General features: G+C 37.5%; 5 protein-coding genes across 10 annotated transcripts; 4 read left to right on the top strand and 1 right to left on the bottom strand.

Annotated features, from left to right (window-relative positions):
• The first annotated feature begins 1,180 nt into the window (after window positions 1–1,180).
• Window positions 1,181–6,215, top strand: LOC122032855 (syntaxin-43-like). Its single transcript, XM_042592172.1, has 4 exons — window positions 1,181–1,351; window positions 5,735–5,812; window positions 5,954–6,019; window positions 6,102–6,215. The coding sequence occupies exons 1-4, from the start codon at window positions 1,181–1,183 to the stop codon at window positions 6,213–6,215; spliced, it is 429 nt and encodes a 142-aa protein (XP_042448106.1).
• Window positions 6,216–12,802: 6,587 nt separating this feature from the next.
• Window positions 12,803–24,562, top strand: LOC122031693. Of its 2 annotated transcripts, none has more exons than XM_042590792.1 (18): window positions 12,803–13,402; window positions 14,078–14,338; window positions 15,014–15,204; window positions 15,296–15,467; window positions 16,000–16,137; window positions 16,212–16,401; window positions 17,652–17,797; window positions 18,306–18,488; window positions 18,678–18,788; window positions 19,666–19,785; window positions 19,912–20,056; window positions 20,961–21,124; window positions 21,243–21,329; window positions 21,862–22,190; window positions 22,662–22,737; window positions 22,819–22,949; window positions 23,533–23,797; window positions 23,932–24,562. In XM_042590792.1, exons 1-18 carry the CDS (start codon window positions 13,112–13,114, stop codon window positions 24,247–24,249), a joined length of 3,318 nt encoding a protein of 1,105 aa, XP_042446726.1. In that variant the 5' UTR covers window positions 12,803–13,111; the 3' UTR covers window positions 24,250–24,562. The 2 variants fall into 2 exon arrangements, with proteins under 2 accessions (XP_042446726.1, XP_042446725.1); XM_042590791.1 differs by having other exon boundaries at window positions 12,805–13,402; window positions 22,810–22,949.
• Window positions 24,563–37,238: 12,676 nt separating this feature from the next.
• LOC122031887 (BTB/POZ domain-containing protein At5g47800-like) lies at window positions 37,239–40,920 on the top strand. 3 transcript variants are annotated; one of them, XM_042591094.1, is made up of 6 exons: window positions 37,239–37,389; window positions 38,173–38,302; window positions 38,367–38,436; window positions 38,525–38,932; window positions 39,000–39,716; window positions 40,416–40,920. In XM_042591094.1, exons 2-6 carry the CDS (start codon window positions 38,244–38,246, stop codon window positions 40,782–40,784), a joined length of 1,623 nt encoding a protein of 540 aa, XP_042447028.1. In that variant the 5' UTR covers window positions 37,239–37,389; window positions 38,173–38,243; the 3' UTR covers window positions 40,785–40,920. The 3 variants fall into 3 exon arrangements, with proteins under 3 accessions (XP_042447028.1, XP_042447029.1, XP_042447026.1); XM_042591095.1 differs by having other exon boundaries at window positions 37,355–37,481; XM_042591092.1 differs by lacking the exon at window positions 37,239–37,389 and having other exon boundaries at window positions 37,484–38,302.
• Window positions 40,921–43,797: 2,877 nt separating this feature from the next.
• On the top strand, window positions 43,798–46,931 carry LOC122032531 (vacuolar protein sorting-associated protein 32 homolog 2-like). 3 transcript variants are annotated; one of them, XM_042591835.1, is made up of 7 exons: window positions 43,798–43,916; window positions 44,029–44,243; window positions 44,553–44,652; window positions 45,821–45,906; window positions 46,017–46,108; window positions 46,375–46,489; window positions 46,568–46,931. In XM_042591835.1, exons 2-7 carry the CDS (start codon window positions 44,172–44,174, stop codon window positions 46,757–46,759), a joined length of 657 nt encoding a protein of 218 aa, XP_042447769.1. In that variant the 5' UTR covers window positions 43,798–43,916; window positions 44,029–44,171; the 3' UTR covers window positions 46,760–46,931. The 3 variants fall into 3 exon arrangements, with proteins under 3 accessions (XP_042447769.1, XP_042447770.1, XP_042447771.1); XM_042591836.1 differs by having other exon boundaries at window positions 43,800–43,912; window positions 44,161–44,243; XM_042591837.1 differs by having other exon boundaries at window positions 43,828–43,916; window positions 44,161–44,243.
• A 5,053-nt stretch (window positions 46,932–51,984) lies between these two features.
• Window positions 51,985–52,722, bottom strand: LOC122032853. The gene has a single exon (XM_042592170.1). The coding sequence runs from the start codon at window positions 52,720–52,722 to the stop codon at window positions 51,985–51,987; it is 738 nt and encodes a 245-aa protein (XP_042448104.1).
• Between the last annotated feature and the right edge of the window lie 18,701 nt (window positions 52,723–71,423).

The following is a 71,423-nucleotide window of genomic DNA, read 5'->3' as shown; positions in this document are numbered from 1 at the left end:
GGCCTTCGTGGCCAGCGACTTTGTCTATCACGGTTGCATGGAGGCAATGGGCGGAAGGCGCAGCATCGGCGTGGTCGATCGTGGGCATGGCGCCGATGGAAAAATCGTGCCTTCGTGAAGCATGGTGCAAAAGACGTGGTTTTTTTTTATATAAAAAAAAACTAAAAACAAAAAAAAGTTGCCGCATGCAAAATAAAATTAAAATAAAATATATAACTCATGCACGATTGAATTTTTCCCATGCATACTTACTGTTAATGTTTCATTAATTTTATTTGCATGTGTTAATTAATTAAAAATTGAGTTCAATTAATTCATCATGTATATAATGGTCGCTAGCAATTTTGGTCCACTTAGACCTGGTTCAGATTTAAACCATTAGTTGGTTTAATTGAAAAATTGTAATCCAAATCCGAATCAATTTGGGTTGATTAATTGGGCATAGACCAAATATGATCAAATGATCAGATTTGTTCTATTGGGTCAAATTTGATCAAAATGATTAGTTTTGTTCTAATCAGTCTGACTTAAATCAATGGACATTGGTTTGATCAAACGGTCCTGAGTTTGATCAATAAAGTCTTAAATTGGTAGAAATGGACTTAGTCAAACAGTAACAGAACATAGGTACAAAAATTCCTGTCCAATTAGATTAGTTCTAATTAAGGACAATGGACCGAGTTTAGGATCTGGATTCCTAATCAACCGATCCAATAGGTCTGACCAATTAGATCAGTTCTAATTATCGACTTAAACTCCTAAAAATTGAGAAGATTTGTTTTTCTTGATTTATTATGTTGGTACTATGCCTATATAAATTGAAATAAAATCGGTTTTGTACTGGTTAATTGGTTTTGTACTGACTTATTTTTATTTCAATTTTTCAGATGGCACAAACGATTACCACATTGACTCGTCGCGGAGTGCGACGAAATCAGCTCAGGGAGGAGATTCAAGAGATAGAGTATAACTCTATTTATGGAGTTGACGGACACATTGGACGGCTTAATGATCTGTTTTGGAAACTTGAATGAGAAGAGTTTCCAGTCTTAGACAATTATAGGATTTGAGCTTTGATGCATTCATTTCCAAAAAATCCAAGGATGATAGCAGACTATATTTGGGGTGTTATCAAGGACGCGTCACATATTCTGTATTATGTGAGGAACTGCTTCACCATATGACTAAAGAGGATCCTAAAGAGTTCGAAAAGGACCCGAAAATGATCGAGGAGGAACCAAAAGAGGATCCAATTGAGGATCCTATAAAGAATCTTGAAGCTGTCCCGCCTGAGATTGCCCTAAATGAGTCCAGGCTGAAAGGGATAATATTGGCCACTGCACTAGTGTCTGTCCTAGTGGGAGTGATAGTAGCCTATCTAGTTTACTAGAGTTCTGTTATTACTATTGTCGTTATGTACGAACAATATTTAGTCCATTTTCATTTATGTCAGTTAGTTATATGTTAACATTATGCAACATAATTTTATGTTAATGATGTGTTCATTTATTTATGCTATTTACTTGACATGATGCATGATTAGTTCATGAAGTATTAAATGATTAGTTCGTTTGTTGGAATGTATGTAATAGAATTGATTAATATTAATTTGATTGGTCATACGAATGATGAGTGAAAACATAGTTATCACTTGATTTTGTAAACCAATTCAAAGTAATATTGAGTCAATCATAAATTACATGCATATGATTTACACTGAATACTAAATAATGTGTTTATTTATGATAGATTATGGCAACAAAAAATACAATAGCTGAACTCGACAAAGGTGAAAAACTTAATGGGGATAACTATAAGATCTGGCATCTCAGAATATAGTATGTACTTGAGGAACAAGAAGTTCTAGAGACTGTAAATCAGGTTATGGAAAAACCTGTAGATGGTCCCACTGCACAACACAGACGAGATCTTGATGCCTATAAGGCATGGAAGAAAAAGAACTCCACTGCAAAGGGCATATTAATTAGTTCCATGGTAGACAACCTAGATTTTGAGTATGAGTCATATCTTACGGCTCATGCAGTCTGGGCAACCCTTAAAGAAACATATAGTGGAGTAAGTTTGAGCAAGCTTCAACAGCTGACAATCAAGTTTGACAGCTACAAAAAGCGTCCGAATGTATCAATGGTTCAACACCTCAGGGAGATGTCGAACATGATTCGGGAGTTTAAAACTACAGGTCATGAGTTGACTGATGAACAACAGGTTCGAGCAGTTATTCGTTCACTTCTAGATTCTTGGGAGGCCATGAAGCAGACCTTAACTCACAGTGAGAGTATCAAGACTTTCACTGATGTCTCACGTTATATAGAATTGGTAGCGGAGAGAGTTGAATCCGCAAGGATTTCTGGACAAGCCTATATGGCTGCAGGTTCTGCTAGATCATATGGATCCAAGAAAAAGAAATGGATCAAGAAAGGGAAGGGAAAGAAGGAGGAAGCTGCTACTGTGGACGGGGCCCAATCAAGAAAATAGTAAAGAAGACTGGAAAGAAACCTAAAAATAAGTTGACTTGTTTTAACTGTGGCAAGAAGGGTCACTTCGCTCGAGAGTGCACTAAGCCGAAAAAGGTAAATCCAAGTGTGTCTTATTTTCAAGAGCATTTTGTTGCTAGCTCAGTGTTGTTAGCTGATTCTTATCCTTTGTGGATTATAGATTCGGGAGCAACCAACCATGTAGCTCGAGAGCGAGTTACATTTGTTGAGTACCGTCGGGTACCAGCTGACAATAAGTGAATCTATGTGGGAAACAATGCAAGAGTTGAAGTCAAAGGAATCGACACTTGCAAACTCAACCTCCGTGGTGGTAGAGTTTTGTTTCTACATAATGTCCTGTATGCTCCTGAAATTCGACGGAATCTTGTTTCTGTTATGTGTCTTCTTGATCTAGGGTATTGTATTAATTTTTACAGTCGGTCTGTTGAACTTAAGATTGACTCAGTGTCAATCGGACATGATTTTTTAACAAATGGTTTTATGGTTCTTGATGTAGAACCAGATGTCAATTATGCTATTGATGGTTATTTTTCAAACATTGCTCTAACTAGTGATGCAGATATAACTGATGAGATTTGGCATGCTAGATTAGAACACATAAGACAAGAACGTATGAATCGGTTGGCTAGAGAGGGTTTATTAAGCACTCGGGCTAAGATTCAATTGTCTATATGTGAGCATTGTCTTGCTAAAAAAGTAACTAGGAAATATTTGGTAAGGCTATTAGATCTGAATCAACATTGCAGTTAATTCATTTGGATATTTGTGGTCCAATAAATGTGAAGGCTAGACATGGAGCTTCCTATTTCATTACATTTATTGATGATTTCTCTAGGTTCAGCCATGTGTATTTGATTTCTCACAAATCTGAAGCATTAGATTGCTTCATTCATTATATGAACGAAGTTGAGAATCAAACGGAACGTAAAGTTAAGACTTTACGCACTGATCGTGGAGGGGAGTATTTGTCTAATATGTTCAAGACAATATGTAATGATAGAGAGATTATTAGATAGCTGATAATCCCTGGAACTCCACAGCAAAATAGGGTAGCTGAAATAAGAAATAGGACTCTTCTTGAAATGGCTAGGTCTATAATGGCGCAAGCTAATTTGTCAATCTCCTATTAGGGAGATGCATTATTAATTGCAACATATATACTTAACAAAGTGCATTCAAAGTCAGTTCCATCTACCCCATATGAACGTTGGACAGGCAGAAAATCAGATTTGAGTAATCTGAGACCCTGAGGGTCAGCTGCTTATGTTCATGATAGTTCTCACAAGTATGGAAAACTGGGACCTAGGGATAAGAAATGTATCTTTATAAGATATCATAAGACCTCCAAAGGTTATGTTTTCATAGGTGAGCAACTAGATGGAACCATCTCCGAAATAGACTCGAGAGATGCGACTTTTCTCGAAACAGAGTTCCCAATCAGAGGTGATGTTGATAAAAATATTCCTCTATTTGAGGAGGATGAGATATTATCAACAAGAGAGGTGTCAAAAGGAACACCTGAGTTTAGTCAACCGAGTGGGAGTGATATGTCGAGTCATGAGTTGACTTCTCAACAGCCCAACTTACGGAGAAGTGTTCGTAAGATCAAACCAAGAAGAGGTTTGATATTGAGAATGAGACATTGGTTACACTTCCAATTGACGACGACGAATCTCAATCCATTGAGGAAACATTGGGATGTAGAGTTAGAAAAAAATGGAAAACTTCAATGGTTGAAGAGATGAAGTCCATGATTCATACTCATGTTTCGGACTTAGTCGATCTTCCTCCGGGCCGAAGGGCTATTGGGAATAAGTGGATTCTCAAAATAAATAGGAAAGCTGATGGATCGATTAACAGATACAAAGCTCGTTTAGTTGCAAAAGGATATACCTAAATGGAGGGTATTGACTTTGAAGAGATATTTTCTCCCGTAGTAAAATTTATGTCAATACGAGTTATTTTGGCCTTTGTGATACATTATGACTTGGAATTACATCAAATAGATATAAAAACTACTTTCCTTAACGGTGATCTTGACGAAGAAATCTATATGGTTCAACCAGAAGGTTTCATTGCTGAAGGCCAAGAGCAGAAAGTATGTAGACTTAGAAAGTTTATATATGGGCTAAAGCAAGCGTCAAGACAATGGAACATAAGATTTAACGAAGTCGTTTTATCTTATAGTTTCGAGATGATTAATGAGGATCATTGTGTTTTCCTGAAAAGGGAAAAAGGAAAGTATGTCCACTACAACAAAAATAGCTTTTCGCAGCGCGCTATTAACAGCACACATTAAAAGCACGTTGTTAATAATATTATTAACGACATGCATGTTAATGTGCACTGTTAATAATATAAATTTAGAGAAAAAAATGTATTAACGGCGCATATTAAAAGTACGTCGTTAATATTATTATTAACGATATACATAGTAATATGCGCTACGAATAATTAATAATAATGATTATTATCAACAGCGGACAATATGCTGCAAATGGAATTATAAGAAGTACTTCATTTTCCCCCCACCGTTTTCATTTTTTTTAGGCCTCTTTATTTTTTTCCACCTTGTTTTTTTTCTTTCTGTCTCTTTCTCAAAACTCTACTCTTCGTCACCTCCCTCCTCATCGTCCTCTTCACTACCTCCCTCCTTGCCTCCCTCTTCGCTGCCTCAACGTTCAGCCTCGTCGCCTCCTCCTCGCCGCCTCGACTTTCAACCATCTTTGCTGCCTCCTCCTCACCAGCGCCTCCTCCTCGCCGCCTCGACTTTCAACCATCTTTGCTGCCTCCTCCTCACCAGCGCCTCCTCCTTGCCATCTCGACTATCAGCCATCTTCGCTGCCTCCTTCTCACCAATGTCGCCTTGACTTTCTCTGCTAGTATGTCTTTGATGTCGCCTCCTCACCAACGCCGCCTTGAATTTCTCTGCTAGTATGCCTTTGATGTCGCCTCCTCACCATTTGCTAAAGAAGATGCCTTTAGTGATGTGGTAATCCTTTCTTTTTCTTTGTCAGTAGGTCTGAGTTTAGGTATGAAATGAATGTCTAATGGGTAGCTTAGACAACTATTAGTGCAAAACTTCTTAATGATTTGTTGACTCAAGTGTGCGGATTTTTTTTTCTTCCATGATTAAGCATAAGATTGTTTCTAGCTCACATGTTAATACCTTAATTTCTATTCTGATATTTTTCCTTTGGTTTTGAACCTTGTTGCAGGGTTTTAGTGGTGTTAAAAGTTCCACACTGAGGAAAATTGAAGCCTTGACAAGAGATAGGGAAAGGGAGATTGTACAAGTAACATATTTTGAAACATTTGGATTGTCTGGTCAGTAAATCCATCTTATTCATTTGTGGGTTGGTGTTATGAGGTTCAATGGCTATGTGTATTATTATCATCTAAATGTTTCATTACTTGATGGATAATTTTTGTTAAAGGTTGCAGAATCAGTGAATGAACTTGTTCAGATCATGAAAGATCTCTCAGTCCTTGTCATAGATCAAGTAAGTTTTTCTTCTGATACTTAGTGACCTGGAGTTTTTGTGGATACCATGCAACATGTTATGATACATGTGATATTAACAGGAAACCATAGTTGACAGGATTGATTACAATGTACAGAATGTTGCAAGTTTAGTGGAAGATGACTTTAAACAGTTAGAGAAGGTTCTCTCTCTTATTGTTTTTTTTGTCTTGTGATTTGTCCTTTTCCTTTCTTTAATTGTCTAGATATCTAAAAGATGTGAGTTGGTTATGTTAGTCATAGAAAATATTTAAAAATTACCTCTTTTTTACTGGTTATTTGCGATTATGAAGTAAATTTTGGTTGATGCCATAAAAGGAATTTGTTTGATGTCGATGAGCCAAATGGAGATGAATAGATAACTAAGTGGCCCCTTCACTTAGATAGGTTTTGGAACATATACCTTGGTTGGTCCATGCTCTATGTTTTTTATCATGAGCAAATATTTGCTCATGCATCTTTTTTCATTGTTCTACTCATTTTCACATTCTTGAATCTTGACTCTATATTACACTTTTATAAGTTTTATCAGTTGCCTAACTCTTATGAATTGCCATTTTATTAGTGTTCTTTTTCTCCAAACAATGATGTCTTTTTGGAAGTAATAACATTATTATGCATCAGTATTATCTTTATATACTGTTATTTCAAATAAAAAATAAATTAACTGTCTATAAGAGTGAACACGTAGTGTCCTCTGAGCTATAGACAGAAAGAAACCTCAACAAACTTTATACGTCTATAGCGTGGTCTAGACTCTAGAACATGCATGTCAGCTGAACCAAGAGAAATGATAAGTTATTGCCTACATTTTTTCTTAACCAATTAGATACACCTCTTTATATGTACTCTTCACATTAATATTTTGGGACACTAGAGAAGATATTAATGTTTGAACCCTCTAATACATGCTTAGTGAAGCATACATGCAATTTGAATTCTACTTCTATATCTTTGTTTTAAACTGCATTCTCTACATTTATAGAAATTGTATTTTGTCATGTAAATTTGATGTTGTTCGACCGTATACAATAAGCAACTCTACTATCTTAATCAGTTGTGGATTTCTGCAGGCAGAGAAAACACAGAAAAAAGGTGGAATGGTCATGTGTGTGCCACTGTGCTACTTTTATTGTGCCTCATTGTGCTTGTCCTTTTGATCTTGAAAACCATACTCTTCTGATCCACTTCAAGCCAGATGGTCCATTTGGCAATTCTTGTGAACATTCGACGCCGGTCTCCAGTTATCAAAGTGTGTTGGTCTATCTAACAAACACTCGATGAAGTGAATTACTGAGATAGGTTCTTTTTGCTTCATTCTGGGTGCGGGATTGATCCAAATATTAGATCACAGTTATCCTAGGAGTATCTCCTCATATAGCAAATAGTGAGAAGCATTAGGTTGGTGCTGCTAGCATTGAGAAATCTTCTATCGAAAGGTCCACATAATAATATATTTCTATTGGGTGTATTTTACAATGAATTACAAAATCTCTTTAATAGCTAGTATGTTAGAGATATTGTATCTTGTTTTGGATCTTTAGACCTTGTTTTGTTTTGGTATAACGAAAAACAATGACTTTGATTAATTTTGTGTGGATTAGATTTGTATTAAATTTGCTATAAAATTCTGGTTTATTATTTTTATCAATAAAATTAATTTTTTTTAATATAGATAAGACCATCAACAGTGCGCAAAGCACGCCGTAGAAAATAATATCCGCAGTGTGCTTTGTGCACCGTGAAAAATATTATTCGCAGCGCGCAAAGCACGCTGCAGATAATATTTTCTGCGGTGTGCGTTATGCGCTGCGGATAATATTTTTCGCAGCGCGCAAAGCATGTTATCAATAATTTAGGACTTTCAACAGCTTTTATTTGTGCAGCGCGTAATGCGCACTGTAGAAAGAGAATTTGCACGCTGCGGAAAATTATTTTTTTTGTAGTGGTCATTTTATCATTATATGTTGATGATATGCTGATAGCTGGAAATGACATAGGATGTGAATGAAGCCAAGAAGTGGCTATCATCACAATTTGATACAACTGATATGGGAGAAACTGAATACATCTTAGGAATGAAGATCATAAGAGATCATCCTAAAAGACTTTTGGGTCTGTCACAAGAGTCTTATATAAATAAGATATTGCATCATTTCAGCATGTTTAATTGCAACATAGAACATATTAGTTAGTCCTAGGAAAATGTACCGATTTTACTGTACAAAAATTTTGTGTACAAGTGTCAAACTTTTCCTTAAATAACCTATTGTGTTCTTTAGAAGTTAAATTAGGAATCGCAGACGGAACTTAACATCATTGATTCCAAATTTAACTTATCTGTTTTTAATGGTTTAGATTTGAATCGCAAGCGGAACTTAACACTATTGATTCAAATCCACCTATGTTATTAATTCCATTAAATATTAATTTTCAAAATTGGCTTCCAGGACTGCATGGCGAGGCACGTGGCCTTCTTGGATATGGGAGCAACCACCATCGCCTAGACAAAGCCTTTTAAGGAAAGCTAATATTTAATTTCCTTAAATAACTCTAGGTTAAGCAAAAGGAACAATCGAATCACAAATTTGAAAAAGAAGGAAACACAAACTCGAAAAACTAGATCTAATGCCTCTTGTGTTTTGAATTCATACAAATAAAAATAAACTAGCATGATGCGGAAAATAAATACTAGTAATACCTTTCTTTGTGAACTTTAATGACCTCTTGATCTTCTACCGTATTCCTCTTCTAACCTCGGACGTTGTGTGGGCAACAATCTTCCGAGATGAGAACCACCAAGCACCTTCTTCTTCCTTCTAGGTTTCAGCCACCAAGAGTCCTTCTTGATGGATTGGTTCGGCCACCACCAATGAACCAAGGGATGCTAGAGACTAGGCTTCCTTTCTCTCCTTCTCCTTGCTTCATCCGGCCACCAAGAGAACTCCACCAATGAAGAAGTTTCGGCCACAATAAGGAGAGGAGAGAAAAAGAGGGGGCCGACCACACCACCAAGGAAGAGAGGGAGGAAGAAAAAGAATAAAGTCGTTACTCATGAAGGCACCTCTACCCCCTCTTTTATAATTCTTGGTCTTGGCAAATAAGGAAATTTAAATAAAAAAACTTCCTTAATTCTTTTGCCATGAAAAGAAAATTTTATTTAATTAAAAATAATTTCCTCTTCTCACATGACATGGTCGGCCACATCTATAAGCTATAAACAAGGAGAGTTTTAATTATAATAAGAATTAAAACTTCCTAATTTGTCTCCGGAAATTTATAAAAAATTTCTCCAATAATTTTTCCCTTCATGGTGGTTTGTAAAAAGGAAATTTTATAAATTAAATTTTTTTTTTAAACATATGGATGATTTTCAAAAAGGAAAGTTATCTCTAAAAATTAAAATCTCCTTTCAATTTACAAATAAGGAAAGATATCAAATCTTTTCTTAATCTTTTGTATAAACTAATAAAAGAGAATATTTAATTTTTAAACTCTCTTTTAAATCATGAACATGGTTAAAAAGGAAAATTTTCTCAAAAATTAAAATCTACCTTTCAATCTACAAATAAGGAAAGATTTCAAATCTTTTCTTAATCTTTTGTAGAAAATTATAAAAGGAAATATTTAAATTTTAAACTGTCTTTTAAAATCATGGAATCCACATAAGAAAAATTTTAAAAATAAAATTACTTTTTATTTTAATAGGGTCGGCCACCTAAGCTTGGGTTCAAGCTAGGGTCGGCCACCTCATGAACCCATGAACCATGCCTTTGGCCGACCCTAGCTTGGACTCCAAGCTAGCTTGGTCGACTCCTATAGGATGGGTAAGAAGGTGGGTATAGGTGGGTATAGTACTCTATAATTAAGAGGCTACGATAGGGACCGAGAGGAGGAATTGGTTTTGGTCTCCCGATGAAATTAAGCATCCCGTGTTCGCCCCGAACATATAACTTAATTTCATTAATAATAATTCATTCCACTAAAGAACTATTATTGAACTACCGCACCAATCCCAAATTACATTTTGGGCTCCTTCTTATTATGAGTGTGTTAGTCTCCCTGTGTTTTAAGATATCGAATGCCCATTAATTCAAATGAGTTATGACAACTCACTTAATTAATATCTAGTTCAAAGAGTAATATCACTCAATTTTATCGTCATGTCAGACTAAATCCACCTGCAAGGTTTAACATGACAATCCTTATGAGCTCCTCTTGGGGGCATTCTCAACTTAGATTACTAGGACACAGTTTCCTTCTATAATGAACAATACACACTATAAGTAATATCATTTCCCAACTTATCAGGCTTATTGATTTATCGAGCTAAATCTCACTCATTGATAAGTCAAAGAAATTAATACTAAATATATGTGTTTGTTATTATATTAGGATTAAGAGCACACATTTCCATAATAACTAAGGTCTAGTTCTTTTTATACTTCTTTTATCAAGTCAGTATAAAAAGAACTTACCTCAAATGGTCTTACTCAATACACTCAGAGTGTACTAGTGTAATTTATTAGTTAAGATAAACTAATACCTAATTACACTACGACTATTTCAATGGTTTGTTCCTTTCCATCTTAGTCGTAAGCAACTATTTATAATTTATAAAGAACTGATAACATGATTTTCTGTGTGTGACACCACACATCATGTTATCTACAATATAAATTAATTGAACAACTACACTTAACAAATAAATGTAGATATTTGACCATTGTGATTCTTTATTTCTAAATAAAAGTTTATACAAAAAGCTAGGCCTTTAGTATACACTCTAACAAAACATACACCTATTATGAAAGGTATTGTGTTGAGGAAGAATATGTATCCTAAAACTCCTGAGAAAATAGCTAAGATAAATAAAAAACCATATGCTAATGTTATTGGTAGTTTGATGTACACTATGTTGTGTACACGTCCCGATATCAGTTATGTTGTGGGCTTGGTCAGTCACTTCCAGTTAAATCCAGGACCGAGACACTGGAAGATAGTAAAAAGCATATTTAGATATCTGAAGGCGACAATAGATTATTGTCTCTGTTTTCAAGAATCAGATATGAGTCTGAAAAGTTATTCAGATGCAGATTGGGTTGGGACCTAGATGATAGAAAATCTACATCAGGCTATGCATCTTGCTAAATGGTGGCGCCATCTCCTAGAACAGCAAGAAGCAAGCTTGTGTAGCTTTGTCGACTATGGAAGCTGAATATGTGGCATGTTCAGCGACTGTGCAAGAAGCAATCTGGTTGAAAAGGTTCCTGAAGCATCTGAAAATTGCTAAGGATAGTGGGAGTCTAGTAACTGTCTATTGTGACAATCAAGCTACAATTGCTTTTTCTAAGGATCCCAAATATTATAGCAAAGACAAGCATATAGAAATTAAATATAATTTTGTAAGGGATATTGTGGCTAAAAAAAATAATTCTTGAGTATGTCCCTACACATGTTATGCTTACAGATCCTTTTACTAAGTCAATGACTAAAGAGTCATTTAAAGAACATGTAAAGGCTTTGAGACTTCATAGAATGTAACAATATTGAAATAACAATCAGACTTTGTGTTATGATTGTGTCATTTGCCATAATTTATTCAGTGTATATGTTGTATTTCTTACATTCATATAAGATCTCGATGAGTATGTTGGCAGGTAGAGATTGGTCCACTCACATGGACAATCATCTCTGTTTGTTAAGTACAAATAGGGATAAGACCGTTATTTATGGAATAACTTATGTAGCTGAAATTAGAGACAGATCCATAAGTTGAGGTCGCCTTAATAATTGTGTCAAGATGAGATCATTTATGTGTTAATAATAATCGAAGTAAATGAACCCACCATTCACTGAACCTGTTGAAAGTCAGATTAGAATTCATATGTTGAATTCAAGATTAGACATTAGATATGTCTAGATCAAAATCTGTATAATGTTAAATTTGAAGACAACATGTATTCTTTTTAGTAAAGAGAATAATATCGTAACATGTGATTCATATCACATGTGTTATTGTGATAATAAAAATAATAGGAGAATGAATCTCTATTTCTCTGTTTCACTAGGGTCTTTGACCTCCTTTTTAACTTTGACCAATTTTTTCTATTTTGACCTTTTTAGAAATCCACATTTATCACCATATGAATACCCTTAATCCAATTAAACATAAAGGTACATGGTCTTTTCGCTTGTTCGTTCTCGTTCATCCGATAAATTTAAAAGTTTCATTGTAATTCGTCCAGAAATTGACCTTTACAATCGAAAATTTACTGTATAAAAACAATAAAGTGAAATGCTATGTAATCTATTCTTTAATATTCATAATTTTCTTCAAGAAAAATTTATTTTTTATTTATGTAATTTAAACTATCAATAATAATTTTATATTAAATTCATTGAATTTGATAAAATTTGTTTATATTTATTCAATAATAAAAAATATATAAAGCAAATAAAATTAAACACTAATAAGATTAATTTCATAATGTTCATAATCTTTTATCATTTTTATTAATTTATATATCAAATTTAATTATATTATATAATTTTACATTTTCCCATATAATATATAAAAAAATAACAATAATATGAATTTATATATATTAAATAAATATTTAATTTCTCATGCACACTAGCTCACCCAGGGAACGTAGATGAGGATTTGCTCCGCTGTCTAAATGCTACCGGCTACGCCGGTACACCAGTAAGCCCTTGAAAAGTGTTCTCACCTCTGCTGTAGGGCTGTAGCGTCATCGATCTAAATAGCTCTCTTCCTCTTCCATTTCATCTCCCTCGACTTCTCCTCCTTCTCTTCCTCGAACCCTTCGGCGATTTCCTCTTCGCCGCTTTCAAGATCTCGAGCCGCTGCTATCAGTGGATTCGTAGTTTGATCCGGGTTGGAGATCGCCTCTTTGAAGGTGATTTCGTCACATTCTCATCCAAGTGGAGTTCGAATTTTGTACTTCAAACGCACGTTGGAAGCAGATCTGGTTTCTGACCCTCTTCTGGAAGTATTGTTTTGATGGCGAGTCTTTGTGCGGGGTTTTGATCTTGCTCTCTTTTGGAAATGGAGGGCTTGAGATCGAAGTGCAGAATCGTAGCTCTGGTGGTTCTGTTCGTGTGGGTGGCTTTTTTGGGGCTGTACGAATTGCTGAAACCAGTTCCGAATGGGTGCATCATGACGTACATGTATCCGACCTACATCCCTATCCCCGCGCCTGCCAATGTCTCTTCGAACAAGTACGGGCTGTTCCTGTACCATGAAGGCTGGAAGACGATTGATTTCACTGATCATATAAAGAAAATTGATGGCATTCCTGTTCTTTTTATACCTGGAAATGGTGGAAGCTATAAGCAGGTAAGCCCCTGTCGTCACTCTTGTTAGTGTATAGAGTACAGTGCTCCACATTCTCTAATTTTGTTAGCCTTGAAAAGTCCTATTCTTTATGTGAAAAGATTGTACAATGTTCTATCCAAGTTATTAAGGAAAATCTCGTGCTCAAAGAGAATGCATCCTCTACAAAAAAAGGGGCACTAAGGATATTGCTGTGACTTATACTTTGACATTAACAAGTTGTTGACTAGAGATATACTTCATTTCAGTTAGTGGAATGTTGGTGCTTTAACATTTATCAACTCTTTTCTTGAAAGCAAAACTGCACAAATGCAGCATGTCTACAAGCAATCTTTTAATTTGCTACAATAGTTCTATCAAAGTCCTTGACTTTGTATACACTTGATCAAGCTTGCTTAAAAGTATGCATACTAACTTTATACTATTGGTCCGTGTCACCAGTTAGTCATGGACCATCGGTAATTTAACATGTAAATAATAAATCCACTTCTCTTACCTAATATTTATGTAATTTCCAAAATGTTAATCTACTATGATATTCAAAAAAAATATAAATAAATAAAATTTCGATATGCGAATTAGCATTTCGTTTTCTATCTTTTGAGTTTTCCTTGCATTGATTATGAATTTTTCTGGTAAGCTATTTCTAGCTTTTTTACGTTTTTATTGTCTTTCTAGGTTCGATCTTTGGCCGCTGAATCTGCAAGGGCATACCAAGGAGGACCACTTGAGTTATCTTACTACAGGGAATCATCTATGATACTTGAAAAAACCGGAGAATTAGATTTTTCGTTGGAAGATATGGAGAACTTTGCTCTTCCTAGCCAATATAATCGCAAGCTTGATTGGTTTGCTGTGGATCTTGAGGAGGAACATTCTGCAATGGATGGACAGATACTTGTGGAACATACTGAATATGTTGTCTACGCAATCCACAGGGTATATTTATCATTTCAACATTCAAGTGTTTATTTATATGTGAAGGGAGGATTTACTGTACTTGGCTAACAATGTATAGGCCTTCAGAACTTTTTCTATGTGCATGATTCAGGGCTATTTATTATTATTGATTCTGATCTGATAAGAATTTACTGAGTATAGCATGCAAACATTGATTAAATTTACATTTTGCTCGCGTTGAAGGATCTTTTGGATTTTGAACAAGAATATACAAGTGGTTTTTTTTGACACATATCAGTTTTGTATACTAAGCTGTTAGTATTCTTCTGATCATCTAAAAAATTCACATAATTCCAACCTTCACACGTTAATTATATATTTTTTTTCTCAATATCCATCACTATATGTTCTTACACATGTAGTCATTAAACATGCTCTAGTTGTTCAGTCTCTTTGCTAGCTTGTTGGGTTTTCCTAGTAGGAGTATTTCTTAGCAAATTATAAATTGTGTTGATGGCATACCTCCCAACTTACTTTTACTTTCAATTCTTAGTTCGGATCTCAGCAGTTAATTTAATGAAAGATTGCAATTTTTATGCTGGATTATCTTTTTTAACCTTCTTTTCCTTTGAAGAGAAACAATATTTTGATCTGCCATCATGCATGTAAATAGTTAAACATTGCTGCTGACACATGTCCTATATGATCTTGTAGATCTTGGACCAATATCGAGAATCTCAGGAAGCACTGTCTAAAGAAGGTGCTGAAATTTCTGGAGGCTTGCCTTCGAGTGTGATATTAGTTGGGCATTCAATGGGAGGCTTTGTAGCTAGAGCTGCAACTGTTCATCCAAACTTGCAGAGCTCAGCTGTGGCAACTATAATAACTCTTTCCAGTCCACACCAGTATGTTCTCTTACCTTTGTTTGTGCACATTATCAAATTTTTTTTGTATGGATACTTAATCCCTGATAGACTAGAGCTAAATGGTTTCCAGATCTCCTCCAATTGCGCTGCAACCATCTTTGGGACATTATTTTTCTCAAGTTAATGAAAAATGGAGAAAGGGTTATGAGCCACAAACCAATAATGGTGGCCAAATTATCTCTAGTCCAAAGTTATCTCATGTTGTTATTGTTTCGGTAGCTGGAGGCATATATGATTACCAGGTTTTTCTCTTTTTTTTTTCTGCGTGCTAGAAGTTTTTACTTTTCTTTTGATAAATTGTGGAAGAGATAATTGTTATGCATATATGCTTTCATGTCTTTTTTCCTTTCTGTTAATGTATGGTACAATGTGTGTTCCATACTTGGTTTTATGTTTGGTGATTGCTTTCCAAATCAATGGTGTAAGTCATTTCAAGCCTTGATTTATGAGTTTAAAAATGACAGCTTTATCTATAGCATGCACAATGTGACACCTTCCCATTTTTTTTCTCTGTTGTATTGTTCCTGCATCTGTCTTTTTGCCATTCTGCTCAAAGGTCCTTTGCTATCTGTGCAAAATAGGACAACATCCTAGTTCTTGTTCTAAATTTTTAATGGAGTTGTCCACATTTAGGGTTACACATTTTTTTCTATTTTGCACAGTTGGTGTAACCAATTGTTCATGCTCATGTGAATGGTGACTTTGATGATGAGAGTATTTTCACAAATATTCTAACTTATGGCAGATACATTTTTTTGATGGACGTATTTACAGATTCGTTCCAAATTGGCTTCTTTAGAAGGAATTGTTCCATCTACTAATGGTTTTACAATAGGGAGCTCTGGTATGAAAAATGTTTGGCTTTCTATGGAGCACCAGTGTATTCTTTGGTGCAATCAACTAGTTGTACAGGTCAGCACATTTACAACCTTGTATATGAATAGGTTTGGTCTATGAATCATTTGCGTGCCAATGATTTTTTGCAGGTATCACATGCTCTTCTTTCTTTTGTAAACTCTGGTACTGGTAAAAAATATCCAAGTGTAGCACAAAGGATTCTTGTGTTGACAAAAATGCTTCAGAGTGAGATCCCTCGCAGTCTAAATTGGCCAAGATTTGTGAAACCATCTGTGCCTTCAAGGATGTTTCCTCTCGAGGATGTTGGACATGCTACTGGTAGTTTTCATCTCATTACCCAGAAAATTAGTTTCTTCTGAACAATGTTTAAAGTTGTTTGTGCATGAACTTGTTCAAACTAAAGACTTATCAGTACAGGTTGATTGTCTTTAACTCATATGTTTATGTTCCTTTCCATTCAAAAAGGAGAGTTTATTCTGTGTTATCTTGTTAAGATATAAACATGTAATTTATATTAAGTAAACATAATTTTAGGTTTGTACATTCAAGTCACAAAAAGGAAACATGTGAAAAATTGTCATTTCCTCCTATTTTCTGGGGATGACCTATTGATATTATATATTTCACAAAAATTGCTGTATATGCTTTCTTACAGTGCACAATTGAATAATATATATATATACATATATTCCTTTTTTTAGTAAATATCAATTGATCGTAGTCTAAATAATTTTTTAAAAATATTTTATGGAGTTGTTATAAAAGGCAGTGGCAAATATATCCCCTTTTATTTTTCTTTTCATTTTTCAATTTTGTTTCTTAAACAAACACAAAATTAGAATTATGTAGTATTCAAACCTTTTCACATTCTTTGTGTTAACAGTCTAACACTATGGCTTATGTCAACATTGTTTTTCTTCTAAAAAGCAAAATTGTGAAAGTTTTTTTTACTAGTGCCTAATGCGCTGAACTCTTATTTAGTAGAAGAACTTGAAGTTTTTCAAACTAAACAACTGCAGATCATTTTGTTCATTCTATATCCTTGAACCTTACATCAACTAATTTGATCTTTATAGCTTTTCCCAATTTTTTCTAAATTTGATCATTTGTTTTTCTTGTGGTAATTTTTACATTGTTGTTCACATTCTCACATTTTACAATTTTCCTTTTGGCCCTCCTTTCTCCTTTATATTGTTACTTTTTCTTCTTGATTTGTCTGGTTAATCCTTCATTAGATTAGAGTTTAGAACCTTGTCATCTCTTCTAAACCCTGTTGATGGATATCTTCTAAATGATAGCTTTTATTATACTTTTATAACTTATATATTGACACTTGTGTTTATTATTGTTAGATACATTTTGAAGCAAATAAATGATTGTTTTTTGTATTGCTTTTGGACTATTAACATTTTATTACTTATTGACTATTTCATTATAATTTTCTTTTACATTATCAAGAATTTATGGTAACTCCAAAGAGTTGTATTGCTGCTCTTATTACTTCAGAGACAACCTGATAATATTGTGATTCAAAGTTCTAAATAAGGATACTGTTACTGGGCTTGCAGAACCATCAGTACAGGATCGATATTCTTGTCTTCCCTCTTTCAACTGGAATGAAGATGACCTTGAGAAAGATCTCTACATAGAATCAAGCACTGTGACTGTTTTGGCAATGGATGGGAAAAGGCGTTGGTTGGACATAAAGAAACTGGTAAATTTGACCTAGTCATAACATTTTTACTTATGGGTGTGGACTGTGGTATAAACTGAATGTTTCTTTCTTAGGTGGCTCCGTGCTTTGTTCTTTGGTTATTTTTTTGTTTTGGTGAGACTTAAATGCTTGTAGAATGGGTTTCAAAGTTCCAATACTTTTCTCTGTAGACAATAGATGCTATTGCCTCTCATTCTTTACTCAAACTGGTATTTATAGACGATATTACTAGGTACAATCCAGTAGGTTGTTCTAGTGAACTTGTTAAATCAGTGATCTTGAGTTTAAAGAGTAATTCTCTTAGACTTAAAACTAGTTTATTGCCTTGGTTGTGAAATGAAAATACAATGAAATTATCTATTGATCATTTATCCCCTCAGTGGGAGAGAATTTTTTGGTGATGATTATCTAATTTAGTAAACTTGATTTGTTGGTCCTCCAGAGATTTGTTGTTGACTCATTTGAATGATTTTTTGTATTGCATAATTGAAATTTCAACTACTTTCAGGGTTCAAATGGCAGAGGACATTTCATGTTTGTAACAAACCTTGCCCCTTGTTCTGGGGTTAGACTTCACTTGTGGCATGAGAAGACAAAAAAGGTGTCAGCAAATGAACTTCCTGTTAGTAGGAGAGTTATAGAGGTGACTACAAAGATGGTTCACATTCCTGCAGGACCAGCCCCAAGACAGGTGCCAATTCTGCTACATCTTCTGCTGATTCTTTTCAAATCACAATTTATTGGTTTCAAAAACGAAAATTTCTTTGTAAATTTGCTCCCATTTTTTTTCCCCAGAAATCTTGTTTTCTTAAATTAAGCACATAAAGCTTCTCCTTTGATGTATAGAGGCAATTTATGTTGTAAAGTCACTGTCTATCAGATTGAACCAGGAAGCCAAACAGAACAAGCACCTCCATCCTCCTTTCTTCAATTAAGTCCTGAGGAATTGCATGGTTTCCGATTCTTGACCATTTCAGTTGCACCTCGATTGGTATGGTCTTCTTTTCTGTGAAGCTTTACCATGCATTGCATTTACATTTAGTCATGAAACTTTTGGAGATTAACATCTTGTAAAGGAATTATGTTTTTGTCTGTTATTGGTGTGTGATGTGCCCACGCAAATTTTTGCGACCCTAATATTTGCATGTTTGAAGCTATTAATAAATTTTATGCTTGTAACTTGACTTTGCTTGTGTGAGTTAGGATTAATGCCCTAAATATTCTTTTGCCAACCATTTGGCTCTTCAAGAAACTGGATTATCTAGGGGGGATTGGATGGATGTTTATATTGATCTAGATTAGGTAGAGGCTTCTGTTGACCTAAATTATGGAACTTTGGAGATATCATAGATGATATTGGCTAGTTATCATGGTAAAGCTTCATATGTACCTAAGCTCTCTCAAAAAGGAAAAATGACTTTTGTTTTCAGTCCTAAGCATTTTTTGGTCTGCATTTTCAGAATCTAATCACACCAATGTTAGTGTTTTCAATTCTCCAAGTGGCTACTCAAAGATGCTGAGTGTTTATATGTGGCGATTTCATTGGTCAATTTTATCCCATGGTCACTGTCAGACCTACTTAAGAACATTGTGTCCATTATTAGAAAAAGTAAACTCATTATTGTGCAGCTGTTTTTTATCCTAACTTTTTGGGCCATCTATATGAATTTTATCCTCCATTGAGTTCTATGTGAGCCCATATCACTTCAAAAATAAATAAACCCTGAATTTTATTTCCTTAACCATCATTTCTAGGCTTCTGTCATTTCAGAAAATTTTTGTAACCATATAAGTTATTAAGTAGTTCCTGTTTTAAGAAAAGAAATGCACTTGCAAGATTCTTAATTTAATTATTTTTCCTTGTCCAGACTGTATCAGGTAGACCTCCCCCAGCTGCTTCTATGGCAGTTGGACAATTCTTCAATCCTAAGGAAGGAGAAAGAGAATTCTCTGTCGCCACACTTCTTCATTCTAGCTATGTTCAAGAGGTTCATACTTAAGAAGATAACAATAGGTTATTTTGGTTAAATTGAGTATTGGGTTTGTGCCACCAAAGATATTTGTTCCTTTTCATTTTAGTAAAATATACGTAATCATTGATCGGATTGTTGCAGGAGATTTTGCTCAAGGAAGATCATCCACTTGCTGTCAATTTGTCATTCTCCCTAAGCCTTGGCATTTTACCAGCTACTTTGTCACTGAAGACAATAGGCTGTGGGATAAAGACTGCTGCTGAGCAAACTCCAGAGGAGCAAAGCAGTGAGCTTTAGTTAAACCTTTCTTAGTTCTTCCAATTAAGTTTTGGTTAACATCTAGGTAGTCCTTTCTTTCGGACTATTATATCTTTGTGTTTGTGTATGATTGTTGTGTTTCACTGTGTATACTATAGTCCTGAATACCTTAAGCACAACTAGTTTTTGTTGAGGTCATACTTATGTACGAGGCGCTAGGTGTTTATTTTTAAATATGTCATTCATGATAATGTAATGTAGAAGTGAACTGCCTATATAGCGGAGTTTTAGATTTTTCAACTTCAATATGCCATCTATGCCCTGTGCAACTGCTCAATCACATGACCTTTCTTTTGATTCTTTTGTGTGGCTTATCATCTGTTACAATGATCTCCAATAGTCTTATCTATGTAGCAGTCTTCTTGCAGCCTCCCAGAGTCAAATACATTATTTTGACTAGCTGTGGCCAACCATCTTAAATGAAGAAAGCACATTATTATTCATAGAATAGAATGGCTCTAGGCACTTCTTACACCTTTCCAAGCACTAAATAAGGAAAGAACAAGTGAAACCATACAACTTCAGTTCACAATTGAAATTGCTTGGAAAGGCCAAGCATTTGCTTTAACGGTTGCTTTTTCATCTTTCCGTAGGGTCCTTTATTTGGTTAGATTAGAGGTGGCTAAAGAGTCAAATGTTTGGAACATTGAAAGTAGGTGGATCATGTCTGATTGAATTGATGAGATCATGAAGGAATAAGAAAAGTTCAAACTGAGAGAGAACATAGCATAATGATGTTATATGATGAGAAGAGATCTCTGCAAGTTATGTGCACTAAGCAACCTAAAGCTACTACATATTGAGCTTTTTCTCTTTGTCCAGGTTTCATACCATGATATTTACCCAATGTTGACAGTTGTCTGCATTTGCAGAGTTTTGCAAACTTCGCTGTTTCCCACCTGTCGCTTTCGCTTGGGATCCACAATCGGGTTTACATATCATTCCTAACTTGTATAGTGAGACTATAATTGTGGATTCTTCACCTGCAATGTTTGATTCTAGTTCAGAGACTGGCAAGACAATTGTGTTATTGTTGGTAAATGCACTGTTGCTTCTTGTGTTTTGTTTTTAAATTTTTTATTATTTTTAGAGGATTTAAATGTGCTCATCTTTTTGCTCTGTGGTATTTTTTTTTTGCATCAAATTCATTGCAGATGGATCCACATTGTTCATATAGTATGGGCCTGTCTGTCTCTTTACCTACTGCTGCCAGTAGATTCTGTCTTTCTTATTTTTCACAGGTGAACTTTTTTTCCGTGATAGATGCCTTCAAGGTTCTTGCACTCCTTTTCTGTAATAACCATATATTCTCCACTAAAATTGCATAAGATAAATGTTCAATATTTTGTGAAAAGTTATAGGAAGCTAATTTGTTAATAATAAATCTTCAACCTTTGGGCAAAAGTTAATTCAACAATGGACATCACAAGTAAAATAGCTTTCTTTTAAAAAACTAGGAAAATAAGAATAGGTCTTTCTCCATGTGATGATAGTTATGACCTACTTTGGAATTTTTGGATAGAGTTATATTGTGATTTTAATTTGCTAGATCACGTTGATATTTTAGATATAGGATTTTATCACTACGTACATCTACATGTAATTATCTGTCACAATGGAATAGGCATTACCATCTTTCCTTTCCTCCTGACTTATTAAAATTGATGCATGCACTTCTTCTTCTTTGTGGCTGAAACACTTTTTCTCGTTGCAGTTTTTCATATTTTTCTCTAACATTTATTGGAAGTTGACACAAACTATTCAACTTTGCAGATCACTGGTTTCATGATCGCTGCAGTCTTTTTTGCTCTGAATCGGCAAGCACGGGCTTGGGAGCTCGATACATCTGTGCCTTCCATTTTGTCAGCAATAGAGTCTAATTTGAGAATGCCACTCCCATTCTTCTTCTGTGCTATGCTACCAGTTTTCATATCTTTTCCAGTTATATTACTGACAAGAACTCAGTTACCTCCAATTGCAAACTACATTTCAGTTTCAATATTGTGTTATTTAGTCGCAAATGGAGCCATCATGATTTTGATCTTCAGTTCTCTTCTAGTCCTATACACTGTTGCAGCGGTACATGTTTATATTAGGAAAAGGTCAGTGCTTTCCTTATTGGATCTTTGTGCAATCTTCAACTGCTTACACAGTACTTATGACCGTCATCTCGTTTTTAGTTGTCAAGGAGCCATTCATGCTACGAACATTTTTATGCATCCATTTTTCTAATGATAAGGGCGATTTTACATGCCTGCACTTGGTTACTCAGCACTTTGAAGCCAATAAATTGCTTGTGCTGGTATATAAATTGTTAAGCTACATACCTTAAAACCTTTCCAATAGAGTAGTTCACTTTGAGAGATGTTCCTTCCCAAGGAAAAATCTACTCTTAAACAAACATGATATTCCTAAGTTTGGTTACTAAAAACGACCTTGGGATACCAATTCCCATAGAATTATGATTCCCAGTTCATAAGGAATAGCTAATTGCTTACTAGCAATTATGGAGTCTTTTCCAAATATTTATTGGTTAATCTTTGTTGATTTTAAAAATATTTATTGGCTTTCAGCTGGATGGCATGGGAAGACAGCTTTGTCCTTTTTCGCCAAATTCTTAGGTTTACCTCATTCTTCTGTTCAATGAAGGTAAACTACTTCTAACTCTTCCTATTTGTTATATCTCTAGCATCTGCGCTTCACTTTGAACCACTCAAACAGATAGTGCAGGTTCTGAAGAACAACGCAAGTCTTGTGGTGGCATTTGTTGCAATTCCACTCATCTATTTCATTCATCCAGCTCTTGGCCTTCTTGTATTCCTTTTATCTCATGCTTTCAATTGTCATGCTGCTCTATGCAGGTATTCTTCCAACAAATTTAACGTTTCACTTTGATCAATTTATTACATTTTTTTCTCACGAAATTCAATATTTCATCCTCGACAAACTTTGCGACTGCAACTTTTTTGCCTTGGAAATTATAGTTTCTACAGGCTAACTTGTGCTGGTTTTTCAACTAATTCTGTCACATTCTTCTATGGAGTCATTAACTAATACAAGATACTTGTGGGAGAAAAATACATAATATTCACGATTTATATGAACTTCAACTTCATTATAGCCTGTTTCACCTTGGATATAAAATACCGCCATCCTATTTATTTTGCTACTAATTCTTTTGCCCATTAGTTCAATTGTTCAAGTAAATGTTGGATGCTGTACATTCACTTGACCCTTTTTCTTCATCGATGTTTGGCCTAGTTCAACTTTCCAAAAAATAGCACCTTCTAATTATGGTGATATAGAACTTTTTATTTAGTTTCACTAATGTCTATCTATATGGTTATTTCAAAAAAAAAAAACAGTTCTTTCTATCTTTAGTAAACCTTCTAATCATTGTCTTCAATTTTACCATTCTAAGAGCTTATTTCATTCTTGTAACAGCTTTTTAACGGCTTCATTGCGCAGTCATGCTCAAAGGAAAGAACACTCTGATTCTAGAACTTATCACAAGCCATCTATACAATCCCCTGAACAAGCCAATGATGGTTTTGACCCACTACTTCCTCTTGACGAAAGCTATTCCCCTACCACATCGAAAAGCTTCAGTGACAGTCAGCTTGAATACTTCAACTACCAGCTCAGCATACTGATCTTGCACCTTCTTGCGTTACTCATGTTTCTACCATCGCTAATTGCTTGGTTCCAGGTATGGGTTTTATATTCCTGAACATCTGCGGCCCAAAAAAACTTGTAGCACCGTCCCAACTTTCATAATGGATGTCGCATGTGATTTGTATTACTTGTGCTCATCTTCACCCATTTTCTTAATTTTCGTTTCAGAGAATCAGGTTGGGACAGAGCTTCCCTTGGCTTATTGATTCTATTCTATGCACCGGGGTTATTCTGCATGGCCTTTTCGGCTCAAGGCCAGACGTGAACTCCATTTCTGTGCCCATACAGTGGACTCGTCGAAGCGAAGCTGGTCTAAGCCTTGCCTACCTTCTTGCCGGATACTTTACTTTTATCAACGCTCTCTTTTCAGCCCCTTATAAAGCACTCTATGCAATGGCTGCCATCGGCGCTTTATGTTGCATTGTAAAGATTATCGATAGAAGGAACAGGTCTAGAAATAAGCGGAGACATTCTCATAAGCACTGACTACAGACTTATCCACGGTCCACTCCACCGCAAGGAAATCATCCGTTTCATTTGGCCATTGCCTCATGGTTGGATTTGTATTCATATCCTGGATTACCATATACATATCGAGTTGGCAAAATGCAGGTCTTATTTAACTTTTCACTGTAGAGTTCTTTTCGCCTTCTCCAAGTTGCTATTTGTTCCTTAAAGCCAAATTTTAGGTGTGCATCATTTTTGAAGTGACTATGCATCGATGTGAGTTGTTCCTAAGAATCTATATCTAAACATTTTCTATGTTTCCTTTTAATACAAAGGCAGATGCTTTATTTTAGTCCCAAGTGCACGATATTGTAGCAAAGATTAAGGGGAGCCTGAGTGAGTCTTGCTATATTTTGCTATTTTACTCTGCATATTCGTTCGGTAATACTCCTGTACAACTCTGGATGCCTGGATGCACTAAGGGCGCCGCAATTTTCAAAAAGTGAATCGAGACGTTCAGAATTGTAAATGTCGCTTAGGAGTGTATATAGAACGGGTGTGTAGAATAATAAATCTCTCTCTCTATATATATAAATATGATACCTTGCACGCTCATGGACGATTCTTTGTGGTTCGAGCGTTCGGAAATAGTTTCGAGTGCGTTGTGTTTCGATTCATTTTGGAGAATCAAAGCGTCGGAGAGTGTTTCCAGGCGTCTGGATTGCAAAGGGTCGCCCATGAGTGTGCAAGATAAGGGTACGTAGGCAAAAAAAATTCTCCTTCTCTATATATAATTTTGATATGCTGTGCATCTTGCTTTCGTGCCCCTGTTGTATGATTGAGTCAAGGCATGTGGAAGTGATTCGGGCACCTCGAGCAAGTCAAAGTCAGATCGCCTAAATCACTTCCAGGTGACCTAACTCTTGGTCGCACAGCTAAGGCATACACAGGGTGGTGTGTGTGTGTATATATATATATATATATATATATACACACACACGCGTGTGTCGGGCATGCTAACATCACTCTCTATATATAAAAGGAAATGATATGTTATTCGATTCTCATGCCTAATTTCTATTGGTACAAGTTGCACTAACGGTCTAACTCAGGTGTTGATGAATGACAAAGTTAAGTTAGGTTTAATGCGATCTAACGATTTAACTAAGTGTGCAGGAGAAGTCCAAATAGGTCGACGGGTTGACTGGATATCTGGCAAGAAATCTAGTTAGGTCGACGGGCTGACCGAATATCTGGAAAGAAATCTAGTCAGGTCGACGGGCTGACTGGATAGCTGATATAAAGTCCAGATAGGTCGACGGCTGACCGGATATTTGGCACGAAGTCCGGCTTGGTCAATGGGCCGACCGGATAGCTGACATAAAGTCCAGACAGGTCGACGGGCTGACCGGATGTCTGGCAAAGTGATAAGTTAAGGTAAGTCATTAGAGGAGAGTGACTTGGTGAGAATGTGTTCCCCGTTTGAGGAAGCAGTAGGCGTCGATCCAACTTAGATCCATTTGGGAAATCTAAGTTGAGATCTTGACTAGATTCTGATCTTGAGGAGACGGAATCTAATTACTACTGTTGGTTATAATTGTGTTAACACTTGTTTTACAGGGTAATATAAGTTTTATTGTCTCAGACTAACTTTATTTTACATGAAATAAAGGCGGCTAGAAAAGGTGGTTCGGACGCTCGGAATGTCCAAAATAAATCTTGTCGCCAACTTGGAGCACGTTGATTGGATGACTGACGTCACTGTCCAGGCGCCCGGAAGGGATCCAGGCGCTCGGAACTACCTATATAAGCAGCCTTCCACCTGGAGCACAAAACACAACTTCTCTCTGCAACTGCTTTCTTGCGTGCTGCTCCAAAGACGCTCCTACGACGCTGTGAAGCTTCTCCGACAACCTGCGACTCAGTTTTTATTTTCCTTGTTGTCGGTAACTTTATTTTATAGTTCTTATACTTATTGTGTAACTCTTTTGCGAATTATTAGTGGATTGCCCAATGAAACACTCTCACATGTGGGCCTTGGAGTAGGAGTTGACGAAGGCTCCGAACCAAGTAAAACTTTGTGTGTTAGTGTAATTTTCATTATTATTTTTCGCTGCGTATTTTGATTCGATAAAGATTTTTCAATGATCGCTATTCAACCCCCCTCCCTCTAGCGTTCTTTTCAATCTAACAAGTGGTATTAGAGCAAGTACCGCTCTGATTTGGTGCAACCACCAATCAGGCAAAGGGGGTGAAAATTTTTGTTTTTCTCTTTTTGGTTTTAAGTTTTTCGACATAATCCAAATTAGTACAATTACCTCTTTGGAAACATTTTATCGTAGCAATCCAATCTGAATTGGTACAACACCAATTCAGTCTTAATATTTTTATTTTTATCCCACACTACTAATCTAAGACCAAAAGTCTTGGGACTATCTTTGTTTTTCTTTATTGTGTGCAAGAGCAATGACCCAAAACGAGGGATACAACACTGTCCGTCCTACCCTCTTCAATGGTGACAACTTCCAGTACTGGAAGAAGCGAATGGAGGTCTATCTGAAGATCGACTTCGGTCAGTGGTTCAACATCACCAGAGGCTACAAGGCTCTGGTCAATAACGCCGGAATTCCAATGGACCCGGAACAGTGGAATCCGGAGATGAAGAAGAAAGCCCAAATAGATTTCAAGGCTCTCAGCACCCTCCAGTGTGGGCTAACGAAAGAAGAACTGAACTACGTCGACCCACACGAAAATGCAAAGGAACTGTGGGACAAGCTCATCGAATTGCACGAGGGAGCCATCAACGCGAAGGTAACCAAAAGAGACCTCTATCTGAATAAACTATTTAATATAAAAATGTAGGAAGGAAAAACTGCGAGTCAACTCCACGTGAGGATAAAGCACATCCTCAACGGGCTTCACAACATCGGCAACCAGATGGAGAATCGCGACCTGATAAGGTATGCCTTTAACGCGTTTCCTTGAAATGCACTGTGGGCATCCGTCGTGGATGCTTACAAGATTTCGAAGAATCTTTCTAAATTAAAGCTAGATGAACTATTTTGTGAACTCGAACTCCATGAACAGACTAACTCAAAACAGGTTAAGAAAGGAATTGACCTTTTTGCAGGTTCCTCTAAAGACAAGCCAAGAACCAAACCTGAATCTGAAGGTGAGTTTGACTAAGACCCAGGTGACGAAGAATATTTGGTGAACTTGGTAAGAAAATTGTTCATCGGGAGAAAAAAGAACTTCAGCGGGAATGATTTGCAGAAGATCAACTCCACCACTGATCCTAACAACAAAAACGTGATTTACTTCAGATGCAATAAGAAGGGGCACTACAAGAACAAGTGCCCAAAGTTGAAGAATGAAAAAACCAAGAAGAAAGCACTCAAGGTGACGTGGGACGAATCATCTTCGGATGAATCGAACAGCAAAGAACAGAAGCACCGTAGTTACCTCGTGCTGATGGCCTGCGAATCAGAATCGGAAGACAGGTCCAAACCCGAATTGAGCCACGATTCCATACTCATTTCCGAAGGTTCCGATGAGGTATACCTTAATTTAAGCAAAAAAAAATCAAAATAATTGCATGCTTAAATAAAAAATTAATCGAAAATGAAAATCAAAATAAAATGCTTCTTAAGGAAAATCAACACCTCAAGGAACAGATCAGAAATTCTAATCCAAATCAAGTTGTAAAACTTGAAGAGGAAAACTCAACATTAAAAATTAAAATTAATAAACTTAAAGGGCTATTAGAAAATTTTACATCTAGATCCAAAAACTTGGATCTATTCATATTTTTTTGGAGCAGAGCGAGTACCCACAGTTACCCTATTTAGGTCAGTCTCCCTTAGAGTTCAGGACTATGTCCTTTATAGGGTCTTAGTCTCTTGCATTTGTCGTTGACCACTCGCGACGTTGCGATGATGCATCCCTTTCACTCATTTTTACTGTATGTCTTCTGTCATAGATTAGATATAGATATTAGTTTACATATTTTTCATGTCATTCTTTACTCAGCTGGACTCATCACCAGTAGACGGGTTTACATGCCCTATTACAACATCTTCACCGCATACATTGCCTCTTTAGGTATTGATATCATGAGAGGTGATGTCAAAGCCCCGACTGAGTTTGACATGGTAGGATCTAGAAACTTTTCTTTAGGTGGTATTCATACAGATGATGAGGGTGTCTTGTCCTAGCGGAGGGGGGCCCAACACCAGTCTGACCCGGACATTGAGCCACAACCAGATGCTGAGGGGGAGGAGGCAGGGGTGGATGAGTTCATGGTTATGCTTTTTGGCTATCCCCCTGCAGCACGTCCCACCCCTCGCACTCTAGCCGACCAAGTTACCGGCCTTGAGTCAGCTGTGACTAGCCTTCGACAAGATATCACCAATCTTCGACGGGACATGCGGTAGGAGATTTCTGATCTTGGACGAGATATGCGGCAAGGTCTCCGATCTTTGACGGGGCATGCGGTAAGAGATTTCTAATCTTGGATGGGACATGCGGCAAGATGTCTCCGATCTTCGATGGGACCTATCCAGCTCTCTGAGGATGACCGGGCTCGTCACACTGAGCTGATAGAGATGTTCCGCTCTCTGGGTTCTGGACCACCCTCCTCATCATCACAGTAGATTAGGTTACTATTATCTACTTGTATTTGCCTTGATTATTGTTACTATGCATTGTACATTTTTGACTTACTATTTACAGTCAATTTTTCTTAGTTTATTTGTTACAATTAGGAATGTGCTTAATAGACTAGGACTCTTAATTTCAAAACTACTTTCAAAAATTATTCTTTAAAATTCTAGGGTAAAATTCTTTATTTTTCTCAAAAGTTCCCTTATTTTTAGAATTTTCAAAATTACTTTTAGCCTTAGTCTAGATCAAACCCTTAGAAAACATGCTCCTATAGATGTAGGACTTGAGCATCTCACCAACGCACTAGGATTACCTTGTTTATGTATTGCTAAACTTAGAAAGGGATGAGATGCATAGGCAGATTGCTTGAACTTAAGATGCTTATATTAGTGCATCAATACAAGTCTTGGCATTAAATATCAAAGTAACAGTAATCAGGTTAAGTTTTTCCAGTTTAGTCAAACACTAACTGGATAAATTAACTTAACCTAACTAATCAATTGAAAACTACTATCTCTGATAGTTAGTAAGTAACTAATGGTTAGACAGTTAAGGACGTTTTTTTTTGTTGTCTATTTTGAAATAATGTCAAGTTCAGGGGGAGGATTAATAACTTGAAAATTTTGAAAGTTACTTCATTTTTTTTACTACTAGCATTTTCAAAACTGTAAAGTTTGTAAACACTTCGATTTTATCACCCTTAGTGTTTTTAAATAATAGCTTTGTAAATCAGTTTGACCACTATTTAAGTTTTTGAAATATTATTTTAAAAGATATTTAAAAAAAAGTTTTCAAAATTTATCTTAAAAAAATCTAGTTATTTTAAAAATATTTCTTATTTTTTGAAAAAATAATTTTAAATTTTCTAATCTTAAAGTTATTTTTACAAAAACTTTTCTTTTGAAAACCTTATGAAAAATTAGTAGATTTTAAAACAATTTCAAATTTTCTAATCTTTAAAGTTGTTTTTACAAAATCTTTGAATTATCAAATTTTTGTATCTTTTAAAAATCTTATATTTTGAAAACTTTATAGATTTAGAAAATAATTTCAAAATCACCTTATTTTCGAAAATCCTGACATAAAGTTTTACTTTTAAAAATCACTTAACAAAGATGTCTTTAAAGAGTCTCTTCAAGTTAATTAATTTATTTTCTAAATTTATTTTAATAACCCTAAGTAATCCTGAAAATTTTCTATTGTCAAATTTTTTTTTGTTAATTTACTTAGCAAATTTTTTCCATGTATTGTCTATTCCTATTTTTTGATGAATGTCAAAAGGGGAGGGTTAAGTTAATTAAGTTAGTAAAATACCAAGCATAACATCAAAACAAGACTAGCTTAAAAAATATGTCATTTATTTTTGCATATTTCTATTTCTTGTTTTTTCTTAACTTAACGCAGGTTATCATTGCATCAAAAAGTGGGAGATTGTTGGTGCAGGTTGCACTAATGGTCTAACTCAAGTTTTGATGAATGACAAAGTAAGTTAAGTTAGGTTTAATGTGATCTAACGATTTAACTAAGTGTGCAGAAAAAGTCCAGATAGGTCGACGGGTTGACCGAATATCTGGCAAGAAATCCAGTTAGGTTGACGGACTGACTGGATAGTTGGTAGGAAGTCTACATAGGTCGACGGGCCAGATATCTGGCACAAAGTTTAGCTTGGTCAATGGGCCGACCAAATAGCTGGCATAAAGTTCAGACAGGTCGACGGGTTGACTAGATGTCTGGCAAAGTGGTAAGTTAAGGTAAGTCACTGGAGGAGAGTGACTTGGTGAAGACGCATTCCCCGTTTGAGGGAACAATGGGCGTCCATCCAGCTTAGATCCATTTGGAAAATTTAAGTTGAGATCTTGACTAGATTCTGGTCTCGAGGAAACAGAATATAATTACTACTCTTGACTATAATTGTGTTAACACTTGTTTTGCAGGGTAATATAAGTTTTATTGTCTCAGACTAACTTTATTTTACAAGAAATAAAGGCTGCTGGAAAAGGTGGTCCGGGCGTCCGGAATTCCCAAAATCAATCTTATCGCCAGCTTGGAGCGTGTTGATTGGATGGCTGACGTCATGGTCTAGGCACCCGAAACTGCCTATATAAGTAGCCTTCCACTTGGAGCACAAAACACAACTTCTCTCTGCAACTGCTTTCTTGCGTGTTGCTCTAAAGACGCTCCTGCAACGCTGTGAAGCTTCTCCGACAACCTGTGACTGATCAGTTTTTATTTTTTTTGTTTGTCGGTAACTTTATTTTATAGTTCTTGTACTTATTGTGTAACTCTTTTGCAAACTATTAGTGGATTGCCCAACAAAAGCACTCTCACGTGCGGACCTTGGAGTAGGAGTCAACGAAGGCTCTGAACCAAGTAAAAATTGGTGTGTTAGTATTGTTTTTGTTATTATTTTCCGCTGCGTTCTTTGACTCGATAAAGATTTTTCAACGATCACTATTCACCCCTCCTCCCCTCCTCCCCTCCTCTAATGTTCTTTTCGATCCAACAATTTTCGTATTTGACTCAGTGTGTTGGGTGTTCGAAAATGTGAGTTAGTCATCGACAAAGTCGTGCACGGACATTATATCTTAACTCTCTCTATATACATAGAGGAATGGATATAATGCACATCTAATGTATTTGTTTTCAACTTCTAAACCTTAAATACTACGTCCGAACTTCCTAGTTCCATGCCAACTCCCTATTGGACTTACGACCGCTAAGAGTTCGATCAACTTTTGACCCATCTAGACTTTCTCCTTGTGCCAAGTGTTCGGTCAACCTTGACCCACTTGGACTTATCATCTCGTGCCAAGTGTTCGATCCTCCATGACCCACTTGGACTTTCTTCTATCAGATGTTCGATCACCCTTGACCCATCTGGATTTCCTCGTGCCTAGCTTCACTCACCAGGTCTTTCCATTGCCCGGCTTCACTCACCGGGACTTTCCCCTGTCTGGCTTCACTCACCAGGACTTTCACTTGCCTAGCTTCACTCACCAGGACTTCTACCTGCCTGGCTTCACTCACCAGAACTTTCCCAACTGCCCGGCTTTACTAATCAGGACTTTCACCTAGCTTCACTCACTAGGACTTCTCAACTGCCCGGCTTCACTCACCGAGACTTGCACCTAACTTCACTCACTAGGATTTTTATCTGCCTGGCTTAACTCACCAGGACTTCCCACACGGACAATTGCACCTGCAATCTCCACGACCTGTCAGTCTCCATGTATTGTCGAACATCAAGACTCAAGCTTGTGCCAACTCAAGCTTAGTCAACCAGGTCAACCTTGACCTAGGGAATATTGCACCTTTCTCTCCACCTTTCTGAGATGACTAATCTAAAAGTCTACACACATGCTTAAGCATTCACTATGATCTTCTTATTCTCAAATCAAATACGAAGGTTGAGAAACCTTTATAAGATGATTTCTTCCTCTTACAAGATGGAGTGAGTTTGGGAGGAAGAGATTGTGAGTATGAAAGCTTGGAGATCACTTGGAGAGATTAAAGATGTTTTAGCATGAATAAGTTTTTTTCCTAGCTCCAAAAACTTCTTTTATATTTTTCATACTAGTGTTCACATCAGTTGATTGATGAGCTTCAACAACACTCAGGGATTTGTGGGATTTTTTGTCGTCAACGGTTTAATGGTCACGGATAAAGTTGTTGCCATGTGACCAAAAAGTCACGAGTTTGAATCATGGAAACATCCTCTTACAAAAAAGCAGGATAAGGCTGCATACAATGGATCCTTCCCCGGGACCCCGTATGGCGGGAGCTTCGTGCACCGGACTACTCTTTTTTTTTTTAACAGCTTAATGGTCACATACCAGTTGACAGGGTTTGACCATCAGTCGACTGATATAGATCATAGAATGTTGCCAACATTCTGTGAGTTTTGATACAGACACCATTCAACTAATGAAAATACAAGTCGACTGGTACACCTCAAGACTAAGGTTTAACTTATTTAAATATGATTCTTTCATACTTAAAACCTTTCCCTTAGCTTATACTTAAACCTTCAAGCATCTTACATCAGTCTCGCACCCTTAGGATGCTTCCGAGCCCACGGCTCCTCATCTTTGCGCTTGCCTTCAAGTGCTTCCTTCGACTTCATCATGCCAAGTCTTCCTTTGTCAAGAGGTCGTGCCTCTGAGACTTTACCACTAAGAGCTATGTTCTCGGATTTCATTTGTTAAGACTAACTTCTTGAACTTTCCTTGCAAAGTTTTCATGCTTGGGCTTTCATTATAGTTGTCACTCAACATTCATATTAGATAGTCAACATTACCTAATTTAAACTTATTTAACCAAACATCAAAAGTGAATGATACTTGAAGTAAGATTGCACCAACACTCAATTGGTTAGAAGATAACAAATTTACTATAATAGGACAAGAATTAATTCCCGATTGACATATGGCCTTGGAAAAAAAAATTCCTTTCACCTCCTAGTCACTTAGCGGTTGATTATAAACTAATCTCATGCTTTATCTCCTTTTACATAACCTGAAACGAACTATAAAAGACATATGAGATGAGCATAATTACTTTTTACTAATGATCACCAAGTCTTTCTCCTTCTTAATTTGACATCCCATCAATTGTTTTTAAGTGTAATCACTAACTTTGTCCTTCCTAATCCTACACACTTTGTCCTTAATCCTGCATTTCAAAAAGATATCCACGGAAAGAGTTCAAAAGAAAAAGAAGACTATCATTGCCGAGGTTATTATTATAATTATTATTATTATTATTGTTATGGAATTTGATAGTCTAAAGATTGATCGAAACTTCAATGAGAGGGAGGAAACTTCCAAGGTGATCATTTAATTATTCATAGTGGAATGTGCAATTATTTCTATAGTGAGCATAATCATTTTACTAATATATTTTCGGCGATTGACCACGTGGCGTATTTGTTGCGGAATTCTTAAAGAGTATATCTAAATTTTAAAATTTTCAAAAAAATATATTTATTTTTTGTTTTACCCACCAAATTTAACTTTTTTTTTCAAATCAAGAATTATTTCAAAAACATGACCACACTCCTCTGAATTATATCTTTAAAAATAGGGTGGTTTTCAAAATACTATAACACAATTATATTGGTTTTAAGATTTAGAGAAAATTATATTTTTAGTCTTGTAATTTATTATTTTTTAAATTTTAATTCTGTTATGAGTCAATTTACATCTTTAGTCCTTTAACTTATAATATTTTTCAATTTCAATCATTTTTCTTCTAAAATTGAAATTTTTCAACGGAAAATGATGAGTTGTAAATTGAATTTGGGGATTTTGATTTTTTATGACCCATGTGTTTTTTATATTCAAACTACAAATTAGACATTTTCCGTTGAAAAATTTTAATTTTGAAAGAAAAATGACTGAAATTAAAAAATATTACAAGTTACAGGACTAAGAACGTAAATTAACTCATAACAGAACTAAAATTGAAAAAGATGTAAATTACAAGACTAAAAATATAATTTTCTCTAAAATTTATGTGGCATGTGCATCACCAATGTTGATTTTAGAAATATAGCATCACAGTAATATTGATTTTTGAAATCTAAAATCACGTTATTGACGAGAAGAATAAAATGAAAAATAAGTGCCCTCTTTTGAAAATCTGAAAGTTAAATACACTATTTGAGGATTTCACAATTTTAAATACACCATCAATTTTTGATATATTTTCATAATGATTCTTCCCCCACTTATTAACGTCGTTATTATCGGTGGAAGGATGCTCCAAAATTATGACTTGAGTGAACCTGCAACTGGCCTATTGCTTGTCCCTAGTCGCAAATTATGACTTAAGACCAACATGAGCAAGACTTACATGAGTACGCCGAGTAACGAAGGCACCTCTAAATAAATTTCTAGTAGATTGAATAGGTGTAATCAAGCCAAGCCAAGTTAAGCTGAATAATAAGAAGTTCGAACTCAGATTCAATCAATTTGAAACCTAAATAGTTTACGAACGACTTAACTCATTTATACTCCTAAATTCAATCAATTTGAAAATAGGATCAAGTGAGCTAAAGGCTTTTTCCAATAGATTAAAGGTTGAACAATCGACTCAGCAAGATTTTCATTGAATTGTCCAAATAGTTATAATTTATTTTTAAAAAATATAAAATGTAATTAAAAGATGGAATCTAGCTATGTCCTGAATGTCACATAAAACACCAAGAATGAATTGATTACATAAAAGAAAAAGAGAAAAACAAGCATCTGGAGTCATAAGTTGAATGATGCAAGTAGACAAAGGAGAGGTTGAATCGATATATGAATTGTTCAGCACAAACAAGAAGATGATGGAGACATTGTAGGAACCACCCGACAACCCCAACCGAAAAAATACAGTCCACTTTTCTCTTTGTCGAACTACTAATGAGAGAAAGGAGAAGAAGAAGAGCAACACCACCACTTGAGATCCATCACCATTTGAGAGCATGATAGGACATGGAATCTACTTGCTTGTTCTTGGTGGTTAGGTGTAGTTGTAGAGAGGTCCCACCCATCCTTCACTTTTCCTCCTCTTCGTGGATTGTAGTCCCTACTTCGAGGCCTCAATCATAGAGCAAGTCGAAAAATCAAGGGTAGGGTGAATATGCGATACTTGATTAAGACAATAAACCTATACTAATGAAGGATTTCTTAGATAGAGGGTCTATATTTGAAAGATATTCCGATTGAATATGCTTCCTCTCTATGGAGCCTAAAAAAAGAGCAAGGGTAGGCCTTCTTCAAGGATGAATACTTGTATTGGACGAATCTCAATTAATGATGAATGAATTTCTTAGATAAGGTCTTTATATATATATATTCAAAAATATTGAAACCAAAGGAGCGAGGGTAGACATTTTTCATGGTAAATTCTCATAGAGAATTGTTGATCATGTTCGAAAGCGGTGAAGTAGTTGGCTAGGAAACGTGGCTTTGTTGTTGATCGAATGAAGACTCCACGCTGTCCTGCGTAACACAGAGAGCGTTAGTACCGGGTCAGGGAAGAGATCCTCTGCATTGATCCTCCGATGCTCAAGTCAGTGATCGAGTTATGAGAAAATAGTGGAAGAAATTGTAGCAACGAACGTTTAGAACTATAAAACATTACATACCTCCGCCTATAGATGAAGATCCTTTTTTATAGTGTCATTGTTGTGTCTGTGCACATATCCCAAATCATTTGCACACATTCCAAAGCATTCTTAAGAAAGAACAAGTCATAGAGTGACTCTAACACCTTTTCTAACATGAGACCGTAAATCTCTGCAATTTGACAGGTTAGAAGCTTCAAAAGCACGATTTGACAGGTTGAAAGCTTCAAAAGTGTAATTTGTCTGCAGAATATCGTATATCCTTTGTAGCATAAAATTTTTTTAAAAAAAGTACGAAGCCATTGGGCCATGGGGCCCTCAATGGGCTGACCGACCACTCTTCTAGAGGACCGCTAGATCGGCCTTGCAGAACGTGGCCGGTGACTCGATCTTCACTCAGCCTCTTCATTGGCCCCAAAGGCACAGTCTATCTGATCAGCACGTAGGTCCGATCGGCTGGAGCAATTGGTCGAGGTAATTAATACTTAGTCTTGAGCTTTGTCCGCATGTTGTAGGTTGGGACATGAAATACGGCCGATCGGAAAGTCCGGTCGGCCTGATTCTCACTACTCCTTGCACTCTGCTACATGTAAGAGGATTTGCACTCGGACTCCAATGTCCGATTGGCCATTCAAGGTCTGAACAGCCAATCGAGCACCGATCGACTGTATGGCCCGTTCGAGTGCGTCCCTACTTCTGTGGGTGACTTTAGAGATTGACCACTTCTTAATTTTGACTACCTCGAGAGTCAGTCTTCTCGGCATTGACTTGCCTTTTGAGGGTCCATTTTTATCATCGTATCAATTGTCTTAGATAGTCTTTCGATTTGAAAATGCCAAAATCATGTCTCCAAAGCCTCGTCCCTCTTCGAAAAGCCTCTACTCTTCATGGAGCATAGCTCCTACTCTGAGGAGCCAACTTCTTGCAGCAATCGAAAGCATCCTCTCTTTACAAAGGCATTCCTCTTTTTCCTCCTCTTCATGGAGTGACTTGGTCGAATCGAAAAGAGTTTAACTTGTCATTTTCAAAAGAAGAGGAGGGAATCTGAGAAATTTTCACTGTCAAGGGCCTTGTTTATTTGTTTGCCCTTCTTTGGCCTTTCAATGAGCACATGATGCCCTCCACTCACTAAAATCTATGCACTGCAATAATAATAATAATAATAATACTAATAATAATAATACAAAAGGCCTCAAGAGATTCTCCTTTTGATATGTCAAGCCAACAATGATAATGTTGTTGTAAACATTATCAGCAGTCATTCATTTCACAAACTCCCATGTTCACAATGAAATGTCATAGATGTTTCTAATGGAGTCTATATAATGCTTCATACATGCATTATCACTCAAGGGGATCTCTTCTTCTCCTTTCTATCAACCACAACTCTATTTCTTCATCAGGTGAGCAACAAGTAACACATATTGAGCTCCATACATTGGTTTATCGCTCGAGAGTTTCATTTCATTCCGCGCCTAGTTTCACCGTACTCCTAGTGAGTGTTGTTTTGTGTGATGCTATCCAAACTTGTTAGTATTACAATTGTTTCTCTGAGGTTAGATGGAATCCAACCCAAATTTAGTTTTTTTTTTAATTATCTATGTAAATTTTTTACTTAGCCCACTAAAATCCACTCCTTCCACCCCAAAGGCCAACCTACCTCATTAAGTTCAAGCCCCTCCCAATTCTATAACTCCTAGTAGTGACTATCATGATGGACTTAGCCACCCAGATGCATGCACCCATGGCTCATTAGCACAATGGCAATCTCAAGTGATCACCAACAAAGTTGGCACTGTGATGATGAAAGTGGTGCTGCAGTGCAAGGGACCAACTTAGTGGAAACTTTAGAAAAGTCTGTAATGAGAAGATATCATTATGGACTTTCTTTGCCCAATTGCTTCAACTTTAGCTGTTGGAGTTTGGTAACTGATGCATTTTCACAAGACACAATTGTTGCTTCAAGGCCCCATCATGTTCCCCATGATCAATCTTCTCGATATCGAATACGAAGAGATTCGGATCCACATCGAAAAGATATTGAAAATATAAAAAGGCAAGGGCCAACAAGAACAACCTCTGTGCCTAAGAACAAAGAAAATGATCATGGGGCCTTGCCTGCCTACTCAATTCTATAGCTTGAGTAAACTATAACTGAACCGCTTTTTCTGCGAAAAAAATCGTAGCACATGTCTCCAGCCGCGGCCTGAACTTCTAAGGGAGAGAGATCGATCGATCCATCCATCGATCGGGGAAGATGAAGTTTATGAAACTCGGAACAAAGCCAGACACCTTTTACACAGATGAAGCTGTGAGGTTAGTAAAATACTTGAACACTTGTGTTGTTCTTGTGAATGTTCTTGATTTGATTCTGCTGCAGATCAGTGCCTTCTGATGTGCCGACTGACCTGATTGTTCGCATCAGCCACACTACTTACCTCTTGCATAAGGTTTAGTCTTATAAAAATCGAACAAATCGAACCCAAACACAAACACTACACTACTGATGAACTCAATGCAACTTGAATTTGAATGCAGTTTCCACTTCTAGTGAAGTGTGGCCTAGTCCAGCTGCTCTGCTCCGACGGCGGAGACAATGAAGCCGGCGAGGCGACCCCGATTGCCCTCCACGACATCCCGGGGGGAGAAGAAGCCTTCGAGCTCTGCGCGAAATTCTGCTACGGGATCACCATCAACCTCAGCGCTCACAACTTTGTGGCGGCCCTCTCCGGCGCCAAGTTCCTGCGGATGAACGAGTCGGTCGCCAAAGGGAACTTCATCAGCAAGCTCGAGCTGTTCTTCCACTCCTGCATCCTGGAAGGGTGGAAGGACTCGATCCTCACGCTCCAGGCGATGTGGAGTCACTCCGGCTGGTCGGACGATCACAGAATTGTGCAACCTTGCATGGATTCGATCATCGAAAAGATCCTCATTCATCCATCACAGGTTTAATTGCAAGCACTAATTGTGTTCTAAACCATGATCATTCATTCATTCTTTGCCATTTACACAGGTTTCATGGTCTTATACTTATACGAGGCCTGGCTACAACAAGAAGAAGCAGAAGCACGCCGTCCCTAAGGATTGGTGGACTGAAGATGTGTCCGATCTCGATCTCGAGCTCTTTCGATCGATCATTTCGACAGTCAAATCCACCAAGAAACTCCCCTCTGCGCTGATTGGGGAAGCACTGCATGTCTATTCGTGCAAGCACATGCCGAGCCCGCTGGAGTTGCAGAAGCATGCGCAGAGCTCGGTGAATCAGAGCAGCGAGCTGGGGATGAGCAAGCACCGACAAGTCCTGGAGGCCATCGTGAGCATGATCCCGGCCGAGTCGAGGGCGGTTTCCGGCAGTTTCTTGCTGAGGCTGCTGGAGATCGCCGGCCATGTGAGAGCCTCGTCGTCCACCAGAGCCGAGCTGGTGAGGCGATCGGGACAGCAGCTGGATGAGGTCGCGGCGAGTGATCTTCTGATTTCGGATATCGGCATGGTGGAGGCGGTGCTGGAGAGCTTCCTCCTGCAACTCTGTCAGTCGGTGCCGAGAGAAGAGACGGAGAGAGTCGTCGCCTCCATGGCCAAGGTGGGAAGGACCTTCGATTCGTACCTGCAGATCATCGCCGGCGACGGTGCTTTGCCGGTTTCCAAGTTCATTGAGCTCGCAGGGTCGTTGCCTGACATGGCGCGAACAGAGCACGATGGACTATATCAAGCTATCGACATTTTCCTGAGAGTAAGATTTTTTTTTTCACAAATATTAGTTTCATTTCTTTAAAAAAAAAATAATGAAGTTTTGATATGACCGTAAAATTATTGTCGTGTGATTTTATAGCCACGGATTTGAATCCCTCCGACGAAAGCTTTGTGCATTGGACTATTTTTCTTAGTTGAATTCTTTCATTAAAATCTCCAGAAAAACTCTCCTTCCCCTTTTTTTTTGGACTATCATGCTATTAAATTTTTTATTTTACATTTCTCGGAAGGAGAGTCTTGGTATAATAATAAAATTATTATAGTATAACTTTATAATTATGAATTTAAGTAGTAAAAATAATCTCTAACCATATAGAATAAGACTCATCCTTTCCCTAAAACTCTGTATTTAAAAAAAGTTTCATGCATCAGACTATTTTTATTGATCATAATCTCACATTTCCATTTGGTGAACTATCATACTATTACTAAATTGTCTAGGAACTAGTTAAGAGTAAGTAAAACTTTTCATAAATATTAGTTGCATTTATCATTATTGGTCATAGATTCAAGTAGTAGAAATAGTCTATGTAATTTAATTCTTTCTCAAAATCTCATATTGACGGAAGTTTTATGTATCGGATTACCTTATTAGTGGTATTCTTGATAATAATCTCAAAGAAATCTAACCTTTTTTCTTCTGTTTTATTTGTGAACTATTATGCTGTTGCTACATTAGGAACACCCGGAGTTAAGCAAGGCAGAGAAGAAGAGGCTCTGCAGGATGATCGAGTGCCGGAAATTGTCAGCCGAAGCTCGCTTAGATGCCATCGGCAATGACCAGCTGCCACTGCGCACCATCGTGCAGCTTCTCTTCATAGATCAAGAAACGAATGGCGGTGTCGGTGCCGGAGCCGGTGCCGGTGCTAATCAAGAAGTATCAGTTGCCAAGGTAGCTGCAGCTCAGGACGAGGAGAAGAGGTCTAGAAACAGAGCTGAAACTCGGCACCATCACCGAGAGCCTGCTTTAGCTACGCGAGCAGAGAGAACGAGGGTGGTGCCATCGCCATCCGAACCTACAAGAACAATTAAACATGTTCAGAGTTGAAATGGAAGATCGAAGAAGAATGAAATGTCTCATCGTTGTTCTGCGTTAAATGATGATTTATTGGTATTTAAGAAGAAGTATTCATGATTCTTTTTTTTCAGTGGAATTCGACTAAGTTTAGTTTCCTACTGTTCAATGATTTCAGCTTTAAGTATTCATATAACAACAATAACCCACTAGTTATTCATGAAACAACAAAATAGCTAGGTAATTGTGAGTCTCCTCTTGTGCCTAATAAGAAAACTAGAACTAGGATTTTTCATACCGTAACCAACTTCTTAAGGAAATCTAGCACTAAAATCCTAATGGATTATTGGGGTAAAAGATAATATTGTTGATCCCAAACAGTCTAGTATATTATCAACCCCATTATTGGGATTTGTTTGTCGTTTTTTTTCTACAGGCATAGCTGAATTAGTACTCGAATAGTATAATTGTATTAAAGGAGCAACGTTCAAATTTCTTAGGATTCATTTCCATAGAGAATTAGTTCCTTCGAAGGTTGCTCAATATCATGATTTATCTCCTTTCCATAAGACCTTAGGACAAAGAATGGAGGAACGCTTAAGATGAACATAATCACTTTTGCATCACATATTTAACCCGTGGTTGGTAATAATTTTGTTCAAAGTTATTATAGATTATAATTTTAATGATAATAATGAAGTAAATTTGACAAAATTAGAATGTTTTAATGATATAACACTGCTCAGTAATTTTGGTTAATCAAAATTATTATAATATTTTTGAAATGAAGTTTTTTCATGATAAAAAAATGACATGAAGGTGGTGTTTAGTTTTATTTTTTTGTAAGTTAAAATATCCTTTTGACTAACAAAAATGAACTACACTCTTTAAATATTTTGTAAAGACATAATGGGTTGAGTAAATAAACAAACGTGAAATGCTTTTTTGGCAATTTTATTTATCTATTTAAGTAACTTTTTTCTTTTAATATAAAAGTTAATCATTTTTCTATTAAAATGAACGGTATCTAGAACGATTTAAGTGATATTAAAAGTATATTATACACTTTAAAATTATTTGACATTTTATAAAAGAAACCTTCAAATTTATTGGTTATTTTAGAACGGTAAATTAGAAAAAAAAAAATCTTCAATCACAATTTTAACTTTATTTGCAGTCCTCAATCATAAAAAAATTTTATTTCTGCTCCCTGCATACAAAGTTGTATCTGCTTCAACTCCTTCATGCAAATATTCTTACCTAATTGTCTCTTAGATTTTTTAAGTACAAAAGGTCCAAAAATAAGTATAATTTCATTTAAAGTCAGCATTTTACACTAGAATTAAGTACATTTTCTATTAAACTGAGTACGACTTTTTTCTGCTTAATATAATTTCTTCTAAATTTAGCACCATTTACAGTAAATATATATATTTTTCATCCAATTAATAAAAAGAATCATTCTCAATTTGATAGAAAATATACTAAAACGAGTATAATTATTCTTAAAGTAAGACTTATACTGGAATCAAGCATATTTTCTTTCAAAATGTCTCTTATATTTGTTATGTACAAATAGTTTTAAAACGAATATAATTCCTGTTAAATTCAGTATTTTAAATTACAATTGAGTATATTTTTTTATTAAATTGAGCCCGACTTTTTTCTTACTTAATATAATTCTTCCTAAATTCAGTACTATTTAAAGAAAATTTAGTGTTATTTTCATCCAATTGAGTACCATTTAAAAAAAAAAATCTAGTATAGGAAAAGGAATCGTACTCATTTTGATAGAAAAAATATACTATATTCTAGTTTAATGCACTGAATTTAAGAGAAATTATACTTATTTTTAGACTTTTTTATACCTAAAAAATCAGGGGTGATCCTGTCCGAAAGTCGATGAGATGGATGCTAGGGATGTGGCGCTCTTGCTGACCTCCTGTGGACTTCTCTCCAATCCTGCAACACAACCAGTGTCAGTGCCGAGCCAGGGAAGAGGTCCCCAACGATGACCCTCCGACGCTCAAGTCAAACTCCGCCGAAGAAGAAGAAGCAAGTAGCGGAGCAAGAAGAAAATTGTACCGCAACAGTAGAAATCACATGCAATGCATACCTCCGTCGATGTTTGGACCCTTCCTTTATATAGAGCTCTTGTAGTGCGTGTGCACACTTCCCAAGGCGAGCATGCGTCTCAAAATTTCCCCTGAAAATACGTGTCAGTAAAGTATCCCTGACACAATACCTTAACGGGCCGAATATATCTTTGAGGTGACAGTGGAAGTTTCCGCTATACAATTCTCTGTCTGACCATGTCGCATGCCAGCGACACTAGTTCCCAAAAGGATGTCGAAAGATATCCTGCTGTGTCTGTTGCTTGGCCGAGCGGAATAACCGCTCGGCCGGAACTCCACTATCCACATGTTGTCTGCTACCGAGCCGAGCGGGATAGCTACTCGGCCAGAAGTTCACTATCTGTGTATTGTCTGCTGCCAGGCCGAGCGAGATAGCCGCTCGGCCGGAAATCCTTTGTCCTCGTGATTTGTGGTTGGGCCGAGCGGGATGGTCGCTCGGCCGGAAGCTCATTGTCCGCGTGCTCGGCTGATGTTGAGTCTGCTGCTCCGCCGAGTGTGGTAGTCGCTCGGCTCGGCTTCTGCACATTTCTCCCTTGAGCGTCGAGATTGAATGCTCCCCGTGTCGGGGGTGACAGTAGATCGGATCCTTTCTCCCGGTCGGGGAATGTTTCGCCCGGTCGGGGAATGCTCTATACGCATTGACCGTCTTGACTTTGATCTCTTTTAACTTCTACCGTGATAGTAGGGTGGGGCTCCTCTTCATCATCACATCAAGAGGTAATTAGATAAATATATTTGAATAAGAAGTGGAAACAAAGATTTTTATTAATAGAAATTGTATGTAAAATTTTATTTACTAATGGGTATGTAAAGTTTCATTTACTAATGGGACTGCAGGCAAATTTCCCTTAGAAAGTCGTTTTGGATAAAACACCCCTTCAATTTTTCTTATTAAATATAAGCTCAACTTTTGTTCTCCTTTTTACCTACTAGTCTCCATTTTCCTTCGACGAGCTCTCTTTTCCTCACGCTTCGTCTCGACCCCTCGCCCTCCCGATCGAACTCGCGGAAGCCCTAGACTCAGAGGCAGGTTCATCATTTTGATTCCTCTTTGTTGTTCTTTTCGATTTTGAAAACTTCAGATCGAGTTATCTTTCACTGCCTGCCATATCTTTTCAGCTGGTTTTTTTTTTTTTTTGTAGGTTTCTTTGATTTGGATTCGTTTGATGGGGGATTGAATTCAACGAATTGATCGATCTAAGAGAGAGACCTTTCAGCTCTTGTTCTGGTGTTGTGATTTTGGTTTGAGATTCTAAACTTCGATTTGATAGCAGGAACTCCGAGGATGTTTAGTAGGCTTTTAGGAAAGCCCAAAGAGCAAACCAGCGCCTTGGCAACTATCGAGAAATTATATGAGGTACTTCGATCTTCCCATCTTGTTTCCCGTTTCTTGACTACGAATCGTAAGCTAAAACTTGATCGGTTGGACTTCGTGGATTGTGAAGCTTTTTTCATGTTTGTTTGGATACATGATGTGGAAGCCCAACTTCAACCTGTTCATGAAAAGAAAACAGTTCGGCTTTGCCTAATAGAGTGGTTTAATCTGTGAATAGTATGCATAAGAGCATGAACACATGTTTTGGGCCACAAATTTAGGGTTTTTTTTTTGTTGTTGTCAGAGTATCAGTGGATGATACATTTCTAATCATCACTCTATATGTTTCAGACACTTGAAATGCTTGAGAAAAAGGAGAAAGTTCTCCTTAAGAAGTCTGATGCTGAGATCGAAAAGGCTAAACAATTCACCAAAACTAAAAACAAAAGAGGTGAGATTTATCATCTGGCCGTACAAGTTTATGGTTCACTTTTTTGTCCATGACACGATATGTTTTTCAACAAAGGTGATCTAGCCAAAATACCAAATTGTTCAATCACAAGTTATTTATCCTGTGTGACAAGTATTAGTTTGTGTATGAAGCTTCATACTTATGCTACTACATACACTTGTTGTCATATGTTTTTAGGTTAAAAGATTGTCATGCTAATTAGATAGAATAGATTGCTTTGGGTCGTATTTATACCTTTTTTGGTCATTTGCTTAGTATGATAAGTTTCTTTTTATCTATAATATTTGGATATCTGAACTTGTTCATTTGACATACTATATGCTCTTCTTGATTGTTCAATTTTGAGTATTTTATGGTGTTCCCCTTATGTTCATAAGAATAAACTTGAGTTATGAGCTTATTGGGAACTAAAAGAATAGAGAGTAGACAGAGATTTCCTACAGAACCGAGAAATATAACAATATACATGAAAAATCATCTTTCTTTAAAAATGCTTTTCTTGGATTCATTTGAATAGAACTATTGGTATTACTAACTGAAGATGGCTGGTTGTAGGTCTATCCACCTTTTTTGTTGTTTTTTTAGAGAAAACCAACCAAATCATATTATTTTCACCCAACTATGATAGGTTAACTACCTTACCAATATATATGTATATATACAAATATATATTGGTTCTCTCAAAGTGCTAAATTTTTTCGACAAGAATTTTCACCTAAGGTGATCCGTGTTGCTCATGTAACTCTTCACAACCAAATAGGTATAGTCATTCTTTACATTTATGCCTTTTTTGCTTTGAATTTGAATGCCCCTGCTGTACATATTAATAATCTTGTAGCGTATTTTTATGCCATTTGGTAAACCTTTGTATCTGAACTACGAGAATACACTTACTCTATTCCATGTGGATTTAATCAAACAGCACACTAGACACCATTGACATAATAAATTGTGAGATTTTATGATTCATGTTCATTTTTACCTTTCATAAAATAAATACTTCTACCTTTTCCAAATTTGTTTATCATGTTCCCTATGCCCTTTGGCTTTGTAGGCATCGATATGCATGCTCTGTTATCAAAGAAACATTCTCTAAACAATTTGCTAGGTTTTAACAATCTGAAAATTGTGTTTTCTTCTCTATTAGCTGCTATACAATGCTTGAAGAGGAAGAGACTTTATGAGCAACAAATTGAGCAGCTTGGAAACTTCCAGCTGAGAATTCATGATCAGGTTTTGATCAAAATTTAGGACTTCTTGATTTTTTTTTGCTTTATTCTTGTGACTTTCCTTTTGTAAACATCGTTATCATCTTGTATTTATGCCCTTATGTGTAATTCCAGATTATACTATTGGAAGGTGCAAAAGCTACGACAGAGACCGTCGATGCATTGAGAACAGGAGCATCTGCAATGAAGGCAATGCAAAAAGCAGTGTGAGTAGATAAAACAACATTGCATAATAGTATTTTCTGTTCTAAATGAACTAATATTCTTCCATGTCAGTCTGCAGTAATTCTATGAATAAAAATTTATTAATCATGCTTGACAGTTAAAATTGATTAATTGCATGTGCCCCATGCTACTGATTTTTATTTGCTCTTTTATTATGTAAATTACTAATAATTTCCATGCTTCCTGTACCACTCAATTTGTAATAGAAATGTCGACTAATATGACTGGTTCACTTTGTTTTATACAGTAATATCGACGATGTTGACAAGACAATGGACGAGATCAACGAGCAGACGGAGAACATGAAACAAATCCAGGAAGCATTAGCCACTCCGATCGGCTCTGCAGCTGATTTTGATGAAGTATACCTTCACTCCATGTTCTGTCTTTTGCCGCTCCATTTTCCTTGTTCATGCTACAAATCGAACTTTGTTTATCAGGACGAGTTGGAAGCAGAACTGGAGGAGTTGGAGGGAGCTGAGTTGGAAGAACAGCTTCTTCAGCCAGCCGCAGCTGCTCCGGTCGCTCCGGTGCATGCTCCTGCTGGTAGACTACCGACTCGCCCTACTCCCCAGAAAAATACTGCCGAAGAAGATGAACTTGCAGCATTGCAAGTTGAGATGGCACTGTAGTCAGCTACCATGAATCGTTGTGATATGTTCCATGTGTAGTAGATTAGGATCAACTTTAACAATGAGCGACTAAACTGATTGTTGTACTAATAAAGTCGATATTCTATAATTGGGAGTGCCTTGAGTTGGAGACTTTTGTTGGGTTTATAATGTTCATCGTGTATTTCTTGAAGGTAAACTCATTATTGATCAAAAGCGTTGCTAACAATTCTTATTTCAACAAAACACGGATCAAAAAATGGGCCACTTTCCATCATTGGTGGAGAGTGATGATCCACGTATAAAATAAGTGGGGGTCATCACTTTCCACCATTAGTGGAGAGTGATTCATCCTTTGATCCGCGTTTTACAGACCAAAAAATTCATGCTTCATAAACTGTAGTCAATTTCGAACTCCTCTTATCTACATAATTTATCACTTTTTAAATGTTTATCATATATTTTATAACACAAGCCGAATAGTATAAAAAAACGTGAAAAAAAAATCGTTCAAACTCGCGAGCTCAAGTCTGTAATCATTATTTTAATAATTTAATTTAGTATTAATTAAATAAATAAAATTGTTTAAAATTTATAAATAAGTTTTATTGTTGCTTTACTTTTTTTTTAATGGGTTGAAAAAATTTTAGAACTTGTTTTACAAGTTACAAAAGAAACTAATAATAAAAAGGTTTCATTTCCATTTTTAAAAAATTTAAAATCGTTTTAGAAATAAAAAATATATATATTTGACAAAGCGTGCAGTCATTTTCATTTTTTGATTCCCTCGTTTTTGGCTGGAGAGAGTGAGAGTGAGGTTTTCCCTTACCGTCGAGACTCGAGAGAGACTATCAGTGCTATCCTCCTCCTCCTTAGCCACCGCTGATGGGCTGCCGTCCTTCTCCACCAATGCTGATGGTAACTTTCCTCCTTGTCTTTCTCGCTCTACACAGGAGTGGATCCTTTGGATCGCGGGCGCAGATCTCTTGGTCTAAAAAAAAAAAATGGACTAGAGAATGGTCTATTTTCAATTACGGTCGTAATTGTAATCCGGTTGTAATTAGTTGCAATCTCTTTTTGGGTTCATCATCCCGATCAGATTTTAGTTTGGGTCGGAGCGGACAGCCAGAGTTCGTCCGAAGACCACCTCCTGCTCAGCGTCTGACAACCTGGACACTTACCTACTTCCGCAACCTCCGGACGGCTTCCGACAGTTCACTCCGACCCAAACTATAATCTGGTGAGGACGATGAACCCAGAAAGGAATCACAACCAATTACGACCAGATCATAATTGTGATTCAACTGTAATTGAGAGTGAATCATCCCCTGATTTACTTTTTTATGAACCAAGAGATCCGATGAAAAACCAGAGTTGGTCCATACATTTGTAGTCCAGATGATCCTTCCTGGCTCTGCACCACCCCACAAGCCAACAGTTATGTGCTAGTTGTTGGCTCAGAATCGGTGAGTAGCAGCAGGATGCAGCGAACAAAAAATAAAACAACGAAAGAAGAAATTGCCTCACTTCTGTTCTCAAAAGAAACACACAGCACTAAAAAAAACGCACAGTGAAAAAAACGTAAGAAAATCTTTACTGTTATGGAATTATCAATTACAGCTTCGAGGGCCTCTTTAAATACGCCACAAAACAAGACTTATTCCACTACTTATCCCATTAAAATAGGAATTAAAATAGGAAGACTAATTCAATGTTTATCCCATAGGAAAGGCTAAGATAGGAGAGATTAACGTGGCTAACTTAATTATGTCGAGGATTAAATTCTCACATTACCCCTCCTAATCCTGACATGACTCTAAGTCTCGGATGCCGAGTAGTTGTCGCATAGTAGCTAACTTCACTCCTGGCAATGCTTTAGTTAAAACATCCGCTCGTTGTTCTCCGGTATTAACGAACTCAACCACAATTTGTCCCTTCTCAACACATTCTCTGATAAAGTGAAACCTTGTGTCTATATGTTTGCTTCGACCATGGAATACCGGATTCTTCATGAGTGTTATAGCAGATTTGTTGTCAACAAACAAAGTTACCGGCTTTGGCTTTTCACCGGTTAATTCGCTAGTAAGACTCCTCAACCACAAAGCATGACAGGCCGCAGTTGTGGCTGCCATGAATTCTGCCTCACAAGATGAAAGCGCCACTGTCTTCTGCTTCTGTGAATTCCAGGACACCAAGCTTTCATTAAAATAGAAAGTCATTCCACTTGTGCTTTTCCTCCCATCGAGATCACCGGCTAAATCACTGTCCGAGTAGCCGAATATACTAATTTCCGGGGGTCCCTTTATGTAAGCAAGTCCAAAATGGATTGTACCTTTCAAATACCTGAGAATCTGTTTGACCACTTTGTGATGCATGGTTGTAGGCCTTTCCATGTATCTGCTCGTCATCCCGACAGGATATGACAAGTTTGGTCGTGTGTGTAGCAAATATCTCAGGCAACCAATGACGCGTCTGTACTCTGTGGCATCAACTGGAGTCCCTTCCAAGTCTTTATGCAGTTATGTCTTGGGTTCCATCGGATGTTTTGTGGCATTACAATCTGTCATCTTGAATTGAGACAGAATTTTCTTAGCATAAGTTGATTGTCTAAGTAAAATTCGGCTCTTCTGTTGTTCCACTTCAATCCCTAAGTAGTAGGAGAGAAGACCCAAATCACTCATCTCAAATTCTGTCATCATTTGTTGCTTGAACTTGTTGATTCTTCCTGTGTTACTTCCTGTCACGATGAGATCGTCGACATACACTCCAACAAGTATACTTGTTTCTCCTTCACCTCTTGTATATACTGTATGTTCTTGAATACATTTTTTGAAGCCGAGCTCTACCAGACTCCTGTTCATCCGCATGTTCCAAGCTCGTGGAGCCTGTCGCAGTCTATAGAGGGCCTTGAATAACCTGTACACCTTATGTTTCTAATTTTGTACCTCAAACCCTTCCGGTTGAGAGACGTATATTTTTTCTTCTAACTCTCCGTTAAGGAATGTTGACTTCACATCTAGATGGTGTACCTCCCAGCTTCGATTCCCTGCAAGTGCAAGAATGACTCGAATAGTATCAAGTCTAGCGACCGGTGCAAATACCTCTTCAAAGTCGATGCCTTGTCTTTGTACATAGCCTTTAGCAACTAATCTTGCTTTATGCTTAACAACTTTCCCAGCTGAATCTTTCTTCAGTTTGTACACCCACTTTAGGCCAATAGGTTTGTGGCCTAATGGGAGCTCAGTTAGGGTCTAGGTCTTGTTCATCTCAATAGTTTCCAGTTCTTCCTTCATTGCTTCGTACCAGCAAGCCTCGGTTGCAGCCTCTTGGTAACAGGTTGGCTCTTCAGACATCATCAGCATTACCTCATTCTCTTCTTCATCAATACCAACCACTTCCTCAGTGTTGGCATAGATATCAGCAATGGATCTAAAACGGACCGGTCCTTCATAAGACTCAGGTGAGTTTGTTATCGAAGGCGAGGAAGCTGTATGGGTGTTCGATGATGGTGTAGATGGACTTGACGCTGCTGGCGATGTTGTGACGTCTTCTGTTCCTGCCTCAATGTCTGCTACAACAATCACCTCGTCGGTGTCGAGTACATCCTCCACCATAAACTCCGGTAGGTTTTCTTCATGGTTAGCACCTGCAGTCCATGTCCATTCACTATTTTCTTGAAATACTACATCTCTACTTACTTGTAGCTTGTCATGCCTTGGATCAAATAGACGATGAGCTTTGCAGCCTTCCTCGACACCTAAGTATACCATAGGTGAACTTCTGTCGTCAAGTTTCTTCAGGTGAGGGGTTGTATTTTTCACGTATGCAACACAACCGAATACTTTCAAGTGGGCGAGATGTGGTTTTCTCCCCATCCAGGCTTCAAATGGGGTACGGTCTCCTAGTGCCTTAGTTGGGAGACGATTTAGCAGATAGACAGCATGCCTAACTGCCTCTCCCCAGAACCTTGCCGGCATATGTGTACCCTTGAGGAGAGATCTTGCCATGGCCATCACAGTGCGGTTACGGCGCTCCACAACGCCATTCTGTTGGGGTGTGTAGGGAGCCGTAAGGTGCCGCTCGATTCCTTCATTTTCACAGAATCGAGTGAACTCTGTGGATAGAAATTCACCACCACGGTCTGTCCGAAGTGTTTTGATCTTGTACTCAGTCGTGTTCTCCGTCACGGACTTGAATTTCTTGAATGCTTGGAATGCATCTTTCTTTGCTGCCAATACAAATACCCACATCCATCTTGTACAATCATCAACAATCAACAGGAAATATTTGTTACCAGCCAGTGTACTTGGTGAAATTGGCCCGCAAATATCAGCATGGAGAAGTTCCAACGGCTTCGTCGCTCTAAAGTTAGCTTGGTGCGGGAATGGCGACCTTCCATGTTTAGCGACCACACATACCTCGCAAAGCTTGTTCGGCTGAGGCAATAGTGGCACATCAACCGCCAACTTCTTCTCCCCCAACAGCTTCAAGTCATGGAAATTGACATGTCCAAGCCTTGCATGCCATAACCAGGTCGGATCTTCTAGGCTTGCTAGGAGACAGATTTGCTTGAATGTCTTCAAGGTTATCTTGTACAAGCGATTTTGCGTTCGCTTTACCAGCATCAAGAGCTTCCCGCTTCTATCAATTATCTTCATGGCATCTCCTTCCATGTGCACCTCGTTCCCAGTTTCTGTCAATTGACCAAAACTTATGATATTACTACAAAGTCTCGGAATGTAGTATACCTCGTGGAGAGCCTTCTGATCGCCGTTCTTGCATTCGAACACAACCGTTCCCTTGCCCATGATCTCAATGGTTGATCCATCGCCAAACCTCACCCTCCCGATGATGGTTTCATCCAACTTTTGAAATTTCTCACGATGGCCAGTCATGTGGTTGCTGGCACCATTGTCAAGGTACAAGACGTCCTTATCTTCTTTCTTAACGCCTCGGTACATCTCCGGTGGCAACCTCTCTTCACTGAGTAGAATGGTATCCTGTCGCTCACGCCTAGCGTCAGACTCCTCGTGGGACACGGTCATCATCAGTGTCGGCTCTTCATCGGTGGCACAAGTGAGGTGAGCCTCATCATCACGCTGCTTGTTGTAGCATTCGGACGCATAATGCCTCATTTTCTCGCAATTGAAACATTTTATATGTCTCTTGTCTCCAGTGCCACTGTTGTTGCCGCTAGTCCCTCCTGCACTGTCTTGGCGTTGCGTACCACGGCCACGACCGCACCCTCACCCACGTCCACGCCATTTGCCACGACTAGGGCTGCTGGACCCACGCCCCTTTCCTCCTGACGAAGTGTCCACGTTGCTCCCCTTCTGTCGCATTTGCCATTCGGCATGAGTTAATAGGAGCTCACCTTCAGTGCCGTTGGTGTTGCTGCGTAGTCGTAGCGTTCGTTCTTCGTACGCCTTCAGTCGTCCTATAGCCTCCTCAAATGGTATAGACTCAAGGTCGTAGAATTGCTCAATACCAGCAACAATAGGAAAGAATTTATCAGGGACAGAATCGAGCAATTTTTTTACCAACGAGGAATCTTCAAGCGTGGCACCAAGGGTGGAGAACTTGCTGCTTAGGGCACTGAGTTTGCCAGCAAACTCATCAATCGTTTCGGTTTCTTTCATCCGGAGAGCGTCAAACTCGCTCTTCAATGTTTGTACACGTGCCTTCTTCACCCGATCACTACCAAGATACCTCGTCTTGAGGCTGTCCCAGACTTCCTTCGTCGTCTTCTTTGTTGCGATCTGGAGAAGGATGTCTTCGGGGACACACTGCAGGATGTATGCACGTGCCTTTTTGTCCTTCTTTGCAACCACCTGGGCTCCTTCCGCTGGCTCCACCGCCTCCCAGACTCCCTGGGCATCAAGGATCGCCTCTGTCTTTATTGCCCACACAGTATAATTGTGAGGACTTAGCATCGGATAGGGAAATGGCACTCCGCCGTTCTCCTTTACTGGGATGCTCGACATTTTATGGAATCGTAGATTCTTGGATGTCTTATACTACCAACGCTCTGATACCAAGTGTTGGCTCAGAATCAGTGAGTAGCAGCAGGATGCAGCGAACAAAAAATAAAACAATGAAAGAAGAAGTTGCCTCACTTCTGTTCTCAAAAGAAACACACAGCACTCAAAAAAAAACACACAGTGAAAAAAACGTAAGAAAATCTTTACTGTTATGGAATTATCAATTACAGCTTCGAGGGCCTCTTTAAATACACCACAAAACAAGACTTATTCCACTACTTATCCCATTAAAATAGGAATTAAAATAGGAAGACTAATTCAATGTTTATCCCATAGGAAAGGCTAAGATAGGAGAGATTAACGTGGCTAACTTAATTATGTCGAGGATTAAATTCTCACACTAGTGAGTTTGTCGCCCTCTTCAGAGGCTTCTCCGCCATCCGGGTTCTATCCAACTCCTTAATATCGGTGCATATCCTGAACGGGGATAGAGAAGTAGACAATTCGTGCCGCCACCTGATTCTCCAAATTGCTGCCACCGCCTCCCTACTTCGGTCCGTCTCCTTCTTCTTCACCTACCAAGAAGCCAATTCTCCGGTGGATATCCTTTCAAAACGCTGCCATCCCGACGACAAAGAATGGATTTCTGACGATAGCATGGCCGGCGACTACCCTGAAAAATTCCAGTATTTGCTCTGCATCGACGCCTTCAACATATTCCACCAGAGGAAGTCCAAGTAGCAGCTCCCACCGCCGGGGCTGACTTCCGGTGATATGAAAACATGTCCCGATAGATATCTATTGCTGAAACATTTGTTCAAATTTTGTGATGTTTGCTTTTTATAGCATAAAACTCCATATGTAACTTTCCATCTTAGGCTGAATCATTGTTCCTTGTGAATTTGTTCCTGGAGAATTTCTACCTTATTATATTTTTTTTATGTTTTGAATATTTTGTGGAATGGTTGATGATTACTAATTCTAATTCTGGTTGATTGTCAAATAATCTGATTTTGAAATTAGGAAGTCAAATATAGTCAATTTGTTTAATTTTGTTTAATAAGATAATCAGAGTTAAGTTAAACCTAAAATGAATCAAAACATCGAAATGGTTATTAAGCCTAGTTTGATTTTTTTTAATGAACTCTTTAAGTTTGATTTGAATTTTATTTATTTAAATACTATCTAACATTCAATTATATATGATTTAGAAATTTTTATATTTTAACTATTGAATTTGATAATATATGCTTATTTATTGATTTTTAAATTGATTTTTTTGTTATTTATCAATATTATTAATAAGAATTTATTGATGAAAATATGATTCACAAATTAATTCATTCTTGAATGTTATTAATTAACGTTCATAATTTATGTTTATGAATATTAACAAACTAAAAATATATGTGTTTAAATTGAATTTAATAAATTATTCAAATTTATTAATATTTGATTCCTTTATAGTCCGGTTTGAAATTTTATTTATCAATAAATCTTACATGACATTTGCTAGATTTAGTCATTAAATTTAATTTGTATTGCTAGATACAATCCATTAAACAATTGTTTAGATTCAATTGTTCCATATTAGTTTATTATCTTTTGATTTATTTTTGGTAATCTTAGTATCCAGTTTGTTACTAATTCTAGAGGTGATGAGCTCATCCTATATAAATTTTACACTAGTCAACAGAATAAATTGGGAAGTATTTATGGAGACTTATTCAAACAGCCAATATTTTTAGAATTGTTATCTCACTAAAGAAAAAAAAAAAATCTTACATTGGTGGAGAAGGATGGAGGCATCGTGTTTGTACCTAACTGACATTATTACCCCGAGACCATTTATTATCCTTTTATGACTAAACTAGTATGAGTTATTAAACTAGTATGAGTTATTAGATCATCATTAAATTATCTTGAATGATAAAAAAACTACTATCTAGTTTTTTTAAAAAAAAAAATTAGGTAACAAATAATATTTTTTTATTTTAGTTAACAAATAATACGATGATATTAATTATCATTAGTTACGTTGTTTTGTTAACACTCAAGTAATAATAATTAGGTAGTTGAGAAAAACCTAGTTGTTAATTATTATCATTAAAAAGTTAACAGAGTATATTAAGAGTATTAAATGGGTAGGTTTATATTAGTTAATTAATCATTAATTTATCCAAACAATTTCTTCCAAATTTTTGAATAATTAAAATGATTTATGCATTTTAAATAACCAAATTAAACTATTTGGAAATGGATAGATTTTACTAATAAATGTGTAAATGAAGATTAGCCTAACAAAATGAGACAATTCAGACGGGTGTTTGTGCAAGGACGGATTCATGATTTTAAATTTAGGAAGACTATTTTATGTACTTGGAGGCACAGATGAAGAAAGGAAAGAAGTCCACATATACGAGAAAAAAGACAAGGAAAGTAAAACAGCAGCGTTTACACTGTCACAACAAGATTACGATTTACGAAGATAGATACATATGTATAAAAAAAATAATTTAAGGGATAAAATTCTCAAACCGTATGATAAATCATATAAATATCATGAGTTTTAATCCTCAACAGTTGAAGTAAACTCACCAAGCAATCTACTCTCATGCCTCATAACCAACACTGCATGAACATATGACACTCGATGTGGTGCATTCACATTTGCATGCAATCAAACATAATCCGCACGTGGCTAGATGTCGGGCCTTCATCTTTCTACCACCACCCTTGTAATATCTTCCAAAAATTTGATACAACTCTTCAAAGGATTTGAAGTTGTACTTGATCTCCAACCATCTCTTCACCTTGCACCAAAGTTTACAAACCACCGGGCATTCAAAGAAGAGATGTTGATTTGATTCTTCTTGTTGTTGGCACATGACACAATCCTTGTTTGGCTCATACTCCATTCTATCCTTGGTTCTCAAGCTCCCATGAGCTAGCATCCATAGTGTGAAGCGATGCTTTGGCATGATTTCCGGTCTTCACACCATAGATTTCCATGCTACTTCCGACCCCCTTGGCATGAAGAAATTGTATGCATTTTTAACTCCATTTTCTACCCCAACAAATCAATCCATCATCCTCATATTTGCACTTCCAACGTCACTTGAGATTCTCACGATCTTGTTCCAAATTTCTATAAGCCTCTTGATCAAAGGGGAGTCCGAAGCCTTGCTTTCCCATACCCAAAAATCTGCACTTTTTATATAATGATGGTGTACCCAATTTATCCATAAAGAATTTGTTTTGGACTTGATATTCCATGAGATTTTGCTCAACAAAGTCTCATTCCATGCAAGTAGGTCTCTAAGGCCATACCCCCCATCTTGCATTGGTAGACAAATTTTTTCCAAGATATAGGAGGGCATTTGGAAGACCAAACAAACATACGACAGAGTGCTTTAATCTTATCTACAACTCCACTAGGAATTGAAAGCATTAAAGGTCAAAAACATTCCATTCCTTGTAGAACCGTACCTATCAATTCCAAACTTCCGGCATATGACAAAGTATGTTTGGGCCAAGAATTTATCTTTCTTGTGATTACCTCTAGGAGCGGTCCATAATTAGCAATTCTCAATTTTCCACCGCCAATGGAATGCCCAAATATCAAAAAGGGAAAGAACCTTCCTGAAAACCCAAAAGATCAAGAATTTGGGCCTTCATTCTTACTTCTACACCGGCCATGAAAATCTACGTTTTTTATGGATTTGTCTTTAGTCCCAAAGCCTTTCTAAAGGAATCCAAACAATCTGCTAAGTGTTGTGTAGAAGATGTATCTGCTCAGCAAAATAACATAAGATCATCCGCATAAACAAGGTGAGTGATGCCCACCTCCTTGCACATTGGGTGGAGTGAAAAGATGGCAATCTAGAGGTAGCTTTGAGTTTTCTTGATAATACCTCAATACATAATCCAAACAATAAGGGAGAGAGGGGATCCCCTTGCCTAAGTCCTCTTTGCCCACTGAAGAAGCCATAAACTCCACTATTGAGAGAGATTGAGTAAGAGACCGTTGTGACACATTCCTGGATCCAATTGTAATATCGTTGGAGAAAACCAAAACCAACGAAGCAGTTCTTGAGTCAAAAGCTTTTTCCAAATCAACTTTGATCATGCATCTAAGAGAAACCTTTTTCCTTGCATATTTCCGAAGCAATTCTTGAGTCAAGTATATGTTGTCACATATAGAACACCCCTTTATAAACGCTACTTGAGCCGGATCCAATAAGAAATCTATAACTTCCGATAATCGTCCAGCAAGTATCTTTGAAATAACTTTGTAGAAGACATTGCAACATGAAATTGGTCTATAGTCCACTACCCCCACCGCATGGTCCCCTTTCGACACAAGTGATATTAAGGAGTGGTTCCATTGCTTTAGTAGTTTGCCACTTTGAAAGAATTCCTGCACAGCTGCAATAAAATCGTTACCAATAATATCCCAAGATGAGGTAAAGAACTTCGAACTGTAGTCATCCAGACCCGGGGCTTTTCCACACCCAATATCATGCAAAGCGGCTTTTATTTCTTCTAGCATTACCGACTTGCTTAGGTTCACGATTTGCCCCAAGGTGAGCCCGGTGATCTCATTGCTGTCCAAAAATGTGCACGCCTCTTTTTTACCAAATAAGCCATGAAAGTAGTCAACAAACTCCTCCACAACTTCACTTGTACTTGTGGGTTGGTCCCCATTGTGTTTCTTGAGTGTGATAATTGCATTCCTCTTGTTGTTCCTCTTTGCCACGTCATGGAAAAATTTTGTGTATTTATCCGCACTCTTCAAGTATGCATTCTTAGCCCTTTGTTGATAGAATTGTCTTTCCGCTTCGGCTAATAAATTTGTTTTCTTCCTTATGTGAGTGTACTCTATAGGAGTTGGGCCACCATCTAGAATGCTCCCTTGGACCTCTTCTAATTCTTCTTTTGCTCTCTTTGCCTTCTCTGAGATGTGCCCAAAGATGTTCTTGTTTAGCTCCCTCAAGCACCTTTTCAAGCGGAACATCTTTGCCTTGAGAATATATTGAGCATTTCCTTATATAGGGGCTGCCCATGAGTCCTTCACAATCTTCTCAAAGTCTGCATGCAATGCCCACATGTTGATAAATTTAAAAGCTCTATTCAGAGGCCGGTCATTGGGCAAGGTGTGCACAATAGTACATGAATGGTCCGAGAGATACTCCGGTGTCGTAAACTCCGCATATGCATCAAAATCTGCCATCAACCAAAAAGAATTAACCAAAGCTCTATCTATCTTGTAAGAAATGTTACCATTATGCCATGTAAAGCGGCATCCAATGGAACGGAAATCCACCAATCCACAAGCTTGTGTAAAAATCTATATATCTCTCATCTCATGATTTATGACCGGGGAATCACCTTTCTTTTCATCAATAAACAAGAATGAGCTGAAATCACCCATAATCATCCAACCATCAGTAATATTATCTCCCAAATCTACAAGTGTCTCCCATAAAGGTCTTCTTGTGACACTTGGATGAAGGTCATAGACAAAAATCACAAAGAAGCTTCTACTAGAGATACGACATCAAATATGGCAATGTATATATTGATTTGTTGTCATAACAATATCCAGATCAACCTTATGTAAATCCCAAAGAAGTAGTATGCGACCATAATTAGATAAATGGAAATTATGTGCATGCCCCATACCTGAGAACCTCCTTTGTAATATAGGACTTAGTGAGTATTTCTTGAGTTTTGTTTCCATTAACGTCATAACTTGAATGTCTTTTTGCTGAAGGAGATGTTGCACCCCTTCGTGCTTTAGGGGCTTGTGAAAATCCCTAATATTCAAAGAGGCAATCTCCATTTATGACCATTGCAGGGCTGCTCACACCCGTTGTCTTGTATCAATCGTCAGTGGTGGATCCAAGAATTCAAGTATGGAGGGGCAGATCACGATAAACAAGGGGCGGTATCCTCCATCTCCATCGGTGGAACCCTATAATACTAGGGGTTCCATCGCCGGTACTAGATGATGTAGCAGTACTACTAGTCGTATCCCCACTCATAGATGATGTAGCAGTAGGCAATGAGGAAGATGTTAATGCCTCCGATACCGTATGAATAATCTCATTTGCTGCCCTATCTTCTTATGATGCTGTGGAGGAAGAAGTAGAGGAGGAGGATGAACTCCCTTCACTTGAAGTTGCTGGCTGCTGGACCACTTTCGGTGGTTGCACTTGCTCGATTTCTCTAGGCACCTCTTCATTGGTTTCCACCTCTTGAGGGGGTTGTTGTTGTGACATTTGGCCCTCTCCTTATTGGGCTTCATTCTCACAATTGGGAGGAATTATATCCATCGGTATAGGGTTGTTCACAACGATAATTGCAAGCTCTTATTGATCAACCAGCACCTCAACATTTGGCCCTTTTTGCGTTGGTCGCCATTGTTGCCTTGTATGGTTTCCATATCTCGTTGTTGTCCTCCCATGACCTCTAGTTGATTGAGATCTTGGCCTCCCATATCCTTGCACATTTGGATCAGTTTGGGGGTTGTTTCATTGTTGCCCAACTGGTGTAGTCTTTCCTCGGTAATTCTTCCATTGATGACCCAATTGGTTGCATGTTTGGCAAAAATCCGGGACCATTTCATATATGATTTTCAAATCCACTTGAACACCAGTAGGTAGGGTGATGAGTACTTCATGAACACGTTCACCAATAGCCGGAATCTCCAGTATAAGCCTTGCATACTCCATCTTTGCCCGGATGACGACCCATGAAGCAACCAACCAAACAAAACTCCATTGCATCCTCCACGTTGTCCATGTCTTCAAAACAGAAGGCTAATCTTTCTTCCTTTGCTTCGTACTGATCTAGATTCATAGCAAACTTAGTTTTGTGATTGTTTTTGAAGAGTTCAGCCCAATCTTGCTTCTTTGGTGGTTGATCAGTGCTCTCCTTGTTCACAACATTATTCCTTCGTTCCGGCAAGGTGTTAGGCGTCGGAACTCCTTGTTCTTGCATCTCTGGCAAGGTCTCCACCTCCTCCACCGGTGGAGGAGGTGGTGGAGGAGTTCCTTGGGTGTGAGGTTGCTGGAGAGGAGTTCCTTCTTGCTGTGGCATGGCCACATCATCAGCCACACAGACCACATCCTCCATGCCATCAAAATCCGGTTGGTCCACATGTTCAAGTGACTTTGCCACATGAGATGCTTCATTTGTCACCTCATCTTGGTTGGTCACCTCACTAGTTGACTTTTGACGTGAATACCTCTTGCTCTTCCCCTTTCCCTTAGCCATGCAAGGAGAGGAAAACAGTTGAATGTTGGAATTGCTTCACCTCACAATTTGCCCAATGAGAGCCCTTGTATGTGTTGCCTTTGACCAAACTTCCAATGAGTAGGCAGCCTCCACACCTCCCCCAACCACTTGGCAGCACAGGAGTGGAGGGAGGGCCGGCCCCGGCCGGAGAAGATGACCGGCGCCGGAGCAGTTCACCGGAAGTTCGCAGGAATACACAAAAACTGCCAAAAGACACTAGGTTGAGGGAAAAAACCACTATATGCACACTTACCTTGCTGGTTGGTCCTCAAAACAACCACAAGAAAGTCCCCCCACAGGTCGTGAAAGACACCCACAGCGAGAACGAGCCCTCATCCTATCGGTGAGGAGAAAGGAAACCTCCGTCGGTCATGATGGAGGGTTGTCCATGCAAACAAACTACCAGAGCACCAAGAATCTTAGAGAGAAGTTGGAGCTTCTCTCACTAAACCTCCCGGCCCTCACTGAGAGCTCTTTAACAAGGTTGCGACTCACGAGCACCTCAACGATGACCTCACAATGGGTTGCAAGGTCGGACCTCACCCGCGACCTCAGACAAGGTCCCAGGGTAGGACCTTGCACATGGTGAGATGATCTTGTCTGAGAGCCCACTGCAAGAAGATAAGATTTCAGAGTCCTATTTTAAAAATAGAATTAAAATTTATTTTAAATTTTAGCAAATCAAAAAATAAATTTATACTTAAATAAAATATAATATATATAAAAATATATTTGAGATGGAATTTAAAATGAACTAAAAATAATTTATAAAATAATTTTTTATAAATAAAAATAAATAGAATTCAAAATATAATTTTACAGGAAATTTTATTTGTAAAAAAAAATCTGTTTATAAAATTTTAAATAAAATAAATTCTGTTTTAAATTTATATAAATTTTAAACAGAAGTAAATTTCATTTCAATTTATATAAATTAGAAAGGAATTTGTTAAATAATTCTTATTTTATTTTAATAAATTAAAACCATATTCTATATATTAAATCTTATTTTCTTACATGTATTTACCGGTTTGTTATTGTTGTATCTTCCCCGCAGGGAGGACAGCTCTACTCTCTCTCAACATGTATCGGAACACACTCCTACGTTGTTCAACCCACGAGTACCCTTTTTTTAAAATTATTTTTAATTATTTTTTATATTTAATATTACAACTCAATTATTAAATTTGTAAAATCTGATTGACATAAATCACTAAAATTAATTTGAGTGAAACTCATATTCTCTTGATAATATTTAAATTAATAGATGACATATAGTAGCTTCTTCATAAAAATTCTAAACTTTTTAGAATTTATTAAATCTTCACCTAGAAAGAAGTAGGTGAACATAATCCAACTCATATTTAAATAAATTGTCATAGCTTCGACATAAATAATGAATTTTGGATAAATTCAAATTTATCATATAATTTTTTGCCACATTTAAAAACTTATCATATAATCCTAAAATTAATTAATAACATCAAAATAACTTTAAAATTATCATCTAAATATTAAAATAATCCTAAAATTATCATCTAACCGTTGAGGTCAATAAAGAAAAAAATAAATTGGACTCAAAGATTTAAAGTCTGAAGGCAAAAAGAGTAAAAAGGTATCACCACCTAAGTCAAACTGACAAAAGTAAACATGGTGATGTCTAATAAAATTGTCTGAAGGCAAGAAGAATAAAAAGGTATCACCACCTAAGTCAAACTGACAAAAGTAAACATGGTGATGTCTAATAAAATTGGAAGGATATCAAAAAAAAAAGGTACTAATTAATAAGTCAAGAGAGAGACAAAAGACTCCTTGAGTCTATTAGGATATTAAATGGATAAACAAGATAAAAAAAGGAACTTAAGTGATAGAAAAAACACTTGTGAAACTATACTAAATACATACGAGAGGGCAATGTCTATATAAGGCCCTCCCAAAAAGTAGCTTTCTTCTATATTTGTGGACTATCCTTCTATGCATAAACAAGCCACATAAAATTTAGGTGATTAAAATAAAATATGATTTTATATCACAATAGATAGTTCGTATAAATCTAGACCTAGGAGACCACATAAACAAAAACTTACAATAAACTTAAGTTATATATCTAGAAAAAACTAATCTATCTAGAGTATAAAAAGCAGAAGGAAGAATCCGCCAATCGACAATTGATGTCAAACAGATGAAGAATTTCACTTTCACACAAGACTCAATTGAATTTGTTAAATATCGCTTTTGTCATTTGCAATGCTTTTCTTGTGTTTAAACTTATATAACAATATTGACTCAATTGAATTTGTTAAACATCACTCTTGTTATTTGCAATGCTTTTCTTGTGTTTAAACTTATATAACAATATTAGCTAAAGAGGAAAAGGAGTACCAAATGACAATGACTCAAGAATCGTCAGAGCAAAAGCCGATGAGAACACTAGCACGGAGGAGAGAATTGTCAGAGCAAGAAACGGCGGAGTAGAATCACCGCAGCAAATCAAGTTTCATACATAGGAGAAGGGTATAATTAGGTTTTTCTACGTATTTTTGTGACAAAACTTAAGAGTTTAGCAGCGAATTTAATTCGTCACTAATATATTTGCGACGAATTATCAATAATTCGTCGCTAATATATTTGCGACGAATTATCAATAATTCATCGCAAATCATTTTTTTGTGACAAATTGTAAAAATTCATCGCAAATAGTTTATTTTTGCGGCAATTTAATATTTCGCCGCTAACACCATATTTTAGCTATGAAATATTAATTTGTCATTAATTTTTATCACTATTTTAATGATTTTTTGTAGTAATCTCACATTTCTAAAGTAATTACATTTCGGACTATATCTCTCATTTGCTGATATAACATACATACTTTATTATGTAGGAATCACTATATGATTAAATAACATAATCTTAAGTAGATAATCAAAATTACAATAGTCTTCAACCAAACATGTTCTAAAGGTAAAATCCAATTAGTTTAACCCCTAAGGGCGGATCTACATTATGACATGAGGGGGACCACGACCCCCCAAAATTTTTAAATAGCATAATTTTATAGAGAATTTTTAAAATTTTATTAGTATATATATTACTTTACCCCAATTTAAAATGTATGTATAATTGGTCTAATGATAAGTTTTGTTTTTATTTTAACACACCTCTTGTTCAAATCTTTGTAGGATTGGATTTTAATTTTTTTTTCTCTATTATTTTTCACATTTCAACTAAATATACATTATGCATTTAAAAGTTTGAAGAGATCATTATAAGTTTAATAATTATTTTCGTCATTTAGTATATAATCCTCCAAATCTAAAATCCTAAATTCACCTCTATTAATCCTAAAAATAAAAAAAATAAAAATATTATCAAACACTCTAAATATATTTAATTTTTTTACTTAAATATTAGATTAACACCATTTACGGTAATAGGTTTTTTAAAAGGAATGATTTAGTGTGAAAAAAAATAACGAGAATGTCATTATTTTATTGTTTCGGTGAAGAAAAAAAATTGTTTATGTTTCTTTTCCCCTATAATTTGTATAATGTTTCTTTTATGCCTCGATGTGTCAGCCCTCATGAGAACTGCAATCACAAGTTTGTGGTGTGCTACAACCCACTACAACTATAACATGGATCAGTCTCTGCATGTAATCCTAATTTCTTCTGTTTTCCTACTATTTACACCAGCCGCCACTGCCACGGACGCGCACGGGCAACTAAATCGGAGCGACCTGCCGCCTCCTTGGTCACACGTGCAACCAAATCGCCCGCCAATCGCTACCCGGCATAGATGAGGAGATATCTTTTGTCCATATTTTTATATATTGAGAGATGAATCATATGAAATTATAATAAGATCGTAACGACGATTCGATCATAATTCATTATGATTTTTCTTTAAATTCATCATCTCCTAGATTATAATTTGGATCAGATAAGTGTGCGAAGGTCACCTGAAGTCCATCTCGCTTCGACTATCCGTCCTGATCCAAACTATAACCTGGGGAAAAATGAATTCAAAAAGAGATCATAATCAATTATGACCAGATCACTATCACAATTCGACCAAAATTCTATGTGATCCATCCCTTTGATATGGACCAAGAGAATTTGATCTCATATAAATTATATCCTGATCCTACGTAAATCCAGCCCTAATGTCATGGACATCCCTCTGAATGATCACGTGGTGTCTTGAGCTCGAGCTCATGCTCGAGCTTAGTTAGAATAAAAATAGAAGTTATTTTAGAGTAATTTTTTATGTTGTAAATCAAACAATTACAACTGTTTGATTTTTTATTAAATTTTAATATTTTATCTAATACTTACAGTTATTTTTTGATGGTACTAAATTGTTCAATGTTTATATAAATAAATAAAAATAATATATTATATATATAATCGGGCTTGATAGGGCTTGACAAGCCCTTAAGATAGTATTAAGTGAGCTCGTAGTGATGCGGTGATAAAAGAAAGCTCCACTAATGGGTCCAAGTAGAAGACGAGTAGCAGATGTGGAGGTTAAATCAGAGTAGTCAAAGACCCAACTCATGAAGGCTGAAGCAAACCACTTGAGTCAGATAGTATTAAGTGAGCTCGTAGTGATGCGGTGATAAAAGAAAGCTCCACTAATGGGTCCAAGTAGAAGACGAGTAGAAGATGTGGAGGTTAAATCAGAGTAGTCAAAGACCCAACTCATGAAGGCTGAAGCAAACCACTTGAGTCGAGCGATGCGTCGCATGTTTGACCGAGCGTGACCATTCGGTTGGCCGAAACCATGTCCAAACGGTCGCTTTGGGAAAGTCCACGATTAAGACTTATAGTCGAGCAACAATTCTACCGGACCGATATCCTCGAACGGGAGACATGGTCGATCGGACAAAGAGCAATCTTCCGACAACAATATAACTGAACGGAAAGTAGGACAATGGCTCATTGCATTAAACTCGAACGGGGACTATCTGGCCGCGGAGCGACCAATCGGCCGCATGTGAACCTAGTGACTATTTTATCATATCTTTTTGGGAGTTTATGTTACTGATAGGAGAGTATGTCGAGCAAACAAATCGTATTTTAAAAACTTCCAAACAATCACATCATAGAGTCGCGTGGCTGCTGAAGGAACGGTATCAGAGACATTTTTTTATTTGTCTTTTTCTATTACGCTTAGAAAAACATGTCTACACTTTACGGTGCATCCACAAACACTTCATTTTCTATATACTCTTGCTACAGTTCATTTTTTTTACTCGTCGAAAACTGACTTGAATGTTAGAGAACTATCGTCGAAACCCTTTCCCTATCCGGCACTAACTACTTTGTATTGCAGGTTTCATTTTTCCAATTTTATTTTATTTTTGAAAACTGAAAAAAAAACTTGAATGAAAAAAACTTGTCGTTATTTTTATAATTTAATAAATAAATTATTTTAAATTTATAAATAAGTTTTTGTTGCTTTTTTTTTTAAATGTGTTAGAAAAAATTTTAGGAAAAAAAAGACGTGTTTGACAAGTACATAAGACACTAACAATAAAAAAAACAGGGTTTCATTTCCATTTTTTAAGAATTTAAAATCGTTAAATAAACTATATATATATATATATTCGACAAATACCTGAGGCAGTGAGGTTTCCGTTTTTCCTTCCTTTTTGGGCCGTGACTGGAGTGGAGAGAGCGAGGTTTTCCTTGGAAGATTATGGAGTGCTATCCTCTTCCTACTCCTCCGCCAGAGCTGACGGGCCGCCGTCCTCCACCACGGCCGACTGCTCGAAATCTTCCTCCTCGTCTTTCGCATTCCGCGCCACCCCATAATCCAACCGTGATGTGCCGGTGGATTCCCCCGCCCGCCGGAGAAATCTCGATCAACTGCGACGCCTCCGTCCGCGACGACCGCATCGGGCTCGGGTGCATCGCTCGCAGCCACATCGGCGCAGTGCTGTTCGCCGTGGCTGCAGCGCACAGAAACAGAGGCCGTAACTCCGTGGTCTACCATGAATTGGAAGCCGTTCTCAGAGGTCTACGAGAAGCCCTCCTCAGAGGATTCTCCGCCGTCAGGGTTTTCTCCGACTCCTTAATGTCGGTGCAGATCCTCAACGGGGACAGAGAAGCAGACGGTTCGTGCCACGGCCTGATTCTCCAGATCGCCGCTGCCGCCTCTATGCTTTCATCCGTCTCCTTCTCCTTCACTTACCGAGAAGCCAACTCGCCGGCAGATTTCCTCTCGAAGCACTGCCACCCCGATGACGAGGAATGGGTGTCCGACGACAGCATGGCCAGCGACTACCCTGAAGAATTCCAGTATTTGCTTTGCATCGACGCCTTCGGCATATTCCACCTGAGGAAGCCCAAGTAGCAGCTCACACCGCCGGTGCGGCCGTCCAAAAAGATATCTACGATATTGTTAATCTGTACCATAAAACTCCTGTGTACTGTAACAGCCCATCTAAGCTGAAACATTTGTTCTTGTTATCGATGAATCCTTAAACTATTGTTTAGATTCAATTGTTCCTATTAGTTTCTTATCCTTTTATCACTAAACTAGTATAAGTTATTAGATCATCATTATATTCTCTTGATAGTTAAACTTATAAATGATAAAAAGGATTATTTAATCTTTTTTATTTTAGTTAACAAATATTAAGATCATGTTAATTATCATTAGTTGTTTTATTAACACCCAATTAATAATAATTAGGTAGTTGAAAAAACCCGTTAATTAATCATTTGACTAGCAGTTAATTATCATTGTTTTATTAAACTAATCATTGCTAACATTTAAAATCAACTGAGAATATTGAGAGTATTTAATAGGTTTATATTAGTTAATTAATCATTAATTTATCCAAACAATTTCTTCCTAATTTTTTGAATAATTAAAATGATTTGTAAATTTTAAAGGGTAAAAGTGTCTTTTTTCCAAAATCATCCAAGTCAGAACCGATACCTCGCTTTGAATTTTTAACACCCCACTTTATTTAACCTTTATAATTATCTAATTACTCTCAAGTTGTCGTAGCTACAGTTTAATTAATTTCTATAGGTTAGTTAGAGTCCTAGAGTCAATCATTTGATGATTGTATGGACTCATATATATCATATTCTTATATATTAATAAAGACATTTGTTTGGTTATTATACTTATTTGTATTACTGCCAAATAGACTAAGTATAATAGCGTCCTTCAGTAGAAAGTTTATACCTATATCAATCGATTAGTTGAATCGATAGTGAGATGATATATGGAACACTACTCTAAATCATTCCTAGTCGAGTATTAACATTCAGGGACAATGTTAATACAATAAGACTAGCATGTAGGTCAGCTCGATGACTTGATCTCACAAGTCATAGATATAGAGATATCAAGCTGACACATGGGTATGCATTAGAGAATGCATACTGAATGACCCGCCATGAGAAAGTTGTTGGTGCAACATCCCTCAGGTCAAGGTTGACCTGGTTGACCAAGCTTGAGTCTTGGTTTGGGTTTCGATGTTTGACAATGCAAGGTTGATTGAAGAAGAGTCAAGTAGGTCAAGGATGACCGAATACTTGACTGGGATGTTAAAGGATGAAAGACAGTGAGGAAGGTAGGAGGAAAATCCTGGTGAGTGAAGCCAGGTGAAAGACCTAGTGAGTGAAGCTAGGCAATTGGGAAGTCCTAGTGAGTGAAGCTAGGCAATTGGGAAAGTCCTGGTAAGTGAAGCCAGGCAAGAGAAATCCAGATGGATTAAGGTTGACCAGACATCTGGTGAGAGTCCAAGTAGGTCAAAGGGATTGACCGGATACTTGGCACGAGAAAGAAAAGTCCAAGTAGGTCTTAGGGAGTGACCGGATACTTGGCAAGAAGAGAAAAGTCCAAGTGGGTCAAAGGGATTGACCAGACACTTGGTGAGAGAGTCCTAGCTGGTCAAGGGTGACCGGATGCTAGGTCTTATGTACCAACAAGTCATGGTTGACTAGATGTTGGTTTAGGGGGCTTTGGACTTGGTTTTGGGCAAAAACCAAGATTTGGATTGATCAGCCGATTGATCCAGCAGGTTTGGATTGATCCGTGGATTGATCAAGCAGGTTTGGATTGATCCGTGGATCGATCCAGCAGATCTGGATCGATCAGTGGATCGATCCAGAAGATCTGGATCGATCGGCCGATCGATCTGAGTCCCCGCGAACAGAACCCCTCTGGATCGATCGGTGGATCGATCCAGAGGTTCCAATCAATCAGTGGATCGATTGGGACGCTGCTGCTTCGCGCGATAAGCGCTGGATCGATCCAGGCATTTTTCCAGAGCACAGAGGCGCTCTGGATCGATCCGTGGATCGATCCAAAGCCTCCCCGATCGATTGGGAGCATTCCAATCGATCGGGATTCGACCGTTAGCGTCGATTTAAGCTGCAGGCGTTCATTTCCTTCGGCATCTCTTCACCGATTCATTCCAGATTCATCAAAGCTCCTCCCCAACACTCTCTAAGCTCCTCACCGCCAGTTCTTAAAGGTTCTTGGAGGTTCATCCAAGTCAAGAGGCGAGTTGCAATGAGAAGAAGAAGAAGCTAGGGTTTTTACTGCATCTCTTGTAAGCTTTTGCTTATTCTTTACTACCCTTTCTTCTACTTGGATTGAGAGTCTTGTAGGGCTTCTCCGCCTTCGGTAGTTACCGAAAAGGAGTGTTTATTAGTGGAGGTGTGTGTGTGTGCGTGGATCCTTGGACTAGTCACCTCTTGTGAGGTGGATACCAAGTAAAATCCTATTGTTAGCATTGTTGTAGTTTGTTTCTTTGTATTCCGCTGCGCATCACTTTGAAGAAACAAGCAACGAAGCACGACGAGCACACGCGAAGCTATTCACCCCCCCTCCCCCCCCCCTCTAGCTACTTTTCGGTCCTACCAAGAATCATGGATCGTTATATGAGTGTCATATACTTTCTCATGTGGCTATTAGTATGACTATTAGTCCTTAGACCTGAAGTCACCATGGATCCCTACATAAGGAGTTATGTACTTTGGTTTCGTCAAACGTCACCCGTAACTGGGTGGACTATAAAGGCGATTACTGGGTATATAGCGAATTATGTAGAGGGATGTGAGTGATGTAGATGGGATCTATCTCTCCCATATGACGGGAGCGACATCGGTATTCTTGATAGAGTGAGACCACTAAGTGCATGGCTATGCCCAAATTAGTCAACATTAGATGTTGAGCTCATTTGATCGAGTGAGTCTACTTGGAGTTCAAGATTTAGATTAATTAGAGGATGACATGGTCTATGCCTCATATTGATCAATCTAGATGTCTAGGATAGAAGGACAATGTCACATATATTGTGAGGAGTCACAATTAGTAGTCACAAGGTGATGTCGGATCTCGACATTCTTGTAACTTGGGTAGTAATGATATGTTGCTAGATACCGCTTATTACTTATGCTCCTAAATAGGTTTAGGACATTGCCAACGTTACAAGAACCTATAGGGTCACACACTAAGGACAATTAGATGGAGATTTGGTTCATATGATCAACCAAGAGGATTAGATTCATTTGATGAATCATATTGGATTAAGAGTAATCCAAATTGGGCTAATTGAGTTGGACTCAAGTTGATTCATGTATTCAATGAGTCTAATTTAGATTATGACTCATTAAATCAACTTAATTTAATGAATTAGATTCATTATATTAAGTTGGCTTGAATCATATGGTTGGATTAGATCAACCATGAGAGAGATTTGATCAAGTTTGACTTGATTTGAGAGGAAGAGAAAAAGTCATGTTTGACTTGACTTTTTGCCACATCACTAGTGAGTTGGCAAGATGTGGACCAATAGGATTGCTCCACATCATCAATGTGTGCCACCTCATGGAGGTTACAAGCCTCCATAGCATTTAATGTGGCCGGCCCACATTAAATGAGGAGGTTACACTTGTTGCCATGTCATTTAGTGAGGTGGCAAGATGTGGACCAATAGTGTTGATCCACATCATCCTAGAGTACCACCTCATGGGGGTTACAACTCTTAATGGTCTCCACATTAATTGGAATTAATGTGGGGGTTACACCTCCTAGAGTGGCCGGCCACTTGATGGCTAAGGGGTTGTTTTGAATTTCCTCTCATTGATTTTCATTCACTCTTCTTCTCCCTTGGGTGCTCTCTCTTCTCCTTCTCCCATTCCTTGGCCGAACACTCCATTGGTGCTAGCACACCTTGTGTTTTGGTCATCTCCTTCTACTTGTGTCCGTGTGGATACATATAGAGGTTGTCTACTTTGACAACTAGAGATCCGGCGACATCTTGGACAAGCAGGAACGCGAAGGGCTTCGCTACAAGGGTAATGATCTTAACTTTAGTGTAGATCTAAAGTTTTTACAAACTCGTACAAGAAAAAGGTTTTTTGATAATTTTGTTTACGAATCTTTGCACGAGATCCATGGCTTTGGGTGACTCGGGGTTTTCGCGACGCGAAAAAGCGGTTTTCACGGTCCGAAGAACCCAACACTATAATGTATAGTTAATGTATTTAAAAATATTCATGTTATAGTAACTATACTACCATGTGAAATACAATCTTGCTCATCTAGCATTAAAGTTGTAACAAATGTAATTTTTTTATAGTGATTATTGATCTGTCCGAGAGTCGAGGTGATAGATACTGAAAAACATGGTATTCCCGTTGACTGTTGACCGACTCCGAGTCGAAGGAACGGGCAACCACATCAACGTCAGTATCGTGCCAGGGAAGGGTTCCCCGGTGATGACTCTCGGACGCTCAAGTCAGTCTCCGACGATGTGTAAGCAAGGAAACGGACAAGCCAAGTAACAGTGTAGCTACAGTAGAAAATTCTCATACCTCCGTTGAAGCTTGGACCCCTTTATATAGGGCTCCGGGGGAGCGCGGGCATGCTCTTCGATGCATGCACGCTTCTCAAGGCTTCGTCCGAAAAGACATGTCAGGAAAGTGTCTCTGACACCATACCTCAATGACCCGAGCATATCTCTGACATGATAGTGGAAGCTTTCACTATACGATCCTCTGCCTGTCAAGACCGTCTGTCGGTGGCACGTGCTCCCAAAAGGATGTTGGAAGATCATTAATTTGTCTGTTCTGGGGCCGAGCGGGAGGATCGCCCGGCCGTCCTGCTGTCCTGATGTCTTCGGGCCGAGCGGAATGGCCGCTCGACCGTCTCTCTGCCGCTCGGGCTCTTTATTGTGACAAATGGGAGGTCGTGCTTGAAGGTCGTATGCTGGTTCCGAGACCTGATGTAAGTCTGAGCGGAATAGGCGCTCGGCTTCTGTTTTGCCGCTACTTTGGTTCTCTGAGCATTGGAAGTTCGGTGTGTGACCGAGCTGTGATAATGTCGGATCATACATTCCTTATTCCGATCGGGTAAGTGGGTTACCC

This window comes from Zingiber officinale, chromosome 11A, assembly GCF_018446385.1.
Source record: "Zingiber officinale cultivar Zhangliang chromosome 11A, Zo_v1.1, whole genome shotgun sequence".
Lineage (NCBI taxonomy): Eukaryota > Viridiplantae > Streptophyta > Magnoliopsida > Zingiberales > Zingiberaceae > Zingiber > Zingiber officinale.
This window is presented reverse-complemented; position numbering and strand designations above follow the sequence as displayed.

Excerpts from the sequence above, each read along its gene's own strand:
- LOC122032855 (XM_042592172.1), top strand. The coding sequence starts at position 1,181 with ATGACTAAAGAGGATCCTAAAGAGTTCGAAAAGGACCCGAAAATGATC. Across the intron at positions 5,813-5,953 it reads GGGAAAGGGAGATTGTACAA|GTTGCAGAATCAGTGAATGA; the intron begins GTAACATATTTT and ends TTTTTGTTAAAG. Across the intron at positions 6,020-6,101 it reads CAGTCCTTGTCATAGATCAA|GAAACCATAGTTGACAGGAT; the intron begins GTAAGTTTTTCT and ends TGATATTAACAG.
- LOC122031693 (XM_042590791.1), top strand. The coding sequence starts at position 13,112 with ATGGAGGGCTTGAGATCGAAGTGCAGAATCGTAGCTCTGGTGGTTCTG. Across the intron at positions 15,468-15,999 it reads GAGGCATATATGATTACCAG|ATTCGTTCCAAATTGGCTTC; the intron begins GTTTTTCTCTTT and ends ACGTATTTACAG. Across the intron at positions 18,789-19,665 it reads TTTCAGTTGCACCTCGATTG|ACTGTATCAGGTAGACCTCC; the intron begins GTATGGTCTTCT and ends TTCCTTGTCCAG.
- LOC122031887 (XM_042591094.1), top strand. The coding sequence starts at position 38,244 with ATGAAGTTTATGAAACTCGGAACAAAGCCAGACACCTTTTACACAGAT. Across the intron at positions 38,933-38,999 it reads TCCTCATTCATCCATCACAG|GTTTCATGGTCTTATACTTA; the intron begins GTTTAATTGCAA and ends CCATTTACACAG. Across the intron at positions 39,717-40,415 it reads CTATCGACATTTTCCTGAGA|GAACACCCGGAGTTAAGCAA; the intron begins GTAAGATTTTTT and ends TTGCTACATTAG.
- LOC122032531 (XM_042591835.1), top strand. The coding sequence starts at position 44,172 with ATGTTTAGTAGGCTTTTAGGAAAGCCCAAAGAGCAAACCAGCGCCTTG. Across the intron at positions 44,653-45,820 it reads CAAAACTAAAAACAAAAGAG|CTGCTATACAATGCTTGAAG; the intron begins GTGAGATTTATC and ends CTTCTCTATTAG. Across the intron at positions 45,907-46,016 it reads AGCTGAGAATTCATGATCAG|ATTATACTATTGGAAGGTGC; the intron begins GTTTTGATCAAA and ends GTGTAATTCCAG.
- LOC122032853 (XM_042592170.1), bottom strand. The coding sequence starts at position 52,722 with ATGTCGAGCATCCCAGTAAAGGAGAACGGCGGAGTGCCATTTCCCTAT.